Consider the following 72,089-nt stretch of genomic DNA (forward strand, 5'->3'; position numbering starts at 1 on the left):
TTTCTTTCTATTACACAAGAGACTCCCTACTGAGACCATGAGATTACTGGATACTTACGGGAGGACTCATCCGAAAGAGCTGAGAGTGCAGTCAGCACATTCATTCCAATCTGGTTTCTCTGGTCAAAGTTAGACCAGGTCAAGAGCCCTGACCTTTTGTGTATGGAACCATGTTTCTTTTAGTAACGTCTTGCTAACTTGATAATAAATATCAACATGTTCTGTTTTTGTTTATTAAAATGGAAAAAAAATCAATCCAATTAACTCATCTCATAAATGATTTAATCCTCTTTAGTGAGTCTGTGAGATAATGTCATTCCTTTTCTCATAGATTGTGCCTGAAAATCTCACTTTCTGAGAGATTTAATGTGCGTAAGTGTCTTTACTATTGAGAAACATTTAATAAAGTTATTATGATTATTCAGATCTTCCTCACTTGGCCTCCCTCCATCTACATTCCACACCACAAGGCTCAAGAAGATTCTGCCTTTTGTAGCTTCAAAGCTTTTCTCTTGGTCAGTGCAAACATTTCCATTATATTCTTTCTCCTTGTAATCTGCCTTCAAATTCTCTTCATCAATCAGACCATGAACATTAGGGGAATTAGCATCATCGGTAATACCAGGAGGAAATTAGAGGCAGTGATTATCCAGGGATGTTGTCCTGTATTTCACACTATCTGCCATCGGGACTGATCACCCAGGATAACAATGGGCCACTCAAAATTAACAGTGGGAGGATGAATTCAACATATCTAATTCTATCCTGATCGTTTTAAAGCCTGTTTCTCCATGGAGTATGTGTGAATGCATTGATAATATAAAAAGCCTCATTCTACTAACCACATTAATCACTTTATATTGTTGTGTTGTTGAGTTCCTGAGCATGTCTGGGACTCATTCCTCAGAGCAGGTTCACCATGCATTTCCACATGTTAATTACTTCACATGTAACAAATCACAACTACAAACTCACACCATTATTCCAATATCATGCCACACATGCCATCTGATACAAGCCATTCTTGACTTTTAGGTAATCTTACCAAATGATCAAGAGGGTGTCTGACGATCTTGGCTTATCTCCCCACTGCAATGCTTCAGGTAGCAGCCAGACTATTAAATGCAGTTTCCTTGAGAAGTTCAGAGGCAAGGATACTAACATCTTCAACAAAAGGCTAAAATTTTGCTAGTCTCATCTACAATTTCATTTCTTTCACATAAATGTACATGGATACCAGATTGATCTATTCTATTGAACTATACCCAGGATGACTTATTCCAATTTCCATTTGGTGGCTTGATTTTCTCTATTATTTTAAGCGGGCCATCCCATCAATTACCATTCAAAGATAGAAATACTTGCAATCAGCTCAGACCTAAGTACCATATGTCCTGTTCTCAATCACTTTGTCTTGAAAGGGTAGCAAGTGGGATGAATACAAACCTTTAAAAGGCAAACTCTTTAGTTCAAACTGTCACAATGGGACAGGGGTTAACGTCTTCACTTGTTTGCAGAAAGGTTGGAGCAAACGTTCTCAAATGTGCACAATTGTGTCAACTTTACGTAACTTTTCTTTTCAGATCAAAGATGAACCAAACACCATTTTTGTTTCTCCAATTCTTTTGTTATTTCTCACAGTTCTTTTGTTCTTTCTTCAGATTACTGTTACAATCCTAGCTGACGTTCATACTGGACAATAAGATCCCAGAGTGAATCCTGGTTTGACAGATCTAATTTTTTTTTTTGTAAAAAACTATGGAGGAAAGTTCATTAACAGGAGTCTGTTGACACAAAGAATAAACTATCTATTAAGCATGAAAAAAAATGAACTATATTACACCAGGCAAAAAGGTTGGGAAGATCTCAATACCAGCACAAGAAGACAATTCACATTCACACTATTCCTTTACCTTAGAAATATCTTTACAGACACATAAACCAGTGAATAGTTACCACTAGCTTGACACAAAAGCTTCTCACTTGGGTCTGGCACAGTTGCAAACAGTTTTATTCCAGTCAATTCCTGAGCATTCACTCGATGCTTATCACCCAACTTTTATCTCTCCCCGAGACACCCAAAAAATGCACTTTAAACTCATTGCTTCTTCAGCTGCAAAGTGAACAAATGATTTCCCTAAACTCCATCTTCCGATAGCATCTCTGCTAAACTGATCAATTTACGAGTTCTATAACTGATTATTCAGTCAACTACTGCCCCCAATAGCCTTATAATTTTTCTTATTAGAGAACTTAAAATTCCTGTCCTCTCTCCCTGACACACTCTGAACTCTCAAGGACAGATGCAACCAAAGCAGGTTCCATGGATTCCTCAACAACCCACCCAGAAGTTTGTCACATTGTGAGCCAACCAATCTCACTGAAATGTCGTCTTTCTCATGAGGGTTTCTCGTCTCCACATCTGAAGATCTCACCTTGGAATTTTTTCCAAAAGTCACTCCCACTTGGGCAGTTTCAACAATGGCCCAACTCACAGGGTTTCAATCTTTCCTTCTGAGATTCCTTTCCCCTGGATTTTCGAGCACAATCAAGCATCACATTCCAAGCACAATTTCAGATCTTTGGCTGTGTCAAGCAGAACACCACTGCTTCAAAGAGGTACCCAACCGCCCGCAGCATAGAGTCACCGACCTTCAGCTGCCTTCTCAGATCTTCAGGGCTTCTCTCAAGCTCACTTCACTACAAATATGCTCACTGCAGCTCCTTATTTAACTCTGAGCTTATCCCTCTGCTCCTTTCCTTCATCTCATTTAAAGGAACCTATTCCTGTCTCCGATCTTCATCCCTTAACTGGGACTGCTTTTTGGGATTTCTCCCTGGTTTGGGAACTTCTCCCTCTCCCCCTCCAGTCCTGCTCCCTGGGACACCTACCAGGTACTGGTGCTCCATCTCAGGTCATCTGACATGCATTTCCGAACTGCAGTTCCCGACCTCCAAACCAAAGAAGGTGAATTGAGGTTTCATCACACGTCTTTCCAAATCACTGTAATATAACTGAAGAAAAATGAAACTAAATAAGTTGGCATTGAAGCTTCAACCTTCTTAGACCAAGAAGAGCCAAAGAGGTTGGAGCTTCCTACAGCTTGTCAGCTCCGGCTCATAACTTCAAGGCTGAAGCTTATCTTCAGGGAATCCAACTTTTCAGTGCCTTTTATAATTCTACAAGTAAATTGTGATCCATGCTAAAAGGTTCAGCACAGAATCTGGCAGCATTTTAAATCCCAATGGTACACTTCTCTTCTAGCTGGTGTATGGAGATCATTTCCACTGTAGACCTGCCAGAACCGAAACATCACTGTGCCCCTGGATACACTCGGTCTGCAAAAAGTTAGTGTTTCATCATGACCATAGTGAAGGTCTTCCCTGTGACGCTAAGGAGTGAGAGGCCCCTGTAGTTATTGAAATCTCCTCTGTCACCCTTGTTTTTGTATATTGTGATGATTTTTGCATCATGCATGTCCTGTGGAATAGATGCTACCTTCCAGAGAAGGAGATAGTCACAATATCTGGGACTTTCTGTGCCTGAACAATTTGGTTGGAATTCCATCCTTGCCGGGTGCCTTTCTGCTTGCTAAGCAATAATTGGCCTGTTCAAGCTGAAATGATGTGGGTTCCTCATCCAACTCAATCATGATGCGAAGCTGCAGGAGAAAGTCAAATGGACACTGCGAGATGTCCATCTCATGGGGTTACAGCTCACAGTAGTATTCAACCCAGTGTTTATTTCTGTTGGTGAGTACTTCACCACCTGTTGATTTCAGGGGGGGTATGGGGTGGGTTTGGGGGTTGGGGGCAACTTTGGTGATGGTCAGACCAAGTGCCATCTTGATCCCATCATACGTGGCACATAGATTTCCGTTGTCACAGGCAGTTTGGATTTCTTGGTGCAGGCTGATCCAGTGTTTATTTACACAGCATCTCCCTGTCTTTTGCACAACTATCTTGGCTACTTTCAATTTGTGCAGTGTTCTAGCTGTTGGGTTTATGTTGTGCATCAGGTAGGCTTTGCTTTTTGCTTCAATGATAGATGTCATCTCTGCTGAGTTGGTCTCAAACCAGTCTTTGTTGTGGGTTCCACCTTTACCAAATGTTGCTGCTGCTGTGTCAGAAATGATTGAATCAGCGACATCCAAGCTTCATCAATATCAATGTTGATTGATGAAGCTTTTTTTGCTACACCTGTAAAATATTTTACTGTTTTGTTTCATGTTCCTTATTAATTTAATTTCATGATCAAGGTGACACTGAAGAATGTGTAAGTCAGTCAGAATTGTCAGCAAGGATTAAGCAGTACTTTCTAATTGGAGATGTAAATCAGTGGAATCTTTCTGAGACTGAAGTGTAGATTTTGCACCAACAATCAATTTAGGATTGAAGAAAAAGTTCAAAATTTTATTGTAAACGTGTTCCTGAGGGGAGTTCTTGTATTTAAGGAAAGATCACAGATGGTGTTTTTGAAAAGGGACACTGAAGCACCGAAAGTCAGTGACATCTCCAGAATATTAAACTCCAGCCAGTCATCAGGTTGTAAACGTCAGTAAAAACAAATCTAATATTGTCAGACTATCAGTCTTAGGTGTGATTAACAGCAGCAATAACAGCAGAGTCCAACCCCTGTAATCACTTGTGAACCTGCTCATGTCTCAGCAGGTGTGACTGAGTGAATCCCGAACCACACAAGGGGCAGATGAAAGGTCTGTCCCTGGTGTGAACTCGCTGATGTGTCAGCAGTTGGGATGACCAAGGGAATCCCCACACACTGAGCAGGTGAATGGCTTCTCCCCACTGTGAGTGTGTTGGTGTTCATTGAGGTCGGTTGACTGCCTGAAACTCTTTCCACAGGAAGTACAGCTGAATGGATTCTCCTTCGTGTGCATTCGGTGGTGTGACTGGAGGGTGAATACCTGAGCGAATCCCTTCCCACACACAAAGCAAGTGAATGGTCTCCCACCCGTGTGAATTCGCTGGTGTTCAGTGAGGATGGTTGAAGACTTGAACCTGTGTCCTCAGGTTGTGCAACTGAATGGCTTCTTCTCAGTGTGAACTCGCTGGTGTGACCGAAGGCCGGATGACCGAGTGAATCCCATCCCACACACAGAACAGCTGAATGGTTTCTCTCCAGTGTGAATGCATCGATGGATTTCCAGCTGGGATGAAGAATTGAATCTTTACCACAGACTTCACATTTCCATGGTTTCTCCATTGTGATGGTGTCTTTCAATGTGGAAGGAGAAGTGTTTGTCTGTTCTGTTTGTGGGAAAAGATTTCAACCATCAGTGTGACTGGAAAATGATTGAGACACACACACCTGAGTGAGAGTGTTCCAGTGAACTGACTGTGGAAAGAGCTTTAACCAGTTACAAAGCCTGAAAAAACATCACACCATTCACAGTGAGGAGAAACTGTACATGTGTTGTGTGTGTGGACAAGGCTTCAACTGATCGTAGACCTGAAGAGAAACAGCAGCAAACACACCAAGATGGCCATACAGAAAGTTAAAAAGTCCCGGAGCTGCAGCCGCAGGGCCTGCAGGTTCTTATTGGGGGTTTGGGGCCTCCAGTGGGTGTTTCTGAATCCTCCCCGCCCACCTCTCAGGGTTTCCTTCTTCCCACAGATCAGATTCCTCATTGATTTGAGCCCAAAGTGTAACCTCTTATTTATTGTCCACCCTCCCCCATCCTCTGATGTGAACCATCCTCCACTCACTGACCCAGGATGGCGGCCGTTAACCTGGGCCTATTCCTGGGAGGGAGAAATCCCACAGCTGCAAACCAGGAGCTGACAATTATTCACAACGGTTACTCCAGCTCACAATGCCCGGGGAGTGATTGACGGGAGGGACGGGACAATAGGAAGAGGGGGTGGGGTTGGAGGCTCGAACGAGAGCGGCTGCTCCTTCGACCAAATGTAGTGAATGAGGGGCGCGGCTAAGCCCAGAACTCCCTCATTGTCTCCACAGATGCACATTGTCCCCGACAAAGGACACCCACATGCAGAAACCTGCGCACAGACACACGTACCCATAACATACAACCACACATTCATACACAGAGGCCCACATTCACACACATGCACAGGCATACATTACTCTCCCATGACTCTAAGTGGTTGGTCATACGATTCCACATTTTTTCTGAACCTTAAGTCAATATTGAACAAATTCTGGGCTATAGGATACAACAAGTAATAACATTGAATGGTCTATTGTCACCCTGGGTGATCATCCCCGGTGGGAGAGAGAGTAAAATACAGAACAACATCCCTGGATAATCACAGCATCTACTTTCCTCCTGACATTACAGATGATGCTAGTTCCCCTTCTATTGATGGTCAGCTGGATGATGAGAATTCTAAGACAGGTTACAAGGAAAAATGATATAATGGAAATGTTTGCACTGGCCAAGAGAACAGCTTTGAAGCTACGAAAGGAAGAATCTACTTGAGCCAAGGTGGGGAATGTAGACAAAGGGAGGCCAGGTGGGGAAGCCCCAACTAATCCCAAAAACTTTATTCAACATTTTTCGATAGTACAGACACTTACACACATTAAACTAAGAATCTGAAATAGAAGTAGGTTCCAGGAGGTCATACTGAGGATAAGGTTAGAGCCTCTGAACAGACACCAGTATATTAGTGATCTGAAAGAACAGACAACGTATGTTCTTGGCACCAAGCCAGAGGGTCATGAGATGAACTGAATTCAAAGACGTTATTAAGTCTTTCAGAACAAAATGTGAGAAAAGCAATGACAATCTCGCAAGGCTCACTAAAGAGGATTACATAATTTACAAGGTGAATTGTTATGATATGGCATGGCAGGTGGTATTTGCCAGGCTGACTAAATCCACAAGGGAACCTTGGCCACGCTATCACAACAGTTTTGCAATTTGTATTTATTACCAGAAGATTTGTGCACTGATTCAGAAGTGATAAATCCACTAACAGCGTTAGAGATTTTAAAAATTAAATTAAAACATTTATTAACAAAATAAAAGAAGAAATCACATACACAAGATTAGAGTTACACGGTTACTTGATATTATAACAATTTTCAAAATTCCTTGCTAACCAGACTCCTTTAAGGCAACAGTCCAAAATAGATTTTGAATTTATTGCGACAATCCAACAAGATTACCGTTCATTCGACAGTGGTATTCCAAAGGCTTTTAACACAACTTTGGTTACTGGAACAGCAGACTTCAGAAAAGTGCCTGGAGGCTTTTCCCCAAAGTCTGTTTCACACGGTGTATGTTTGTAATAAACTCTCACTATCCCATTTTCTCAGTACAATCTTCCAACTGTGGAGTAGGATATCACTCTGCTCTTGTCACTGCAATTACTTTTCGATAATCCATACACAGTCTTTAAGTTGCAATTGAGACCAAAAATGTTCTTATACTTTCACCTGAGTTTTCCTAAATCCTAAATAGCCTGCTATTGGAATTTCATGAGCTACTCTCAATATTTCATTTCTGTATCCAGCTGGTATAACTGTTTGATACACTACTTCACATTTCTCATCTGCTGAAACATAAGTCAGCCTCCACCTCCTCATTAGCACATTACTTTTAAGGTAATAACATTCTGGAATACATTCTGCTTCCAAATAAGCTTTTTGGTATAACTTTTTTATTTGTGAATACTTCTGCTGTAACTCTACCAATTTAACTGAACTAAACACTTCCACCTCATTCTCTTCAACCATCTGTTCATGCACAATCTTTTCAAAGACTGATCCAGCTAATTGAATGTCAGCATCGTTTCCCTGCCTTTTAGATTCTTCCTCTTCCTATTTCAACCTGTGAGTTTGTGATTTTGTTATACACAATCTGGAAACAATCCAGGTTGTTCTTACAGCAGCAACTCTGTTGAATGCACCTCCATAGTAGGCATCACCAACTTCTGTGACCCAGCTATATCATCACTTACAATAAATTGAACCCTTGAAATGGGCAATTTTTCCACTACTCCAACAATCACCTCACCTGTTTTCAACTTACCTTTTAAATTTACCTTCCACAATGGAATAGATTTTGCAGTTCCATGAATTCCACTTATTACTACTCTTTCCTGCAATATTCCGTCTGAACAACAAGTGGAAGTACCCCATAACATTAAGAATTGACGAGCCCCTGTATTCCTTAAAATGTTAATATCTTTGCCTGCTCCACCCGGTACACGTGGAAAAACTTTCCCTTCACGCACAAAATCTTTAAACATTCCTGTAATGGGGAGGCAGTGGTGTAGTGGTGTTGTTACTGGACTGATAATCCAGAGTCTGATGAAGAGTCTGTATTCCTCTCCGCAAATGCTGTCAGACCTGCTGAATTTTTCCACCTATTTTTGCTTTTGTTTCAGATTTCCAGCATCTGCAGTATTTTGCTTTTACCCAGGATAAGGTTCTGGGGACCAGGCTTGAATCCCGGCATGTTAGTGGGTGAAATTTGAATTTGATAGAAAATAATGACTGTGAAACCATTGTCAATTGTTGTAAAAACCCAACTGGTTCACTAATATCCTTTAGGGAAGGAAATCTGCTGTCTGGTCCTACGTGTAAGTCCAGATCCATAATAATGTGGTTGGCTCTTAAATGCCCTCTGCAGAAGGGCAATTAGGATGGGCAATAAATGCTACTGAGTGATGCCCACACCCTGTGAATGAATGAGAAACAAAAACCCTGCCCTTCAGAACTCCCTTGGGTAAATTGTGAGCACATTCCCATTTCTTTACCTATTACTGATTCACCTGTACACAAACCATTGCTTTTTCCTGCTTCTGGATCTCTGAACCCACAGTACTCTTCCAGAACTTTTCCGTGTTCCAAATACTGCAATATGTTTTCCCTTTAGCCTCCAACAGATTGACTATGTGCCCCACCTTAACACAATGAAAATACCTCAGTTTTTAAGTGTCATTTCTATCCTCTACCTTCCTTTTTAGTCTGAGGTGAAACTTCCTGAAAGTTCCCAACTGCTCTTTCTCTTCCCTGACTTCCTACCTTCCTTTCACCTCCCCACCTTCTATCCTTCTCAGATTTAAAAGGGTGACGATAAAAAGGTTTAGATCTATGAACTAACTCATAATCATCAGCTATCTCTGCTGCTTGCCGAACCGTTTTAACCCTCTGTTCTTCCACATGAGTTCTAACTATTGAAAGAATTGAATCTTTAAAGAATTACTTCTGTAAGAGCTGCTTATGTTGTCTCTATCTTTAATGCCCACATCCTGTGGTCAAAATTACTGTGTTTTACACTCTCAAACTCAATATAAGTCTGACCAGGCTGCTTCCTTATATTCCAAAATCTCTCCCTGTAGACCTCAGGAACCAACTCATATGCACTTAAAAAGTTTTTTTTGCTGCACCATGATCCACCTCTTTTGACAGTGATGCATATACCTCATGAGCTCTACCTACCAACCTAGACTGTAAAAGCAATGTCCAGATTTCTTGTGTCCATTTCATCTGCTTAGCTATCTTCTCAAATGAAATAAAGAACAACTCTACACCCCTTTCCTCAAATTTTGGAAGAGCCTGTACAAATGTAAACATCTCCCCACTGGATTTCAAGTTGAAAACAGTCATTTCAACATCAGAATCTTTCTCAGCATCTGACATTTTTTTAAAAAAATTCCAGATTTCTAAGCTGATATTCTCTTTCTCATTCCTTTTCTCTTTCCTCCATTGCTAAATTCTCCAGTTCCAATTCTGTTCCTGTTTTCTTTCTCTCTCCTGCCTTCCTGCTTGCTCCCTTTGAAACGCATGTTCTATTTCCTTTCCCTCTAATTCATTTTTTTTTCACTTCCATTGCTTGTTCAAATTCAAGCTTCTTCCTTTGTAACTGAAGTCTCACTACCTCCAGCTGTGCCTCACTAGTTTCAGGTATTCCTTCCAATTTCAAATGCTGCACTATTACTTCAATTATGTCTGCTTTCTTTGCCCCTGTGGTTAAACCTAACTGTAATTTCTCCACCAATTCTGTTAACTGACCCTTAGTTCCTTTGTGTTAACCAATAAGGGTTATATATACTACTCCCAGACAAGTCTTAGCAATGGATAAAGCCATATTTGCAGTCTCACCACTTTAAAAAATCCCTCAACACCAACTCCTGAGTTCAATGTTCTTCTCATACTCATAGCCTTAAGATTCACCAACTCCAACGCAATCAAGGAATTTCAAATATCCCACCAAGAGCCCCAATTTTGTAATGAATGGAAGGTGGTATTAAATAGGCTGACTAAATCCACAAGGGAAACTTGGCCATGCCATCACAACAGTTTTGCCATTTGTATTTATTATGAGGTTTGTACGTTGAATTCAGAAGTAATGAATCCACTAACACCTTTAGAGATTTGAAAAATCAAATAAAAATATTTATTAACAAAAGAAAATATTAAAGCACGTACATAACATCACAATTACATGGTTACTGAATATTATAACAATTCCCAAAATTCCTAGTTAGACAGACAACCAATTACACACCCCCTTTAAGGCAACAGTCCAAAATAGATTTTAAATTTATAGCAACAATCCAGCAAAGTTAACGTGCACACCCACTCGACAGTGGTATCCCAAAGGCTTTTAACACAACTTTGGTTAGTGGAAGAACAGGCTTCTGCAAAGTGGCTCGAGGCCTTTCCCTAAGTCTATTTCACATGGTGCACCTTTCAGATATTACACGACCACCTTACACACAGCCTTCCACCCTTCTTTCAATATATTCCTCTTTAATCTGTAAACCCCATTGTTCCTTCATGTCTTTGGAATTTACTTTTCCCATAATATGAAAATCTTTTATGTTGTCATTATGGCCAGCACTTTTGGGAAAACTCAACATAATAACCTGCCTTATTTATATTGTTAGTTGTAAACACCCTACCTTGTCTCTTTGAAAACCAAAGACCTCTACTTGTCTTAAAATGCAAATTCCAACTGCTGAGCTCTTACCCGAGTTCACTCATTCACATTTCACAAGCCCTTTCTTTTGTGACTCCTTTGGTAATTTCAACCTTGAAGTCCATCCATCTCTACTTTAATTAAATCAGCCACAAACATAAGCCTACTTTACAATACCCCACATTAATATGATGAAAAATATGATAGTTTCATGACAGATTTAATGGGTTAATGTGTTCTGTTTTGATAAACAAATAACCAAAATGTGTTGACATGTTATCAAGTTAGCAAGATGTTACTAAAGTCAAAAAGGATCAATACACAAAAGCTTGGAGTTCTTGACCATGTCAACCTTTGATCAGACTGATCAGATTAGAATAATGTGCTCACAATTCTTTCTGATAAGTCTTCCCATCAATATCCAGTAACCTCATGGTCTCTGTATGTAATAGGTTACGTCATAGAAATAAAAACATTAAACCAATGTCTCGGTGCTTCCTAGTTTCAGAGCTTGTTTAAAGGGGGACAGATAATTCTGTAAAAGCACAAAGTATATTTAGCTTTTAGGGAGCAACACTAATAATTTGAAATGAATTCCCGGATCTCTGATCAGTATTATATCTAAAATCAGGAAGTGTGTTTCCAGACAGGAAGCAGGTGAAAAGGCTCTCTCCACTTTGTCATTGACATTTTCACAGTTGTCATGACGATCAAATCCTTTTACACAGAGACACACAGAAGAGCAAACACTCTCCATGCAGTATGAACTCACTGATGAGTCAGAAGTTTAAACAACTGAGTGAATCCTTTCCCACACACTTAGCAGGTGAACAGTCTCAGCCCAGTGTGAACTCGCTGCTCTGTCCGGAGATCGGATAAATTAATGAATCAAACTCGTGTCCATATCACCTGCACAGTCTTTTCCCAGTGAGAACATGTTGGTGATTCATCAGGTCAGTTGATTCCATGAATCCTTTCCCACACAAGGAGCAAGTGAATAACTGTCCAACAGCAGGCTGCATGACTGAGTTAATCCCTACCCACAAAGGGAGCAGATGATTGGCCTCTTCCCAGTGAGAACTTGCTGGTGTCTCAGAAGGGTGCACGTCTGATCAAAACTCTTCCCACATCCTGAGCATGAGATGGCCTCTCCCCAATGTGACTGCACTGGTGTAACAGTGAGGTGAGATGATTGCCTGAACTCAGTGCCACAGTGAGAGCAGCTGAAAGGTTTCATATCAGTGAACATTTTGATGGGACATCAGGCCCCTAGAACTTTTATAGCATTTCCTAGTCTGGGCATTTAAAAGGTCTCTAGTCGATGTGAACCCGCTGGTGTCTCAGCAGGTTGGATGAGGTAGTGAATCCCTTCCCACAACTGGAGCAGGTAAATGGCCTCTCCCCAGTGTGAACTCGCTGGTGGGTCAGCAGTTGTGATAAACAAGTGAATCCCTTCCCGCACACAGAGCAGGTATATGGCCTCTCCCCAGTGTGAGTGCACTGATGTGTCAACAGATGGGATGACCGAGTGAATCTCTTCCCACATCTGGAGCAGGTGACCAGCCCCTCTCCAGTGTGAATGCGACGGTGCGTCAGCAGACGGGATGAAACACTGAATCCCTTCCCACATTCAGAGCAGGTGAAAGGACTCTCCCCAGTGTGAACTCGCTGGTGTGCAGTGAGTTCAAATGATCGCCTGAACCCAGTGCCACAGTGAGAGCACCTGAACGGTCTCTCCTCAGTGTGAACACGTTGATGGGACATTAGTTCCCCAGAACTTTTATAGCACTTCCCGCAGTCTGGGCATTTAAAAGGTCTCTCCCCAGTGTGAACCCGCTGGTGTGTCTGCAGGTGGGATGACCGAGTGAACCCCTTCCCACACTGGGGACAGGTGAATGGCCTCTCCCCAGTGTGAACTCGCTGGTGAGTCAGCAGATGGGCTGACTGACTGAATCCCTTCCCACAGTCAGAGCAGATGAACGGCCTCTCCCCAGTGTGAATGCGCTGGTGTACCAACAGTTGGGGCGACCGAGCGAATGTATTGCCACACACACAGCAAATGAATGGCCTCTCCCCACTGTGAATTCGCTGGTGTATCAGCAAGGAAGATAAGGTAGTGAATCCCTTCCCACACTTGGAGCAGGTGAATGGTCTCACCCCATTGTGATCTCGCTGGTGTTTCAGCAAGCTGGATGAATGAGTAAATCTCTTCCCACACTCAGGACAGATGAACGGCTTCTCCCCAGTGTGACTGCGCCGATGATTTTCCAGCTCAGATGGGTAATTGAATCCCTTCCCACAGTCCTCACATTTCCATAGTTTCTCCCTTGTGTGACTGCACTTGTGTTTTAACAGGCCAGAAGATCGGCTGAAGCCTCGTCCACACACAGGACATGTGCACGGTTTCTCCCCAGTATGAACAGTGCTTTTTTCTTCCATGTTCAAAATCCGATGGTATTCAGGTTCCGATAAATTTGGCAACTCTGTCAAAACCTGATATTTGGTTTGAGTTTCCCAACAGCAAATCCTCCCGTTCTAACACTCTGTAAAATTGATTTAAAACAGATAAAAGGCAGTGAGAGAACCCACAAAAACACAAAGAGATTGAGAGAGAGAGAGAGAAAGGTGAAGCAGCAGTGGGGTAAGGAGGGGGATTTTATATATCAACAACTCAACCAGAACTTTGACAGAATCTGCCAAACCCTCAACCTCCAGGACCAGGACAACAGGTGTATGTGAACACGATCACTTACAAGTTCCCCTCCAACTCACACGCCGTCCTGACTTGTCTGACATCCAGTACAAGATGAACAGAAATTTCTTCCATTTAAATATTGGGAAGACCAAAGCCATTGTCTTCAGTCCCTGCTACAAACTCCATTCTGCTGCAACTGACTCTGTCCCTATCCCTGGGAACTGTGTGGGGTTGAATCAGACTGTCCACAACCTCGGTGTCATATTATACCCAAAGGTGAGCCACATATTTCAACCACATATCCACATCTTCACCAAGGCTGCCTATTTTCAACTCAGTAACATCGCCCGACTCCATCCTATTCTCAGCTCATCTGCTGCTGAAACCATCATCGATTCCTTTGTTACCTTTAGACTTAACCATCCTAACACACTCCCAGCCGGTCTCCCACATTCAACCTCCCCCTAATGTTGAGTTCACCCAGATTTCTGTTGCCCGTGTGCTTCCTCACACCAAGTCTTGTTTGCCCATCACCCCTGTGCTCACTGACTTACAAAAGCTCCCATTTAATAAGTAACTACATTTTAAAATTCACATGCTTGTTCTCAAATTCCTCCACGCTCTTGTCCCTCTGTCTCTGTAATCTCCTCCATGCTCTTGTCCCTGTCTCTGTAATCTCCACCATGCTCACGTCCCTCTCTGTAATCTCCTCCATTTTCTTGTCCCTGTCTCTGTAATCTCCTCCATGCTCATGTCCCTCCCTGTCTCTGCAATCTCCTCCATGCTCACGTCCCTGTGTCACTGCAATCTCCTCCATGCTCACGTCCCTCACTGTCTCTGTAATCTCCTCCATTTTCTTGTCCCTGTCTCTGTAATCTCCTCCATGCTCATGTCCCTCCCTGTCTCTGTAATCTCCTCCATGCTCATGTCCCTCCCTGTCTCTGTAATCTCCTCCATGCTCATGTCCCTCCCTGTCTCTGTAATCTCCTCCATGCTCATGTCCCTCCCTGTCTCTGTAATCTCCTCCATGCTCATGTCCCTCCCTGTCTCTGTAATCTCCTCCATGCTCATGTCCCTCCCTGTCTCTGTAATCTCCTCCATGCTCACGTCCCTCCCAATCTCTGCAATCTCCTCCATGCTCATGTCCCTCTGTCTCTGTAATCTCCTCCATGCTCATGTCCATCTCTGTCTCTGTAATCTCCTCCAGCTGCACAGTCCTCTGAAATATCTGCACTCATATAATCTCTGTTCAGCATTCCCGATTTTAATCCCTCCAATTCTGGTGGCTGCTCTTGCAGTTGCCAAGACCACAAGCTTCCTCTTTAAACCTCTCCGTCTCTCTACCTCACTTCCCTCCTTTAAGATACTCCTCAAAACCTACCTCTGACCAAATTTTGGACACCTGCCCTAATATCTCCTCATGGGGCTCAGTGCCACATGTTGCTTTATAATGCACCCTGTGTAACACCTTTGAATGTTTCATTATGCAAAAGGCACGATATAAATACAAATTGTTTTACCAATACATTAATGCTAAAAGGTTAGTTAAGGAAAAAGTGGGACCTATCAGAGATAAAGATGGAAACTTGTGTGTAGATGCAGAGGCTGTGGGAAGGGTTTTAAATGAATATTTTGTCTCCATGTTTACAAAGGAAAGGGAGGATGTCGATATTGTAGTCCAGGAGGAACACTGTGAGATATTGGATGGGATAGTCATAAAGAGAGAGGAAGTACTCGAAGGGTTGAAACCCTTGAAAGTTGATATAGTCGCCAAATGGATTGTTTCTGAGGCTACTGAAGGAAGTCAGGGAGGAGATAGCAGATGCTCTGAGGATCATTTTTCAATCTTCACTAGATACAGGGGAGGTACCGGAGGACTGGAGAAATGCAAACATAGTTCCAATGTTTAAAAAGGGATCAAAGGAAATGCCAAACAATTATAGGCCAGTTAGTCTTACATCAGTGGTGAGCAAATTAGTAAAATCAATTCTGAGAGATAGGATTAACTGTCATGTGAAAAGGCATGGACTAGTCAGGAATGGTCAGCAACGATTTGTTAAAGGAAGGTCTTGCCTCACAAATTTGGTTGATTTCTTTGAGGAAGTGACAAGAAGGGTTGATGAAGGTAGTGCAGTGGATGTTGTGTACATGGATTTTAGCAAGGCATTTGACAAGGTCCCACATGGCAGATTGGTCAGGAAAGTAAAAGCCCATGGGATTCTGGGTAATGTGGCAAACTGGATAAAAGGTTGGCTTTGTAACAGGAAACAAAGGGTAATGGTCAATGGATGCCCTTGCAAATGGAAAGTTGTCTCAAGTGGTGTTCCACAGGGCTTGCTGTTGGGACCCTTGCTGTTTGTGTTATATATTAATGATTTGGACGTGAACGTAGGGAGCACGATTGGGAAATTTGCAGATGACACAAAGATTGGCTGAGTAGTGGATAGTGCAGAGGATAGACATAATCTCCAAAACGATATAGATGGGTTGGTGGAGTGGGTGGTAAAGTGGCAGATGGATTTTAACAGAGAAGTGTGAGTCATACATTTAAGGAGGTCAAACAGTTACAGGAATTACAAAATTAATGAGAATATACTAAGAGGGGTAGATGAAGTGAGAGATCTTGGCATACTAGTACACAGGTCTCTGAAGGTAGCACTTCAAGTAGACAAGATTGTAAAGAAGGCATATGGAATGCTCTCCTTCACTGGCAGAGGTATAGAATATAAAAGTAAGGATACAATATCGGAATTGTATAAAACACTGGTGAGGCCACAACTGGAGTATTGTATGTAGTTCTGGTCACCACATTACAGGAAGGGCGTAATAGCTCTGGAGAGAGTGCAGAGGAGGTTTACAAGAATGTTACCAGGGTTAGAAAAGTGTAGGTATGAGGAAAGATTGGATAGGTTGGGGCTATTTTCCTTAGAACAAAGAAGGCTGAGAGGTGACTTGATTGAGGTGTACAAAATTATGAGGGGGATAGATAGAATGGACAGGATAAAATTGTTTCCCTTGATGGAGAATTCTAGAACCAGGGGATATAGATTCAAGATAAGTGGCAGAAGGTGTAGGGGGGACATGAGAAAGAACTTTTTTTATGCAGAGGGTAGTGGGTGTCCAGAATTCACTGCCCAAGTTGGTGGTTGAGGCAGAAACTTTAAACTCTTTTAAAAAGTACCTGGATCCGCACCTAAAGTGCTGTAAGCTGCAGGGCTATGGGCCGGGAGCAGGAAGGTGGGATCAGAAAGGGCACCCCGGGTGTCCTTGGGCTTGCACGGACAAGATGGGCCGAATGGCCTCCTTCTGTGCTGTAACTTTTCTATGGTTTGATGGTGTTGATAATTTTTATTTATTCGTTGGGATGTGGCTGGGCCAACATTTATTGCGCATCCCTAATTGCCCTTGGAAAAGTGGCACTGAGCTGCCTTTTTGAACCGCTGCAGTCCCTGCGGTGTAGGTACACCCACAGTGCTATTCCGGAGTTCCAGGATTTTGACTCAGCAACAATGAAGTTACGGCTATATGTTTCCAAGTCAGGATGGTGATTGACTTGGAGGAGGACTTCCCGGTGGTGGTGTTCCCATGTATCTGCTGCCCTTGTTCTTCTAGATGGTAGTGGTTGTGGGTTTGGAAGGTGCTGTCTAAGGAGCCTTGGTGAGTACCTGCAGTGCATCTTGTAGATGGTACCCATTGCTGCTACTGTGTGTCGGTGGTGGAGGGAGTGAATGTTTGTGGAAAAGGTGCCGATCAAGCGGGCAGCTTTGACCTGGATGGTGTCAAGCTTTTTGAGTGCTGTTGAAGCTGCACTCATCCAGGCAAATGGAGAATATTCGATCACAGTCCTGACTTGTGCCTTGTAGATGATGTCAGGCTTTGGGGAGTCAAGAGGTGAGTTACTCGCCATAGAATTCCTAGCTCTTGTAGCCACAGTATTTATATGGCTAGTCCAGTTCATTTTCTGGTCAATGGTAACCCCCAAGATGTTGATAGTGGGGGATTCAGCAATGGTAATGCCATTGAATGTCAAGGGGCGATGGTTGTATTCTCTCTTGCTGGAGATGGCCATTGCCAGGCATTTGTGTGGTGTGAATGTTATTTGCTACTTGTCAGCCCAAGCCCTGAAAATTGTCCAGGTCATGCTGCATTTGGGCATGGAATGCTTCAGTATCCGAGGAGTAGCAAATGGTGCCGAATATTGTGCAATCATCAGCGAACACCCTACTCCTGACCTTATGATGGAGGGAAGGTCACTGATGAAACAGCTGAAGATGGTCAGGCCTAGGACACTATCCTGAGGAACTCCTGCAGTGATGTCCTGGAGCTGAGATGATTGACCTCCAACAACCACAACCAACTTCCTCTGTGCTAGGTATGAGACCAACCAGCAGAGAGTTTTCCCCCGATTCCCATTGACATGTTTTGCTAGCACTCCGTGATGCCACACTCAGTCAAATGCTGCCTTAGTCACTCTCACCTCACCTCTGGAGTTCAGCTCTTTTATCCATGTTTGAACCAAGGGTGTAATGAGGTCAGGTGCTGAGTGGCCCTGGTGGAACCCAAACTGGGCATCAGTGAACAGGTTATTTGCTAAGCACGTGCTGCTTGAAAGCACGACGATGATCCCTTCCATCACTTTACTTATGATTGAGAGTAGACTGATAGGACGATAACTGGCCGGGTTGGATTTGTCTTGTTTTTTGTGTAGAGGACATACTTAGGCAATTTTCCACATTGCCAGGTAGATGCCAGTGTTTTTGCTGTACTGGAATAGCTAGGCTTGGGGCACAGAAAGTTTTGGAGCAGAAGTATTTAGTACTATTGGAGAATATGGTCACCCATCCAAAGCCTTTGCATCATGCAATACGTTCAGCCATTTAAGTTTGTTATAGACAAAGAAATAGACAAGTTGCAAAAACATGTTTTTGATTGGGGGAGAGCGGATTTTAGTAAGACAGGATCTAGCCAAGGTAGACTGGGAACAGCTACTTTTGGGGAAATCTACAGAAGAGCGTTCAAAAAGGAAATGGGGAGGGAATAGGCTTAACATGTTCCCTCTAGGGTGATAGGAAAGAGTAACAAGCACAAAGAACCATGAAAGACCAGAGATATTCAGGATAGGATGAGAAGGAAAAGAGAGGCTTTTAGCAGGTACAAGGGAAGCAAATCAGCAGAGGCATTAGTGGAGTACAGACAGTGGAGGGTGGAGCTTAAGAAAGCAATTAGGAGAGCAAAGAGAAGATATGAGAAAGCTCTGCCTTGTAAAAGTAGGGAAAATCTCAAGTTATTCTATAAGTATATAAATGGGAAGAGGATAACCAGGGAAAGAGTAGGGCCCATTAGGGACAAAGGGGGCAATCTATGGGTGGAGCCAGAGGACATCATTAGAGTGTTGAACGAATACTTCACATCTGTCTTCACTCAAAAGAATGAGGATGAAGGTATCGAACTCGGGGAGAGGGACTGCGAGGTTCTTGAGCAAATTGATATCGAGAGTGACAAGGTTTTGGAGGTGTTGGCAGGCTTAAAAGTGGACAAATCTCTAGGTCTGGATTATTTGTGTCCCAGACCGCTGAGGTAAACAAGGGAGGAGATCGCAGGGGCTCTGACCTAAATTTTCAATTCCTCTCTGGCCGCGGGGGAGGTGCCAGAGGGCTGGAGGACAGCTAATGTGGTTACGCTATTTAAGAAGGGTTGTAGAGATAAGACAGGGAACTACAGACCAGTGAGTCTCACGTCAGTGGGAGGGAAACTATTGGAGAAAATTCTGAAGGAGAGAATCTATCTCTACTTGGAGAGACAAGGTTTGATCAGGGATAGTCAGCATGGCTTTGTCAGAGGGAGAACATGCCTAACAAATTTGATTGAATTTTTTGAGGAGGTGACCAGATGGGTAGATGAGGGTCGTATAGTTCATGTAGTTTAAATGGATTTCAGCAGAGCCTTTGACAAGTTCCCACATGGGAGACTTATAAAGAAGGCACATGCACATGGGATACGGAGTAATTTGATAAGGTGGATTCAAAATTGGCTTAGTTGAAGGAGACAGAGAGTGATGACAGAAGGCTGCTTTAGTGACTGGAAGCCAATGTCCAGTGACATACCACAGGGATCTGTGCTGGGTCCCCTATTATCCATCATTTATATAAGCGACATAGATGACTATGTGGGAGGGTAGTATTAGTAAGTTTGCGGATGACACAAAGATTGGCCGGGTGATTAACAGTGAGGTTGAGTGTCTTGGGCTACAGGAAGATATAGACAGGATGGTCAAATGGGCAGATAAGTGGCAGATGGAATTTCACCCTGAAAGGTGTGAAGTGATACACTTTGGAAGGAGTATTTTGACAAGGAAGTAGTCAATGAACGGCTTGACACTAGGAAGTTCTGAGGAACAAAGGGATCTTGGTGTGTGTGTCCATAGATCTCTGAAGGTGGAGGGGCATGATAATGGGGTGGTGAAAAAGGCAGATGGGACTTTTGCCTTTATCAATCGAGGCATAAGTTACAAAGGTAGGGAGGTCATGTTGGAGCTGTATTGAACCTTGGTGAGGCCACAGCTGGAGTACTGTGTGCAGTTCTGGTCGCCACATTATAGGAAGGATGTGATTGCACTGGAGGGGTTGCAGAGAAGATTCACCAGGATGTTGCCTGGAATGAAATATTTAAGTTATGAAGAGAGGTTGGATAGACTTGGGTTGTTCTCGTTGGAGCAGAGAAGACTGAGGGGCGATCTGATTGAGGTGTACAAGATTATGAGGGGCATGGACAGGGTGGATAGGGAGCTGCTGTTCCCCTTAGTTGAAGGATCAGCCACAAGGGGGCATAAGTTCAAGGTGAGGGGCAGGAGGTTTAGGGGGCATGTGAGGAAAAACTTTTTCATCCAGAGGGGGGTGACGGTCTGGAAAGCGCTGCCTATGAGGATGGTGAAGACGGGTTGCCTCACATCCTTTAAAAAGTACCTGGATGAGCACTTGGCACATCATAACATTCAAGGCTATGGGCCAAGTTCTGGTAAATGGGATTAGGTAGGTAGGTCATGTGTTTCTCACATGTAGGTGCAGACTCGATGGGCCAAACGGCCTCTTCTGCACTGTGAGATTCTGTGATTCTGTTTCATGATATCACATGGAGTGAATCGAATTGGCTGAAGAGTGGCATCTGTGATGCTGTGGACCTCCAGAGGAAGCCAAGATGGATCATCCACTCTGCACATCTGGCTGAAGACTGTAGAAAATGCTTCAGTCGTATCTTTTACACTGATGTGCTGGGCTCCCCCATCATTGAGAATGGGGATATTTGTGGAGCCTCTTCCTCCAGTGAATTGTTTAATTGCCCACCACCATTCACTGGTGACCTGATCTAGATCTGATTCGCTGGTTGTGGAATCGCTTAGCTCTGCTTATTGCTTGCTGCTTATGCTAGTTGGCATGCAAGTAGTTCTGTGTTGTAGCTGCACTAGTTTGACACCTCATTTTTAGGTATGCCTGGTGCTGCTCCTAGCATGTCCTCTTGCACTATTCATCGCCACATGTATAAGTAAAACAGATAAAAAGCATTTGCAGAAATACTTGTTCCTCGAACAAAATCCTTTGCCATTATACAAACAGTGTCCCTTTAACAACCTGATCTCTCCTGGAATCTACCTCCATTTGACAATTTCACATTGGAAATTTCTGGGTCTGACCAGTTTCCAAAGACCTCTGGATTAAACCCAGCAGCTTCTCCTCCATCTCAAACTGACTCAACAAAGGAAAGGGAATTGGACAAGCACCTGAAGAGAAAGAAAATGCTGAGCTACAAGGAAAGGGCAGGGTGGGGGGGGACACTAACTGAATTGTCCTTGCAGAGAACCAGCACGGGCTCAATAATCTCAAGGACTCCTCTTTTGTAACAATTCGCTGATTTTATGATTCAATGAAAATGGAAAAACACATGAGGCCAGGGACCAACCTCTGCAGCCAACACCCACCCCGATACAAATTAGTTCTTAATTGGTCCAACTCGGTTTCTAGACTCGGTACTGTGAGAAACACCTGTAATAAAACAAAAGCAAAATACTGCAGCTGCTGGAAACCTGAAATAAAAGGACAAATGCTGGAAATACTCAGCTGGTCAGGCCTATTTGTGGAGAGAGAAACAGAGTTATCATTTCAGGGTACACAGCATAAATTATGAGGAATAAAAAAGGTGCAACACTTGATGGCCAATATAAACTCAGAGACAGAAGAGAAATGGGCGATAGTGCTAAAAACAATTCCTTACTATGAAAGATACTGTGGGATGATAAAGCTGGGAAGCCAGCAGCACTTGGTCAGGGGATGGGCAGCAGTTAAAACTTCATTTAGACATGGTTGGCAATAGTAACAGTAAAATACGAAACAGAGCTAAAATACACCCATTATTAGAGGCAGAGGAAGTTAGAGAATGACAGAGAGGTGATCAGGGAGGCAGAGGTGAAATGGAGCAATGGATAGACATGGATTCAGATCCACAGTAGAAACATAGAAACTTGGAGCAGGAGTAGGCCATTCGGCCCTTCGAGCTTGCTCTGCCATTCATTATGATCATGGCTGATCATCCAACTCAATAGCCTGCTCCTGCTTTCTCCCCATACCCTTTGATCCCTTTCACCCCAAGAGCTATATCTAACTCCTTCTTGAAAACATACAATGTTTTGGGCTCAACCACTTTCTGTGGTAATAAATTCCACAGTAAAGAGCCAAGCCAGCCCCAGAGACTTGGAACCTCTTGCAGATAACAGAGGATAGCACCACAAGCTATGGTAGATAAATGATCAAAAATACTCACCTCTGAAAGAATTTCAGTTTTCAATATTAAAAACTCCTGCTGGAGCCTGCAGCTGGAAAGATATCAGAAGCACTGGAGTCAGAGAAAAGTCTCCCAGTTGAGGAAATACCTGGGGAGCGGGGTGATGTAACTGCGCAATTGTCGGTGTGTGATGACATCACAGACATGAACACAGAACATCTGGGTCTGAGCAAACCAGTGATCACCACACATTATGAAGGACGTGAGGGTCCTTGAGAGGATGCAGAGGAGAACTGCCAGGATGGTTCCAAGGATGAAGGATTTTAGCTGCAAGGTTAGGTTGGAAAAACTGGGATTGTTCTCCTTGGAGCAAAGGAGATTGAGGGGAGATTCTATAGAGGCGTACATGTTTCTGATAGGTTTAGATAAAGTATTAGTTAATCGTAAAAGTATCACAGACACAGATTTAAGATAAAAATTGCAGGGGGAATGTGAGGAAGAAATTTTCCACAGTGAATGGTAATGACCTGGAACTCAATGCTTACACTCAAAGGCCGTTAATATCCAGGTCCTGATGAATTAAGTGACCCATGTCAGATCTTAATGTGATATTTGATTTGAGTTTGGTGTATGGAAATCATCCCCTTCTTATCCCCTGTAAAAAGAGCTTCTAAAATCCATCCCTGTCAGTCCAGGATAAAAATTCACAACATCATCTCCTCCTGCTGACAGAGACAGGGATGACCGCACATGCGCCCTGCTGCACATTGACCCAGTAAAGATGGCGACCGTTACCCTGGGCCTGTCACTGGAGACGCAATCCCGCAGCCTCCATCCCACAGAAACAAGCTCGGCACCGGTAGATTCTTATTCTGGGTTCAGAGCCGCATCAGATGTTTACGATGCCTCCCCGTCTACCCACTGTCTCATCTCTCCCTCCACTCATCCATTCTTACCCCGCTGAAGTTGGCTTTCCCCTAGTTAATTATTCTCATGTTTACCTGAAATCTTTGCCGACAGACAAACTGTTTCACTTCCACATTCAAACTGAGATGGTATTCAGGTTCTGATGAACCTGAATATCTGATGAATGACTCTGTCAGATGTTGATGTGATGTTTGGTTTGAGTTTCCCATCAGTCAATCCTCCATTTCCAGTGCCCTGTAAGTTTACAATAACCATCACTGTCAATCCAGGATAGAAATTGAGATGGGACAAACATTTCTCTTGATCTGAGTTTGCTGTGTGTAAATCCTCCCCTTCTAACCCCCTGTAAAAAGAGTTTCCAAAATCCATCCCTGTCAGTCCAGGATAGAAATTCACAATATTCTCTCCTCCTGCTGACAGAGACAGGGATGACCACACATGCGCTCTGCTGAACATTGACCCTGTTGTGGTAGTTTTAACAAATGGGCCACAGGCGTCTGAGGTACAGGTCATGATCGTTTATTCAAGCAATTGAAAGGAGAGAACCATCTCAAGGCAGCTTGAGATAGCACTCCGCTCAATTACAAATGTTCAACATATTTATACATTATTGGTCATGTGCAAGAACATTCTCCAGATTCCGATCTCGTCAACATATAGGTTTACATTAAACAGACATCTCTGGTAACAGGTACATGCATCGTATGTCCCTATTTTCCACCCAGGCAGTGGCCTTCCCTCCTATCTAAGCTGGGACTATCTGTCCTTCCCCTATCTGATGAAAAGCACACTTAATCTTAGTTGTATTCCTAAGTCTCCAGTCTAACTCCCAGGACCTTGCTGGTGATTGCAAACTCTGAGGATGTACAAAGTTCGAGAGTGTATAAGGTTCATCTGGTTTAACTGTTGATGTACTGGTTTGCGCTGGCCTGCCTGTAGATTCTAATTTAAGTAATTCATTCCCTTATAATGAATTGTCCCTTACCATAAATTCTTTCTTACTTTCTTCCCCCTAACAGTCCCCCCTTTTAGTCCTTGGCCTAGCCCAAGGTAGCCAACCAAACTGCTACTGTCTGTCCCTTTACACACCGCCGCCCATTGATGCTGGCCAGTCCTCCAGCTTTGGGTTGTAAAAGGTACTGTCAGACCATCAAGATCATCTGGCCCTTCAATTCAGGCCTCCGGCTCACTAAATTTTGTCCCCATCAGAATAAACTCCCCCAGCACCACCTTTTTTTTTGCGACCTTCGAGTACGATGAATCAAGTATGTTAAATATATAATTATCAGCTGAATCACAACTAGGACATGGAAGATAATCAATGGGTGTATGTGTATATTTGTGCCCCATGTGGAATAATCTATTCGATTAATTTCTTCTTTTAAGGTTCTAACCTGTTGTTGTAGTGTATAGTAAGTCCTGTACATTTGTTGAGCCTGTCTCCAAATCACAGTTAAGTGCTCTGATAGTAAGGGGATTTCATAGGAGAACTGGTTCAAACACTGCGTCAGGTTATCCCTAAGGCTTTATAGTAGTCATTCCTCTCTTGTACATTTCGGCCAGTTCCACCTTTTCTACCCTTGCCAGCACCTGTGGGTGTAGCATACTGAATGATTGTGGATGGGGCATATACAGTTGCTCCCATACTGGATCTTTTGCTGCCATGTGGTGACACAATATCTCCCAACCCTCATGTATGCAACATGGGTCGGTTCTTTGGCAGCCCATATAGTTTCCATTGTACAATTTATTGCTGCTTTAAATCCACAGTTAGCTTCGTCTGTCTCATAGATGGGGTGTGCATACTACTGCGGTGGCCTCTATCCGACACTCTTCGAATGTGGTGCTAACTATATTTCCTTCTACGTCTATTGCATATGGTGGAATGTCATGATACCTAATATAAGTATCCCCCGTATCACCCGAATATTTTCTACTCCATGTAATGTTCTGCCGGGTGTTAACATAGGTATAACAGGTATCACTAAGGCAATGCCTATTAGCATATTATTAGTCACTATACATTCAACATTCATTCTATATACTCATGTTAAACATCTGAGCTGGCAACCAGTCAAGTCATGATCCTTATGTCATGAAAGATTAAATAAATGTTCATTAGTTACCCATAAAGGAACTACCCCTTCATTAATCTGTCTGAAATTCTCTTGAGCTTGTTCCAGTGCCCAAGATCCATGGGTGCTGCATACATAATTTCTGCTTGCTTCATCTGAAATATTTTCCCTATTTCAATCAGTTTATTGATAGTCCCCGCATGACTTTCGAGCACGGTAGTCAGGTTTTGAATTAAGCGTGTCACGTCCTGGTCTGTATTTAATTGGGTTTTGTGAATTCCCTGTCCCTGTTCTAAGATTTCCTTAAGCTTGGAGCTCAAGGCCTAGACCTTCTGATCAGCAGTTGCCAGGTCAATAGCATTAACCACTGATGTCCTTGTACGTGTCACTCCCTTGACACTTCCACGCCCAATCTGAAGAAAACCATTGCTACAAATTAAAATCACTTGTTCTTCTACTGTTACATATATCATTACCTGTTGTGTGTCACATTCGGCTCTGTCCGTGCTGTACCAAAGTTCCTCCTGTGGTGCAGGATGAGCAGTGATGATCCCCGACCTTGTTGCCAGTACTGATACGCCCTCGACTAGGGTTGTAAATCTGTGGAGACATTAACATTGGCTCCTGTTGTCCAGGTTACCGCTTGGTCAATTGTCATGTATCTTTAACTGTGTGTAACACCTCCATTTACTTCCCATTTTCATATCCACAAGTGCGCATGTATCACCTGTCATAGTTGCCTCGTATGGTCCAAGGCACCTGGGAGCAAACCCTGTCCGCTTCAGGCTCACCTTGACCATCACCTTATTCCCCACTTGGGGCGGGGTGGGGGGGGTCCATTGTTGCTCTTTGGATTTGCCTGTTTCTACACGCTTAATCACCTGTCATTCTCTGACTTCCTTCCTTAACTCATGCAATTGCCTACTCATTTCCCTCACAGTCTCGCTTCCTTCCTTTCCTGGTCCTACATCCCCCCTCCTACTATGATTCCCTCAGGTAGATGCATTGCTTTCCCTGTCATTAGTTCAAATGACCCGGTTGTCCTGTTTGGGGAAAGCCCTAAGGCGTGTTAGAATATTGGGCAACACTGTTGCCCAGCTGTTCCCTATCTCTTGAATTGCTTTCACTATTGATTTTTTAAAAAGTTCGGTTCATCCTTTCCACCATCCCCAAACTCTGTGGGTGGTAGGGAACGTGGAATTTCTGCTTAATCCCCATAAATTTACCTATTTCTTTAATGACTCTTCCTGTGAAATGAGTTACTTGATCTGAATCCACCTGGGTAGGCACCCCCCACTCCTTCCAATCTACTGTCTCCTGCTGCTGTCCCATTTCGGACCTCAATTCCTTAAGCTGCCTACACAACTCTACAATGCACCTTCTTAAACTATCTCTCAATGGCTCAGTATCTTCACTTCCAGTGGCGGTTCTCTCCGGGAGCCGCTTAACTCTGCATGTGATCACAGTGTTAATCCTGTGGTCTGACATTTTGTAGCTCGCAAGCACATTAATATAGTCAGTAATACATATATTTAGCCTTTTTCCAGCTTTCCCTTTACCTGTATCCATCTTGTGATAAATTGTTAAGTATTATTTCTTCTTACCTTTCAATTGCCTCAACTACAGATTCCATATGGTTTAACTCTTAAGTTTTTTTTCCTGACCATGATCATCCTAAGATTCTCTTGAGGTCAGTTTCTCTATTGTCTCAATAGTTTAAAATGTTTCCTTACTCTTTAGGCCATATTAACTATTCCATGTCAACAGGGATCTCTGTCTCTAGATCTTTGCTTATCTCCCCCTGTGCATTTCCAATATCTCAGTTGATTGCCAGAGTATCTAATTCAGTTCCCTTAAAACAGTTTGTATATTGTGTTCCTTTTCCCTAACTCTTTCTCCTACTTGCCTCATACCATTTTACACATAAAACATCAGTCACAAGGGCACATAAGTTCAAGGTGAGGGGCAGGAGGTTTAGGGGGATGTGAGGAAAAATTTTATTCCCCAGAGGGTGGTGACTGTCTGGAATGCACTGTCTGGGAGGGTGGTGGAGGCAGGTTGCCTCACATCCTTTAGAAAGTACATGGATGAGCACTTGGCACGTCATAAAATGCAAGGCTATGGGCCAAGTGCTGGTAAATGGGATTAGGTAGGTAGGTCAGGTGTTTCTCACGTGTTGGTGCAGACTCAATGGGCCGAAGGGCCTCTTCTGCACTGTGATTCTGTGAAAAGCTACCATCTTATCTTGTTCAGGTATCTCGAGAGACTTTAAAATCCAATAAAGTATTCTCATAACAGTTTTAAAACAGAAATCAGGCATTGACATGTTTTGCTTCCTTATCTTCTCAAACAACACTTTGTCTCAAAATTAACCCATTAAATTGTGTCTGACCCTTTTAAAATTATCCCAGATTCATTAACTCAGCCAAAAATTGGATTCCTGCCAAACTTTGTCAAGGTTAGTTTCATATTTTGGGAACAGACTTACAAATAGAAAAGCTTGCAGCATTTGAATTAATGCCAATTGTTGTCAAACCTTTTAAATCGAAAATTCCTTTTTGAGAAATTATCAGGAACCAAACCTCAAATTTTAAACCTTGTAAGAAGTGTAATTTACACTATCAAAATTAAAACTACCTCTTTCTTATGTGTATTGGTTTGTATCCAAGTTAAAAGTCCCATATTTTTATGACACATTCTTTATCTTAGATAGTTATTCAAAAGTAACCTTCTAAATTACACTGCACTTTACATCTCAAGATTGTCCCAAATTCAAATAACAGTGCTCTTGGGATGCAGATTTCCTTTCATATTTAATTAATCTCTTCAAAAGAAACCCCTTTTTATCCATTGGAACCACCTAGACCGTGTTTATGCCTTTTGGTTTTCCTAGAATCTTTTGAACTTCAGGTTATTTTTTCCCTCAGAATTTTAGAATACCAACTCGTATGAGTTAAAGTAACTCATATGTATCAATCCCAATCAGCGTGGAGGCTGGTGATACTAGTCTGCAAGGGGATGGTACAAAGGTTGGTTCATCTAACCCTGTTTTAGCTTTACAATACATTCAAATTGCAATTTTTGCCAGAAATCTCAACTCAAACCCTATACTCAAAACTGGAATGTTTTAGTATACTTTTCCTTTAATCTAGTATGGGCTTTCAATTCTAAAATGCTGAACAACACACAGATGGCAATTTAAGGAAGAAAACACATTAAAGCTCACATACAAATGCTTCCTTGCACACAAACAAATATATATTTAGGGGTATGTATTCATATTCCTGTATCCTTAACTTAACGACTTAAAACTCTCATATTCTAAACGAAACTTCAATTAGCAGTGGAGGGAATAAAGGGATCTTGAAGGTTCCACCGAAAGGGACAATCAAACTGATGGAAGCTCACATTTCCGCTGCTGCTGCCTGTCAATGCTTACTAACCCCCCTAGGAGTACCCCCTTTTCTCTCTTTCTCTCTCTCAACACAAGCAGCTCTTGTAACTTAAATCAATTCATTTTTTTAAGTTACAGAAAATTCAGCAACGGATCTTTCGGGTCCCAATCATCCTTCCACGTTTTCTTGATCGATTTTGACTGTTCTTCCACTCTGGACCTCATGATGGAGTCCTCGGCTCCACAGTCAAGTTCCATAGCACTTTCCTGTTTTACTGACAGCATTCTATTTGTTTGTCTCTGCATAATTAATTCATGCGGCTCTGACAACTTGGTTACTCGCTGTTTAATTAGGGGTCTGGCCTCGGTTATGGTTTATTTCAAACCATAACCCGCCAGCACGGCTCTGCCTCCTGCTTTGGGTAGTGGTCTGGCCTCCCTGCGCAGCTTCGGCACCGCTAGCCTGCCAGCGCAGCTCTTGCCTCCTACCCCGGCGCATCTTCTCCCTGTCCAGTCCTGATTCTTTGACACTCGGCCAGACTATTCTCGCATAGGCTTACTGCACTATAGGTGGTAAATGAAATATATTCACCCACTTGCAGAACCGTTCCGAGGATTCGATTCGAGTGTCCTGCTGGCTACGCCAAACTGTTGTGGTAGCTTTAACAAACACACCACAGGAGCCTCAGGTACAGGTCATAATCATTCATTCGAGCAATTGCAGGAGAGAGCCATCTCAAGGCAGCTTGAGATAGCACTCTGCTAAATTACAAGTGTTCAGCATATTTATACGTTATTGGTCACGTACAAGAACATTCTCCGGATTCCGATCTCGTCAACATATAGGTTTACATTAAACAGACATCTCTGGTAACAGGTACATGCATCGTATGTCCCTATTTTCCACCCAGGCGGTGGCCTTCCCTCCTATCTAAGCTGGGACCATCTGTCCTTCACCTATCTGTTGAAGAGCACACTTAATCTTAGTTGTTTTCCAACTTAAGTCTCCAGTCTAACTCCCAGGTCTTTGTTGGTAATTGCAAACCCTGAGGGTGGACAAAGTTCGAGGGTGTACAAGGTTCATCTGGTTTAACTGTTGATGTGCTGGTTTGCGCTGGCCTTCCTGTAGATTCTAACTTAAGTAATTCATTCCCTTATAATCAATTCTCCCTTACCATAAACTCTCACTTACTTCTCCCAATCCCATTCCCCCCGCCCCCCCGATGGCTGCCGTTAACCCGGGTCCCGGGTCTCTCACCAAGGGACGCGGATCGGGGCAGCTGCCGCCCACAGATACCAGCGAGAGACCTGTAGCTTGTTATTCTGGCTTCAGAACGGCTCAAGGTGCTTATGAAACCTGCCCGTCCACCCGCCGGCTCCATCTCTCCCTCAATTCCGACTCTTATCTTACCGGCTACGGACCTGACAAACAAGCAGCTTTCCTTCGTCCTCACTCACACTGCGCATGCTCCAAACTCGAGGCGGGACTGCACCTGCGCACTGATGTGCCGCTCCAGCAGCCACACTGCGCATGCTCCAGTCGCAATGTCCGGCTGATTGACGGCAGCTCCGGACCAATAAGAAGAGGGGGCAGGATTGCACGGCCAAGGGGAGGGAAGCAGCTGGCCCTCCAACCAATCGGAGTGAATGAGGGGCGGGGATGAGCCCGGATCTCCCTCATTGGCTGAAACTCTGCATCATTTTGAAAGTTGATTTGTCTCAAGACCTTTCTGTTTGTGACTTTAAACAGATGAAACCCTGTGGATGTGGAGCAAATATTTCAACATTTGTAACTGAAATGTGGGAACACGGTGAAACAAGCCACAAACTTAAAGGAATAACTGGGCAGACAGGGAATTCACCATTAGAAGGGGGGTCCTTAGTTTCAATAAATGAATCGGCAGAAGGGTTAGGACAGGTTAGGGAGAAGGTTAATATTGTCATCATTCAGAACTACACATAATGTAAAGGAAAAACTGATCTCAAAGACAATCTGTTGTAATATGTGTGGAAGGAAATGTGCTGAACCAAGTTTAAAGAGGTTAAATATGTTTTTTATATTGCACAATTACATCAAAGCTTCAAAGTTGAGACATGAAAGCCCTCGACATGAATCATGACAAGTGAGAAGCTAACTGATGATTGATACAATTGGAAACACCAGCTGTGGGCAGGAGTTCACCACCATAGCAACATGTGGTTTCAGAAACTCCAACACTAACAAAGTGTCAGCAGAGATCATCCCTCAACGAGTAAGGAAAACCTTCATATGTGGCACTTTTGCCTTTACAGAATCGGCTTGCTCAGCCATCAGATGAAGTGCAGTCGATCATCTCATCTGATTTCACCAAAGTTCTGAGGCTGCATTCCCATCATCTCTCACAGATGAACGGATGCTAAACATATGGGACAATCACATTAAAATCTGGAACTCAGATGAGAATATGGATTGGTGTTAGGTGGGAAGATCTGGATCAATGTCTTAATCCAAGAAGCTTTAAAATCAGAATGACAGCATTTCAGAAATTATTCCTGTGATATCAGTGATCCCATTCCTATCTGTTAGTAAGACCGATGGAAGTATTTAGTGGAGACAGTAGCATGTTGGAGGATGATGTACACAAGGATTTTCTAAACTAACTGAGGATAATAGTGAGGGGAAAGGAAGGCATATGGAAAAAAACAGACTCTTCCTGTTGTTACAAAGGAAGTGCGACATTCCACTTGGTTTGACACAACACACACATACACAGACCCACTTCCTATCGATCAGGTGGACCAGGTTTTGCCTCACACCACCAACCCGACTACTGACTAAGACTGGCGATAAAGTATCAGTGTCTGTAAGGACCAAAATGTTATAGAAATTCAAGTAAACATTACCCTCCAGGGACTCAAAGCAGTTTTGACTATCTAATTCCAGCACTTTCTCTGAACCTTAATCTATAATGAACAACATCTTGAACAGAAGCAACAACAAAAATTTAAGCCATCAATAGATACTAAGCGGTCTATGGCCACCCTGGTGATCAGCTCTGGTGGGAGATTTTAGACAATACAGGACATCCTTGCATAACTGCAGCCTCTACTTTCCTATTGGTATTACGGATAATTCCCCTTATATTGATGGTCTGTTCGAAGGTCAGGGCACAGAGCAGAATGGATGAAAAGATGGCTCCAAACTCCCTGTAAATCTAACCCTCTGATTTTGGTTTTGTTGCCATCTTTCCATCCATTCTGCTGCCTGGCCCTTCACTCCACACAGCCTGATCTTGGTCAACCTGTAGATTGTACACACTGTTATGGATAACAAGCTGGTTACGAAACAGAAAACAGAGAGAAGAGGTTAAGAGTAGTGACTCAGACTGGTAAAAGGTGGGAAATGATGTTCCACAGGGAGCAATTCTGGGACCACTGTTATTCAACTTTATATAAACGATTTGGATTCAGAAATCAGAAACCCAATTTTAAAATTTGGGAGTAGAATTTCAGTAAATCACAGATAAGAATTCCTAGTTCACAAAACTTTGTTGCACAGTTCATTAAATCTTTAATTCAGTAGCAGAGTGTACAATGACATGAGGAAGTGATGAACTGATTTATTTATGAATTAATTGATTACCAAATTGGGAGGTACAGTTAATACTGAGGAAGACTGAAATAAAATCCTGGGATCTAACACACACACACCAATACAGCAGGGAATTCTTGGAAACACAGTGCAGGTCTTTCTTTATCTGGAGATCAAATGTCTGTTGTATAATTGTCCCAGGAGTTAAAAGGATCCTGTGAATTCCTCCATGTGTTATTTAAATACAGACTTTACATATTTATTTTTAACATTGTCTCACTTTTTAAAGGTACTATGTCAATACAAATTGTTGTTGACATTGTTTTAAAGTAATGGACTCAGGACTGTCACTAATAAACCTTAAAAACTTCACAGAATAATCACCATAGTCATTTTTAAATTGGAGACTTATTCCTGCCATTTCAGTTTCAGTCATGAACAGAGCACAGTTTTACATCAATCTCTGATTAAACAGCACGTATTCAGACTGCCTGACTCAGGCTGTACAATCACAGTTGTAAAGGAGCCATCTGCTCTGTGCCTAGCAGCTTTGAACCACGATGATTCCAAACAGAAATCAGAAGGTTAGATTTACAGGGAGTTTGTATTTTTCCATCCATTTTTCATGCGGCCTTAGTCTCCACACAGCTTGACCTTGGTCATCTTTAGGCTGTATGTACTGCACAGAAATGGCTGTGACACATTTCTTACACACCTCAGGATTAATCCACATGTGGGTTTTGTTGTCAGTGAAGAAATATGAGAAAGACCAAAGTGTCATTTGTCCCTTTCAGTGTCACCCTGAAGGACTGTGTCCAGGCTGAAGTTTTGTTCCTGCCATATGATCCGCCCCAAGATTGTCCTTTCTGAGCTCCAGCCAGATGATGTTAAACACTCAGGTGGGAAAGACAAAATTGTATAACACTGTGTGAAAAACAAAGTTTCACATGCTATGTGATATTTATCCATAATATTAAATGGCAGCCCATTGATATGGTTTATTAACTTATATACGAACATCTGAATTAGGAGCAGGAGTAGGCCACTCAGCCCCGCGGGCTTGTTCCACCATTCAATAAGATCATGGCTGATCTGATTGTAATCTCAACTACACATTCCTACCTACCTCAATAACCTTTCACCCCCTTGCTAATCAAGAATCTGTCTACCTCTGCCTTAAAGATATTCAAATACTCTGTCTCAACTGCCTTTTGAGGAAGAGAATTCCAAAGTCTCACAACCCTCTGAGAGAAAAAAAAATCCTCATCTCTGCCTTAAATGGGCGACCCCTTAAAGAGTGGCCGCCCCTAGTTCAAGATTCTCTCAGAAGAGAAAACATCCTTTCCACATCCATCCTGTAAAGACTCCTCATGAGCTTATGTGTTTCAATTAAGTCACTTCTTACCCTCCTAAATTCCAGTGGATACAAGCCTAGCCTGTCCACCCTTTCATCATAAGACAACACATCCATTCCTGGTATTGATCTACTAAACCTTCTCTGAACTGCGTCCAATGCATTTACATCTTTCCTTAAAGAAGATGATCAATACTATACACAGTACTCCAGATGTGGGCTCACCAGTGCCCTGTATAACTGAAGCATAACCTCTCTACTCTTGTATTCAATTTCCTTTGCAATGAATGATTGCTAATCAGCTCTTCTAATCACTTGCTGTACCTGCATATGAATCTTTTGTGATTCATGCGCAGGGACACCCAGATCCTTCTGAATCTCAGAGCTCTGCAATCTCTCACCATTTAAATAATATGCTTCTTTTTTATTCATCCTGACAAAATGGACACTGTCACATTTTCCCACATTATACTCCGTTTGCTAGATTTTTGCCCACTCACCTAACCTATTTGTATCCTTTTGTAGTCTCCTTATGTCCTCTTCACAAGTTATTTTCCTACCTATGTGTCATCAGCAAATTTAGCAACCATACCATTGGTTCCTTCATCCAAATCATTTATATAAATTGTAAAGAGTTGAGGTCCCAGCACTGATCCTTGTGGCTCACCACGCATCACATCCTGCTAGTCAGAAAAAGACCCATTTATGCCTACTCTCTGTTTCATGTTAGCTAGCTAATCTTCTATCTATGTCAATATGTTACCCCCTACGCCATGAGCTTTTATTTTCCTCAATAACCTTTAATGAGGCACCTTATCAAATGCCTTCTGGAAATATAGGTACAGTACATCCACCGGTTCCCCTTTATCCACAGCACACTACTCCTTCAAAGAACCCCAATAAATTGGTTAAGCATGATTTCCCTCTCACAAAACCTTGTTGACTCTGCCTGATTACCTTTAATTTATCTAAATGCCCTGTTATAACATTTCTAACATTTTCCCTATGACAGATGTTAAGCTAACTGGATTATAGTTTCCTGCTCTCTGTCTCCCTCCCTTTTTTAATAAAGGAATTACATTTCCTATTTTCCTATCTGATGGAACCTTCCCAGAATCTAGCGAATTTTGGAAAATTAAAACCAATGCATCAATTATCTCACTAGCCACTTCTTTTAAGACCCTAGGATGAAATCCATCAGGACAGGGGGACTTGTCAGCCCACAGCTCCAACAATTTGTTCAATATCATTTCCCCGGTGATTGTAATTTTCTTGAGCTCCTCCCTCCCTTCCAATTCCTGATTTACAGCCATTTCTGACATGTTACTTGTATCCTCTATAGTGAAGACGATGCAAAATACTTGTTCAATTCATCTGCCATCTCCTTATTTTCCGTTATTAACTCGCCAGACTCACTTTCTATGCAGCAACCCTCACTTTAACTCTTTTCATTTTTAAATATCAATATTTACTCTTACTATCTGTCTTTATATTTCTAACTAGTTTTCTCTCTTACTTGACCTTTTCCCTCTTTATTAATCTTTCAGTCATTCTTTTCTTATTTTAAATTCTGTCCAGTCTTCTGAGCTGCCACCCATCTTTGCACAATTATATTTCTGCAGAAACAAACATTCAATCCTGAACAAGATTAACAGCAACAGTAACCACGGATTTCAATCCCCATAGTCACTTGTGAACTCGCTGATGTGTCAGGCAGGAGGATGACTGAGTGAATCCCTTCCCACACACAGAGCAGGTGAATGGCCTCTCCCCAGTGTGAACTCGCTGGTGTGTAATCAGATCCTTTTCACTTTTAAAGGTCTTCTCACAGTCAAAACATTTAAAAGGTCTCTGATCAGTATGAACAAGTTGATGTGTCAGAAGGTGGGATGACCGAATGAATCCTTTTCCACACATGGAACATGTGAATGGCCTCTCACCAGTGTGAACTCGCTGATGTGTCAACAGGTCAGATGAATTGATGTATCCCTTCCCGCACATGGAGCAGGTGAATGGCCTCTCCCCAGTGTGAATTCGCTGGTGTGTCAGTAGTTTGGATGGCCGATTAAATCCCTTGCCACAGATAAAGCAGGTGTATGGGCTCTCCCCAGTGTGAATTCTCTGGTGATTCAGAAGCCTGGATAATCGATTAAATCCCTCCCCACACAAGGAGCAGATGAACGGACTCTTCCTCGTGTGAATGCGCTGGTGTGTCAGCAGGTAGGATGACTGAGTGAATCGCTTCCCACACACGGAGCAGGTGAATGGCCTCTCTCCACTGTGAGTTTGCTGGTGTCTCTGAAAGTTTGATGAATGACTGATTGCCTTCCCACATATGGAGCAGATGATTGAACTCTGCTCAGTGTGAATGTGCTGGTGTCTCAGAAGGTTGGATGAATGAGTGAATCCCTTCCCACACATGGAGCAGGTAAACGGCCTCTCCCCAGTGTGGCTGCGTTGATGAATTTCCAGCTTTGATGGGGAACCAAATCCCTTTCCACAGTCCCCACATTTCCACGGTTTCTCCATGGTGCCGGTGTCCTTGTGGCGGTCCATATTGGATGGTCAGATCAAACCTCGTCCACACACAGTTTATTCCCACTGTGAAAGGTGCGATGCTTTTTCAGGCTGTTAACTTTCTCCTTCTATATTAATGGTTCAATGATATCCAGCGCCTGATGTATTGAGTGAATCTGTCAGGTTTTGACATGATGTTTGGTTTGAGTTTCCTGTCAGCAAATCTTCCTATTCACTTCCTTGAACTGCTGTAGTCCATGTGATGTCGACGCTGTTAGGGAGGGAGTTCCACGATTTCAACGCAGCGACAGTGAAGGAACCACAATATATTCCCAAGTCTGACTTATGATGGAAGAAAGGTTATTGATAAAGCAGCTGAAGATGGTTGGGCCCAGGATTCTGCCCTGAGGAATTCCTGCAGAGATGTCCTGGGTTTGAGGTAACAAAGAATATAAAAAAATTTAAACTGACAAATATTAAATTGTGTTGTTGATAAAAGAGATACTCGGTTAATTTTTCAGAGATGACTGATTCCCCAGGGGTTCACTCTGACTCCCCTGACTGACTGACTCAGGGTCCAGTCCTCAATCCCCCCGATTGGTGACTGAACTCGCTGCTCCCTTTGCCCCTCCGGCCTCTGAGCTCCTCTTGCTGTTGTTTCCCAGGACAGTCAATGCCCGCTCTCCAACATGACCCTGTCAGATGGAGTTCAGGGGCTCAGAGGAAGAAAAGAAAATGAGGCGGTGAATCTGAGTTGGGAAAAACAAGGAGAGAAACAGGATTCAATGGAGGAACTGAGCGGGGGGCGAGCGCAGCCTCAGGAACAGCGAGTGCGGCTCTCAGAGGCCAAATGACAGAGGCCGTGCCCGGCGGCCGTGCGGTGACCTCTCCGGGCTGGGGGGTGGGGGCTGCCCATTAAAGCGATGCTGCAGCGCCTCCCCCATCCTGGCCGCCGCTTCCCGGTTTCTTCTCCCGTTTCCACCGAGTCCGACTCACAACAAAGGAAAAACAGAATTACCTGGAAAAACTCAACAGGTCTGGCAGCATTGGCGGAGAAGAAAAGAGTTGATGTTTCGAGTCCTCATAACCCTTCGACAGAACTTGACACAACAAAGGAGCCGCCCAGAATGCCCCGCGGTCGGCCCTGGGGAGCATACGCACTCTCAGCGCCTGGTGAAAGGAGCGGGTTGGATAGAGCGGTTTCTGGGGCGCGAGGGATTGTGGGAACCGCAGCTACCATTAATGAATAGCTGCCGGTAAGCATTTCCCTGCATCCTGGCAAAAACTCAACGGCATGAAATCCTTTTTCTGTTCTGTCTACACATATTCTATTTAAACAACATAATATTTCCATTCGTGATTCCTCTGACACCTTACGTCACATCAACAATTTCCAGTTCCCTGGCCCCAACCGCTTGCTCTTCACTATGGACGTCCAATCCCTCTACACCTCCATCCCCCACCAGGATGGTCTGAGGGCCCTTAGCTTCTTCCTCGAACAGAGGCCCGAACAATCCCCATCCACCACTACTCTCCTCCGTCTGGCTGAACATGTTCTCACACTGAACAATTTCTCCTTCAACTCCTCTCACTTCCTCCAAATAAAAGGTGTGGCTATGGGTACCCACATGGGCCCCAGCTATGCCTGTCTCTTTATGGGGTGTGTGGAACATTCCTTGTTGCAGTCCTACTCCGGCCCCCTTCCACAACTCTTTCTCCGGTACATCGATGATTACTTCGGTGCTGCTTCATGCTCTCGTTGGGACTTGCTTCCAATCTCCACCCCTCCATCATTTTCACGTGGTCCATCTCTGACACTTCCCTTCCCTTCCTTGACCTTTCTGTCTCAATCTCTGGTGATAGACTGTCCACCAATATCCATTACAAGCCTACCGACTCTCACAGCTACCTTGACTACAGCTCCTCACACCCCACTTCCTGTATGGACTCCATCCCATTCTCTCAGTTCCTTCGCCTCCGTCGTATCTGTTCCGATGATGCTATCTTCAAAAACAGTTCCTCTGACATGTCCTCCTTCTTCCTGAACCGAGGTTTTCCACCCACGGTCGTTGACAGGGCCCTCAACCGTGTCCGGCCCATGTCCCGCGTATCCACCCTCACGCCTTCTCCTCCCTCCCAGAAACATGATAGGGTCCCCCTTGTCCTCACTTATCACCCCACCAGCCTCCGCATTCAAAGGATCATCCTCTGCCATTTCCGCCAACTCCAGCATGATGCCACCACCAAACACATCTTCCCTTCACCCTCCCTTCGGCATTCCGAAGGGATCTTTCCCTCCAGGACACCCTGGTCCACTCCTCCATCACCCCCTACTCCTCAACCCCCACCTATGGCACCATCCCATGCCCACGCAAAAGATGTAACACCTGTCCCTTCACTTCCTCTCTCCTCACCGTCCAAGGGCCCAAACACTCCTTTCAAGTGAAGCAGCATTTCACTTGCATTTCCCCCAACTTAGTCTACTGTATTCGTTGCTCCCAATGTGGTCTCCTCGACATTGGAGAGACCAAACGTAAACTGGGCGACTGCTTTGCAGAACACCTGCGGTCTGTCTGCAAGAATGACCCAAACCTCCCTGTCGCTTGCCATTTTAACACTCCACCCTGCTCTCTTGCCCACATGTCTGTCCTTGGCTTGCTGCATTGTTCCAGTGAAGCCCAGCGCAAACTGGAGGAACAACACCTCATCTTCTGACTAGGCACTTTACAGCCTTCTGGACTGAATATTGAATTCAACAACTTTAGGTCCTGAACTCCCTCCTCCATCCCCACCCCCTTTCTGTTTCTTCTCCCTTCCTTTTGTTTTTTCCAATAAATTATATAGATTTTTCTTTTCCCACCTATTTCCATTATTTTTAAATATTTTTAAAATATTTTATGCTCCCCCCACCCCCACTAGAGCTATACCTTAATTCCCCAACCATCCATTCTTAATTAGCACATTCGTTTAGATATATATCACCAACTTCAACAACTATGTGTTCTTTTGTTCTGTTGTCCGTGACATCTTTTGATGATCTGCTTCTATTACTGCTTGCTTGTCCCTACAACCACAGCCCCCCCTCCACTTCTCTCCCCCCCCAAACCCCCTCCCCCCACCCCACCCACACACACACCTTAAACCAGCTTATATTTCACCCCTTCCTTGGATTCACCTAGTTCTGTTGAAGGGTCATGAGGACTCGAAAAGTCAACTCTTTTCTTCTCTGCCAATGCTGCCAGACCTGCTGAGTTTTTCCAGGTAATTCTGTTTTTGTTTTTAATATTTCCAGTATTTACCTCAGGATTGCAATTGGATGCCCTTGTCTATCCCTGGCCTCCTGAGTGGATCATTATTGTCGTATCAGTTCAAAAAGGAATGGGGATGGGTAGAATCTTCTGTATAGCTTTCAGCCCAGTTTAGCCCAAAAATTCCCAATGTGTGGACCGCCAGGGGAGGTAGATTCCTCTGGGATGTCCGGTTGCTAAACAGACACAACTCCTACAAAGTAAACAAGCATTATCTTCAGAGCAATAATTTCAGTAAAGGCTTTTAATTCTTTTCCATCTAGGTTTTCAAATTAATTCTTGGGGTGTCGGCTTTTGCGAACAAGGCCAGCAAAAATGGCGGATGAGTGCAGCTCCAATTACACTTCTCAAGGGCAATTAGTGATGGGCAATAAATGCTGGCCTCGCCAGCAACACCCACATCCTGTGAAATCCAACCTGCTCCACATGAAGCTGATTGTGGGCCTTCTTGATCCACAGTAGTCCTTGTAGTGAAGGCACTTTGACAATGTTGTTAGACAAGCTTGGCAACATCCAAGGCAAAGCAGACTGCATGATTGACACTCCACCAACCAGCTTAAATATCCACTCCCTCCACCACCGATGCAGAGTGGCAACAATGTGTAGTATCTATGAGATGTATTGCAGCAACTCACTAAGCTTTGTTCGACAGCACCTTTCAAACACATGGCTTCTATCACAAGGCCAGCAGACTCATGGAACACCGCCACCTGCAATTTTCCCTCCAAGCCACTCACCATCTTGACGTGGAATTATATCACTGTTCCTTCACTATCAGCTGATCAAAATCCTGGAACTCCCTTCCTAGCAGCAGTGTGGTGTACCTACACCACATAGACTGCAGCAGCTCAAAAAGGTGGCTCACCACCACCTTCTCAAGGGCAATTAGTGATGGGCAATAAATGCTGGCCTCGCCAGCAACACCCACATCCTGTGAAATCCAACCTGCTCCACATGAAGCTGATTGTGGGCCTTCTTGATCCACAGTAGTCCTTGTAGTGAAGGCACTTTGACAATGTTGTTAGACAAGGGATTGTAGGATTTTCGCCCAGCAAAGATGAAGAAACAATGATATGTACCAAGTCAGGATGGTGTGTGTGACTTGAAATGAACATGAAGGTTTCCGCATGCACCTGCTGTTATTGTCTTTCAATTGGGTGGGAGTCACAGTTTTAGGAGGTTCTGCCTAAGTTCATGTCAACATGTCAATGTATAAGATCCCTCTCTTTCAGTATCATTCCCACGCCACGGCCCCAAACCTTCTACCTATCTATCTGCTTCTGTTGAGGCCAGAGTCTTATTGCCGGTCAATATTGGGTGGCAGGTTCCCTACCCTGATGGACATCAATGACCCAATTGGGTTTTACAATCCAGCAGTTTTCATGGTCACTTTCCTTGTGTTGGCTCCACAAATGACTAAATTCATTCAGTTCAGTTTCATCACCTATCTGTGTTTTTGTGCATTCTCCCTCACTCCCTTTGTCCTGTTTTAAATTCATATTATGGGGTGTTAGATGGGGAAGGTTGCAGATGGAAGCTCAAAATAAATATCAAGTCAAAATCTGACAGTATGCCTTTGAATGTGGAAGGAAAAAGCACTGTTCAGAGCGGGGATGAACCATACACATGCTTTGTGTGTGGACAAGGCTTCAGCCATTCATCTGGCCTGTCGAGGCACAAGCACAGTCACACTGAGAAGAAATCAGATAAATGTGACATCTGCAGTTTTTTTGCTTTTATCTTAGTGCTTAATTGACTGCCACTTCTCTTCAAGGAATGCTTATCTTGAAGAAGTATTGCTCTTCTCTCCGACAACATCCACAGATAAATGTGAGGACTTGGGGGAGGTATGTAATTACCCATTTCAGCTGGAGACTCATCGACACAATCACACTGGGCAGAGGCCATTGACCTGCTCCGAGTGTGGGAAGGAGTTCTTTTATTTCTCTGCCCTGCTAAGACACCTGCTCAGCTGCTCTCAGTGCGGGTAGGGGTTCAGGCAATTGTCCAACCTGCTAACACACCAACGAGTTCATACCGGGTAGAGACCATTCACCTGCTCCGATTGTGGAAAGGAATTTCCTTGTTCATCCCACCTACTGGTGCACCAGCTAATTCACACTTGGAAAAAGCCCTTCAACTTGCTCCGAGTTTGGGAAGGGATTCTCTGAGTCACCCCATCTCCTGATACACCAGCAAGTTCACATGAGAGAGAGGCCATTCGCCTGCTGTATGCGCTAGAAGGGATTCATTACTTCATCTCATCTGTGAAGACACCAGCGCATTCACACTGATAAGGCAGCATTTCAATACTAAAAGTAAAAATGATCTGCTGACATACCAACACTCTCACACCGAAGAAAGTCTGCTCATCTGTTTCATGTGCTTCATTTACTCAGTTATCCACTCTGCTGACTCACTAGCGAGATCACAAGTGACTGCAGGGGTTGGAATCTGCTGTTAATCACAGGCAGGACTGAAACACGTTCCTTGTTAGAGTCAGGGTTTGTCTCAGATGGTAATGATCCCATCATTGGGCTTGAGTTTAATATTCTTGTTGATGTGGAATAAATCAACTTTGGTTTAAACACACTGTTGTAGATTTTTGTCATTCTCAATTGAGTGTCCATCACCTGGCTGGAGCTCAGAAAGGACAATCTGGGGGAAATTCATAGGGAAGGAACAGAACTTCAGCTTGGACACAGTCCAGGAGCACGATATCCATCCACATCAAGTCCCTGTTGAATAAAATCAAACACAGCATTTATTCCCCATGTAGTTATCTGACATTTTCATTTTGTACTGTTACACTCATCTCCATGGTAACTCAGATATTATGCTTCCCTTCCTCATTTCCAATTAACTAACATAAGATTTGATTCTCCCAATTATCCCGAACATCATATGGATCTTCCCAACTAGCCTCCGAGCCCCACCTCTTTTCACAATGTTTTTGTTAAACATTACTTCATCTCCCATTTAGGAGTTAGTGTAATGGATGGGGTTGTTCTCCCTGGAGGTGTTGAACAGGTTCCCTCCACGACAGCTTTTTTCAGTGTTGTTTATCCAGATTAAAGCTCTCGAGCATCCCACCAGACTTTGGGTGATAGGGGATGTGGAATGTAGTTCCACACCCATAAGATGACAGAGCTGTTGCATTACTTCTGCTGTGAAATGAGAGTCATTGTTACTCACTATCCTTTACAGAAAGTCCCATCTGGTAAAGATCTATTCCTATGGGATATTAGCTGTAGTGACTGCATCATTACTACATGCCAAGAAATCTTGAATCCACCGAGTAAACTTATCTATAATTGCCATTATATACTAATCCCCTCCTTTTATGTGCAAAATGGACCTGAAAATCAATCTGCAGTGTTTCCCAGGCATATCATTCAGGTGGGAGGTGTCCATTGGAACCTTACATTTTGAAGATCTGTTTTGATTTGGACACAAATGAGACACAGGCTCAGGTGGTGACGGACATTCTAGCGCATCCTCTGCCACCAATAGTAATTGTGTAACATATCAATGACTTGAAAAAGAGAAACATGTGCCCAATTTGACCCATAAACAAAATTAATCCTTTTCTGAGCCATTGAGGTATGACCGAAGTCAAATTAGAGCCATCCATGTAATATAAAAACCTCCTCGTGTAGGATGAGAGATGAGGTGAAGTCTCCGAAAGCGTCTGACTTCTTTGACCATAGTCACATCAGGGTCAGGGTCCTGATAAGTTTTTAAATCAGGTTTAACTGGAGCCTGTCATATCGGTACCAATGATGGATACCAAGCAGCATTTCTGGTGAGTCAGTCTGCCTGGTTATTACCCTCTTCACTAACTCCTGCTGTTAATGTACCTTCGCCTTACAAATAGCTATTTGTCCTGGACACTTACCAGCAATATCCCAAATCGTTTGGAGTGGTGGGTTAGTGTTTTCCTTTCTGTTGTGTTTTTTTTTGCCAGAGAAATAGGTTTTCCCTGAGGGAGTTACAACCAAAGGAGGTTTCAGAATAGTTGTTGATTTTATCAGTTATGGTTTGAAGAGCTTTGATCACAATAGCTTCAGATCTCTGGGCTAAGTATTTTGGTGAGCATTTACTAAGGATACTATGGCTGTCATGGGGAATCAAAGATGTAGTACCAGTCTAATATGGTCCCTGTTCATAAAACCAAGACCCATCCACCTAAACCCCAGTGGAGTCCAACAGTTGTGCGGCTTTAATAGGTCCATTGTACATGGCCTCTTTCACCTGGCAAGTATGTGGGGTTCCTTCATACTGCAACTTTCCAGCCAATTGGTAAGTTTTTCAGTTTTAGGGTATTAATGTCACTTTGTAACTTAATTCATTTACTCTATGTCGCGGAAAACAGAGTGAACACTCAGACCCAGGAGGTTTGTCCCGGAAGCCTTTATTGAATCGTGATATCACGGAGAGCCCAGCAGATACAATGGAGCTGCCGGCACTCTGCAGTAGCATCCGAGTACACACATAGTTATAGTAAAAAAGTACATATCTTTTGGCATGCACACAATAGTTCTTTTAGTTTACAACCACATCTGGCACCCATTAGTCTGGGAAGGTAGCTGATAGCGTGACTAGTCTATTATTTTATGTGCTAGTGAGAAAATGGATGGGCCTAGTTTCAAGGACACTTCGTTGTAATATTCCATTATATAGTTTAACCACTTAACCCTTTGTTATCCTGTATATGTATTTTATTCTCCCACAATCCCTCCTTGTTAATCTTCTAGATTAACACCAATGAGGAATAGTACCTTCATTATCATATGGGTGTTCATAACCATAAGGAAAATGCCGATCTCCGGCAGGGTAAACCTTTTTTCCCCACCAGTGGGCCTCACTGGGACCAGTGCGCATCATTTGAGGGACAACTGGAGCTCCTCCTAATCCAGTAGAGACACTGTTAATAATCTGGGAACAGCAAATTCGCAGAGCAACACATGCACAACACCCTACAACACTTACTATGCCCAACCCAATTAAAACATACAGCAGCCAACTTCCCAATCGGAGAACCATCCCATTACTGTATCCCACCAGGAATCCTTGTTATAAAAATTACTCAATCTTTCCCCAACTTTCTTTATTTCTGTTACTTTATCCATAACATGCTGTCCCAGGTTAGTATGTTCTCAGAAACATCAGGTACATAAGTGAAGCACTCTGAACCTATCGTGGCACAAGTGCCACCTTTTTCAGCTAGGAGGAAATCAAGGACCATTCTATTTTGCAGAGCAGTCAGGTGTGGAGCTATCATTTCACTAGTGGTAGCTGAAATCTGTTTCTGTATCTCAATCAAAGCATCAGCCGTTGAATTAGCAACTTTTTCAAGTGCAGCTGCCAGGTTGATAATCTCTCGGGAATTACGAGCAGCTCCATAAGAGGGGATAGCAATCATCCAGAATCGTTCAGATTCCGACATGTCACGGCAATGTAGACGCAGATGCGGATGAATATCTAATTTACTTATATAGCGAAGATAGGGATTCAAATATGCTAGGTAGCAGCAGCCACTCCAGGTGGGAGTGGTAACGCCCTTGCCCAAACTTCCATTATCTTGATTAAAGAAGGAAGATAATTGCGGCATCCCAGGCAGCCAGGGATATGCTTTTTCTCCACAAACCCAGTATGTACCATTTAGAGGATTTTGAGGATCATAATTACCAGGGCTAGTAAATATGGTGTTTTGACAACTACTGTTTCCCAGGTTATAGGTACCGGTTGCAAGGTTTGAACACCAACAGGTGGCGTTTATCGGTTCCAGAGGGGGCCTGATTCTTATCCTATGATTTGTGTAGTTTCACCCCTTAGCAGGGGGAGAGTGACGGAACCATCCCTTGAACATATTGGAATCTGCATCATCTGACTGGATATGGAAGTTTGTGAGATCCTTTATTTCTTCCTCAGTCATGGGTTTTGCCTGATAGGTGCTTGACTCACCTCCATGTTGGGGAATCTGGGCGCATATCCAACAGGCGCCCTGTCCTACTTGTCTAGCATAGGCGCGGCATAAAGACAAAAAGGTGTTGGGGTGAGAATCCTTTGGGTACACCTCACAAAATATAGCAAAAAGACAGAATATAGCAAAAGGCAGTATCCTATACATAATGCAAATTAGTTCACTGATAACGATGGTTATAGGACTGCTAGACAATGTTTTTTTGCAACGAGTGGCATGGACTCAGTCTTCCTTCCCTTTAATCTTCGGGGCCGTTCGAGTTGTTAGCAGCACAAGGTAGGGTCCTTTCCACCCTCTCATGCAATTCAGCTGCTGTTTTGCATAGAGGAAAATGAGTACAAATCTAACATTTAGTCCGATTAACTTGCAAGGCTACAGCCTGCGTTTATTGAACTGCAGAATTGGTAGTCCATGCTCCCACCAGGACCACACAGGACAGGATCCAAATCAGAGTCAGCATTCTGATGGCTCAGTTAAAGTTCTTGCACAAGCACTTCCGTCCGAGGTCAGTGTCCGCTTAATGTGCGATGCGTGGATCCACAAGGGCATCCTTCAACCTTTACGGCCATATGGGTGGTGAGCAGGACTTGGAAAGGCCTTTCCTGTTGAGATTCCAAACAGTTCTTTCTCCTGAATGTCTTTACTAGGACTAGGTACCTGGGCTGGTATTGATGGCAGTCTTCAATGGTGGGCTTTTTCTGAGCTTCTACTACCTGTATATGCAAGCTCTTCAGATAGTTAGGGTGAGAGCACATAGTCATGAGCACCAAGGGTAGAGCTTCAGGCCCTTTCAAACTGGTTTCTTCACATAATTTAGCTAGTTTGTTTTTCAGAATACCATTTTGTCTTTCCATCGCTCCAGTAGACTGGGGGTGGTATGGGCAGGAAAGGTGATGGTTGCATTGTAAGGCCTTCAACAGTTCCTTTATCACTTTAGCAGCAAAATGAACAATTTTACAACAACAACAGCATCATTCCATCGGGTGAGATACGCCTCCACCCATCGCGAGAACAAACATACTAGAACTAAAACATAATTATATTCCGTACATTTAGGCATTTGTATAAAGTCCATTTGTATGTGTACAAATGGGCCCCATGGCTGGGGTCCCGTACCAGCAGTCACTGTGGGTGTCTTGCCTGAGTTATGTCATTGACATAGGTATGACAGGTATTATTAATACAATGCCTATTAGCATATTACTATTCACTATACATTCAACATTCATTCTACGTACACGTGTTAAACCCCTGAGCTGGCAACCGGTCAAGTCATGATTCTTGTGTCATGAGAGATTCAATAGATGCTCATTAGTTACCCATAAATGGACTACCCCTTCTTTAATTGTCTTAAATTTTCTCAGGCTTGTTCCAGTGCTCAAGATCCATTGGTGTTGCATACATCATTGCTGCTCGCTTCATCTGAAATATTTTTCCCTATTTCAATTAATTTATTGATAGTCCCCGCATGACTTTCGAGCACGGTAGCCAGACTTTGGATTAACCAATGATGTCCCTATATTGAATATCATAGTGGTATCATTTATCAGGCTGCACTTAACGTGGTTCCCTCCCAAACCTGATCGCATCTCGCCACTGAACTGAACTGCTTCAGTCCTCAACTGGCGCGTCAGAGCCGTATAGTGCTTGGGTATGCGTTGAGCACCATTGGGGCAGGACGACACTGGATATATTCAAGACTACGGGTACCAGCTCATGGTGTACATTATCATACAAAACTTCTGATTAACTAGTACCAAACCATTTGTCGGTCCTGGATGCATAGTCGGACAAGATGGATCAGTCGGTGTGGTTTGAGGGGCTTCAATTTCCTCTACTCAGACTGTGAAAGTAGAGGTGGGAGGTGGCTGGGTAGTGGCGGACCTCCCATGCTCGATCTGAAGCAAACCCTTACTACAATTTGAAAGCACTTGTTCTCCTACTGTTACATTTATCATTCCCCGTTGCATGTCGCATTCGGCACTGTCCATTATGTACCAAAGTTCCTCCTGCGGTGCGGGATGAGCAGTGATGATCCCCGACTTTGTTGCCAGTACTGATAGGCCCACAACCTGGATCGTAGATCTGTGGAGACATTAACATCGGCTCCCGCCATCTGGGTTACCGCTTTGTCAATTGTCATGTATCTTTAACTGTGTGTAATGCCTCCATTTACTTCCCGTTCTCACATGTATCACCTGTCATAATTACCTGGTATGGTCCATTGTTGCTCTTTGGATTTGCCTGTTTCCATATCCTTAATCATCTGTCAGTCTTTAACTTCCTCTCTCAACTCATGTAATTGCCTACTTAATTCCCTTACATGGTCCTGTATTTTTCCATTTAGTGGCCCTACACTTCCTACTATAAAACCTTCAGGTAATTGCATGGCTCTTCCTGTTATCATTTCAAATGGGGTGAACCTGTCGGTCCTGCTTGGGGTAGCCCACAGTGTTTTAGAATATTGGGCTGTTCCCTGTCTCTTGATTGATGTTTTTTTTTAGTTCATCCTTTCCACCATCCTTGGACGCTGGGAGTGGTAAGGAATATAGAATTTCTGTTTAAACTCCATAAAATTACACACTTCTTTAATGACTCTCCCTGTGAAATTAGTTCCCTGATATGAATCCATTTGGGTAGGCACCCCACTCCTTCCAGTTTACTCCCTCTTGCTGCTGTCTCATGTCAGGCCTCAATTCCTTAAACAACTCTACAATGCACCTTCTTATCCTATCTTTCAATGGCTCAGTATTTTCACTTCCAGTGATGGTTCTCTCTGGGAACTGCTTAACTCTGCCTGTCATCAAGGTGTTAATCCTATTAATATAATCAGTAATACATCTATTTAGCCTTTTTCCAGCTTTCCCTTTACCTGTATCCATCTTGTGGTAAATTGCTGTTAAGTATTATTTCTCCTTACATTTCAATTCCTGAACTATAGATTCCTCATAGTTTTACCTCTAAGTTTTCTTTCCTGACCATGATCATCCTAAGATTCTCTTGAGTTCAGTTTCTCTATTGTCTAGATTGTTTAAAATGTTTCCTTACTCTTTAGGCCGTATTAACTATTCCATTTCAATGAGGATCTCTGTCTCTAGATCTTTGCTTATCTCCCCCTGTGCAGTTCCAATGCCTCAGTTGATGGCCAGATTATCAAATTCATTTCCCTTAAAACAGTTTGTACATTATGTCCTCTTTCCCTAACTCATTCTCCTACTTGCCTCATACCATATCACACTTGCAACAGCTCTACCATCTTATCTTGTTCAGGTTGCCTGGAGAGACTTTAAAATATTCTCATAACAGTTTTAAAAACAGAAATCAGGTATTGACATGTTTTGCTTCCTTTTCTTCTTCTCAAAGATTTTATTGTCTTAAAAGTAACCCACTAAATTGTGTCTGACCCTTTTCTTTTAGAATTATCCCAGATTCATTAACTCGGCCAAAAATTGGATTTCTGCCAAACTTTGTCAAGGTCTTGAGCTTAGCTTCATATTTTGGGAACAGACTTACAAACACAAAAGCTTGCAGCATTTGAATTAGTGCCAATTGTTGTCAGATCTTTTAAAATGAAAATTCCCTTTTGAGAACTTTATCAAGAACCAAACCTCAAATTTTTAAACTTTGTAAGAACTGTAATTTATACTATCAAAATTAAAACAACCTCTTTTCCAAGTTATAATTTCCGTATGTTTATCGACACATTCTTTATCTTAGATAGCATCCTAGTGATTCGAAAGTAACCTGTTAAATTACACTGCACTTTACATCTCAAGATTGTCCCCAATTCAAATTCCAGTGCTTTTGGAAAGCAGATTTCCTTTAATATTTAATTCATCTCTTCATAAGAAACCCATTTTTATCCATTGGAACCACCTAGACCTTGGGTTTATGTCTTTTTGTTTTCCTAGAATCCTTCTGAATTTCAAGTAATTTCTTTTTCTCAGAATTTTAGAATATTAACTCATATGTATTAATCCCGATCATTTTGGAAGCTGATGATGAGGGTTATTCCCTTCTAGTCTACAAGGGGGTGGTACAAGGGTTGGTTCATCTCAAACAAAAGCAAGCCCTGTTTTATCTTTACACTACCTTCAAATTACGATTTATGCCAGAAATCTCAACTCAAACCTTATACTCAAAACTTTGCAGTGTTTGAATAAACTTTCCCTTTACTCTAATATGGGGCTTTCGACTCTAAAGTGCTCAACTACGCACACACAAGACAATTCAGGGAAGAAAACACATTAAAGCTCACAAACAAATGCTTCATTGCACACAAACACATAGATAAAGGTATGTATCGATACTCCTATAATATTGAACTTAACTCTAAACGAAGCTTCGAGTAGCAGTGGGGGGAAATAAAGGGATCTTGAAGGCTCCACCTATAGGGACCTTCAAACTGACGAAAGCTCACATTTTCTCTGCTGCAGCTTGTCAGTTGCTCATTAATCCCCTAGGGGTACCGTTTCTCTCTCTCTCTCTCTTCAGCACAAACAGCTCATAATTTAGATCAATTCATTTTTTTAAGTTACAGAAAATTCAGTAGCGGACTACTTCCCTTAAAACATATTATAAGTGCTCAAATCTGTTCCGATTACAAGTTCCAGCTGGTGGGAAGCTCTCTCCTTTACTTTGAGTCCATTTAACCCAATCAGAAACATACTGGACAATTTCAGGACCGTAATGGACATACATATAAGCATTTGGGGTTCCCTTCAAAGGATGAACCTGAGGTTTCTCTGACGCCATATTTCCCATTTTACTTAATAATATACACAAAAGAAAACACAGAAATTATTTACTTTTCACCTCCAGGGGACTCGAACCCCTGGGTATACTACTACTACTTTTTTTTCCATTTTCTTACCCATCTTCAAAGTTCCTGATTTAAGCTCCAGTTTCACTGGTTTCAGTTTGCTCTTAGTACTTTAACAATGCGGCACGTTTCCTAGCCTGTGCGCTCACCGGTGTTTAAGAGTTCCTGAACAAGTCCTCTGATTCTTTGGATTACTTAAGTCTCTTTGGTCAGTAGCTACCCTTTTTCAAGCCTCCCCCTTTCAGCAGGGACGCTAATTCATTGCAATCCCCCTTTCAGCTAGGATGCAGTTTGTACTCTCCCTAACCTAGGAGAGTTACTCCTCCCTTTCTCCATGAGGGTTCTTTTTTAGAGATCCAACGGCCCAGGATTTCAATCACCTCTCCAACTTAAGAGGCTACTGGACTTCAGTCGGATCCCATCCTCGTCGCCAATTTGTCGCGGAAATCGGAGTGAACACTCAGACCCAGGAGGTTTGTCTTGGAAGCCTTTATTGAATCGCGATATCACAGAGAGCCCAGCAGCATACAATGGAGCTAGCCGGTACTCTGCAGTAGCATCAGAGTACACACATAGTTATAGTAAAAAAAAGTACATATCTTTTGGCATGCACACAATAGTTCTTTTAGTTTACAACCACATCTGACACTTGCACAACCCATCTGGCACCCATTAGTCTGGGAAGGTAGCTGATAGCACGACTAGTCTATTATTTTATGTGCTAGTGAGAAAACGGATGGGCCTAGTTTCAAGGACACTTCGTTGTAATATTCCATTATATAGTTTAACCACTTAACCCTTTGTTATCCTGTATATGTATTTTATTCTCCCACACTCTATCACACCAGGGATATTCCCTTGCCTTGGCCTTTAACTAATAATGTCACTGCAGTATATGGGGGTGTGTAGAATTTTTGAACTTAACTCCACCAAATATTCTGTGTGCTTAACCAAATAGTAAACACTTAATCCTGCTTAATAAACTGGGCAATTGATCTTTCCACAGTAGTGAGTGTATCTGAGAAGTATCTAACTGGAAAAGCTTTTCCATTCACCGCTTCCATTTCTACAGCAGGCATACATTGTCCTGACAGTGCCAACAGGTCTGAGGGATTAATTGGATAGACCTTCCAAAGAGTCAGCTCAGGCATGATGGGCCGAATGGTTTCTATCTGTGTTGTATCATTCTATAAAACAGTGAATATTCAGTATCAGGGGAGAGCGAGATAAAGAGAGAGGAAGCAGCTACTGTGGGATTGAAGGCAGCCAGAATCAACACCTTCAGAAGAGGCGAGAGAAGGAAACCGGGAAGAAAAGACTTAAAAACTCAGCGCCACAGGAGAGCAGCAGTTTGAGAAATGAAACACGGAATTATCAAGTATTTATGTGATTTTTAAATTAATTTATCTCAGTTGATAACAGAATTATTTTCTCTTCTCTGTCTGGGGTATCAATGGCGCTGCTGTTACCCAACATCCCCTGGATGTGAATGTGCCCTATCCCCTCTACAGGAGCCCAGTGCACAGGAGCAATATTGGACTGTGTCCAGAGCATGCGCAGTGTCACTTTGGTCAAAGCTTTGTGAGTCCAAGAGGTGCTTTTCTCAGCGGGTGAGAGTCGGTGAGGCGAAAGAAGGAATGGAACCAGGAGTTGGGGTGGGGAGGAAGAGGAGGCTTCATAAAGACCTGGTGTAGGCTGCAAGGCCTGAATAAGACTCTGCGGGTCCTGCATTTACAGCTCCTGGGCTTTTTGCCAGGAATGGGCCCAGCTTAATGGCCACCAATAGTCATTACAAGCCCACTGACTCCCAAAACTACCTCGGCTACAGCTCCTCACACTCCATTCCTGGAAGGACTCCATCCCATTCTCTCAGTTCCTTCGCTTCCGTCACATCTGTTCTGGTGATGCCACTTCCAAAAACAGTTCCTCTGACATGTCTTCCTTCTTCCTTAACCGAGGTTTTCCACCCATGGTCGTTGACAGCGCCCTCAACCATCTGCTCTCACACCTTCCTCTCCCTGCCAGAACCATGATAGGGTCCTCCTTGTCCTCACTTATCACCCCACCAGCCTCCACATTCAAAGGATCATCCTCCGCCATTTCCGCCTACTCCAGCATGATGCCACCACCAAACACATCTTCCCTTCACCCCCCCGGCGGCATTCCGCAGGGATCGTTCCCTCTGGGACACCCTGGTCCACTCCTCCACCCCCTACACCTCAACCCCCTCCCAGAGCACCTTCCCATGCAACCGCAGAAGATGCAACACCAGCCCCTTCACTTCCCCTCTCCTCGCCGTCCAAGGGCCCAAACACTCCTTTCAAGTGAAGCAGCATTTCACTTGCACTTCCCTCAATTTAGTCTACTGCATTCGTTGCTCAATGTGGTTTCCTCTACATTGGAGAGACCAAACGCCGACTGGGTGACCCCTTTACAGAACACCTTAGGTCTTTCCGCAAGCATGACCCAGACCTCCCTGTTGCTTGCCATTTCAACACTCCACCCTGCTCTCATGCCCACATGTCCATACTTGGCCTGCTGCATTGTTCCAGTGAAGCTCAACGCAAACTGGAGGAACAGCACCTCATCTTCCGAGTAGGCATTTTACAGCCTTCTGGACTGAATATTGAGTTCATGAACTCTCTCCTCCGTCCCCACCCCCTTTCCGATCCTCCACCCCACCTTTTTTTACAATACTTTATATAGATTTTTCTTTTCCCACCTACTTCCATTATTTTTAAATATATTTCCATCCATTGTTTTATCTCTACCTTTCAGCCTATTTCAATCCCTTCCCTTCACCCCACCTCACCCCCACTAGGGCTATCTGTACCTTGCTTATCCTGCTTGCTACCCTTAATTAGCACATTCCTTAGATAATCTCACCACCTTCGACACCTCCTTATCCTTTTGTCTATGACATCTTTTGGCTATCCCCACCTATCACTGATCCTCTATCCAGCTCTACACCCACCCCCCCCCCTTAAACCAGCTTATATTTCATCTCTTTTCTATTTTTACTTCGTTCTGTTGAAGATTCAAATGGAGTCGAAACATTAACTGTGTTCCTCTCCACAGATGCTGCCAGACCTGCAGAGTTTTTCCAGGTACTTTTATTTTTGTTTCGGATTTCCAGCATCCACAGTTTTTTGCTTTTATCTTAGGGAGTTATGGGTTCAGCCGCACCCCTCCCCCCCAACCCCAATTCAGTCTGATTGGAGGACCAGCCACTCTCGATCGGTTCTCCAGCCCCATCCACCCGACCCTCCCGTCAATCACTCCCCGGGCATTGTGAGCTGGAGTAACCGTTATGAATAACTGTCAGCTCCTGGTTTGCAGCTGCGGGGTTTCTCCCTCCCGGGAACAGGCCCAGGTTAACGGCCACCATCCTGGGTCAGCGAGTGGAGGATGGTTCACATCAGAGGATGGGGGACGGGGGACAATAAATAAGAGGTTACACTTTGGGCTCAAACCAATGAGGAATCTGATCTGTGGGAAAGAAGGAAGGAAACCCTGGGAGGTGGGCGGGGAGGATTCAGAAATACCCGCTGGAGGCCCCAAATCCCCAACAAGAACCTGCAGGTCCCACATCTGCAGCTCCGGGACTTTTTAACTTTCTGTGCCGCCATCTTGGTGAAACAACAGAGATGGGCGGGGCTTCAGGGTCCCAGTGACCAGGAGAGAAAATGATAGATTCATTGATTATATTCTCACTCTGCACAGAGAGGCTTGAGAACAGAAACCAGCCAGAGTACAGGGAGTAAACTGGGAGAAGAGCAAGGAATGGTCGAGATGATGTGATGGGTTTGGCAGGGTTAGCAACTCTCACAGAGATAATTAAAGGAAAGCCTGCCATGGAGTCTGCATGCATGGGTTGAGGGAGGCTGTTGAGTGGGGCTGGCAGAGCTGTGAGGGTGGGTGGGGGATGAGGTATGGCTTCCAAAACTGTTTGAATAGGGTTCAATGTAGGTCTAATTTATGGGACCAACAGCATTCTTGCACTATGCAGTCTGGGACAGTTAACTCAAATAGGGAGAATCCCATAAATACCGAACAGTTGGTCACCCTGGGTTTGGATTCCAGCAAAGGGAGAGTGTGTGTGAGGATTTACTGCTTTGCAGGAACCCGTGAGGAAAACATGCTCCATAGAAACTAGAATTGTCTGTTCTGAATTTCTTTTCTGTACTGACAGTGCTGATGTTTGTAAACTCCTTTTACAGGAAATTTGAAAGGGTGGATCTACTGACATGGAATCGGCTAACCTGGAGATACATAAGGACACCCACACTGTAGAGAAACTGTGGAAAGGTGGGGACTGTGGGAAGGGATTCAGATCTCCATCCCAACTGGAAAGTCATCAACGCAGTCACACTGGGGAAAGACCGTTCACCTGCTCCGTGTGTGGGAAGGGGTTCACTAATTCATCTGACCTTCTGACAGATCAGCCAGTTCACACCGGGAAGAGGCCATTCACCTGCTCCCTGTGTGGAAGGAGATTCACTCAGTCACAAAACGGACGCCCCCGCAGTTCGACTCGATGAACGTCAGGTGAGAAACATCAAGGGAGGAGCGGAGTCGGCGGGCGGGCAGAGGGAGAGGAATCGAATCCATGTGGGGGGAGATGGCGGCGGAAAGGCTTCTTAAGCTTCAGACCCCGAAGAACAAACTCCTTCTCCTCAGCGGGCAGCAGCTCCGATCTCCTGTTGGTGAGTGTTTCTAAACTCTTCTCACTATCCTGGTAATGTAAGTGGTTTATAGGGTGCTGTGAGTGTTAGACTATATTGCCTCTCCTCATTCTACCCCTTCTCCCATTCCGAGTTCCAGGCTGCAGCGGCTGGGTGTGTGGCTCTGGTGGGGATGTGGAACGGTCATTGGGCTCAGAGATCTGGGAGGATGTCGGGCTGGAGGAGATTATTGAGATTGGGAGAGGGGAGGCCATGGAGGGATTTGAAAACAAGGGTCAGCATTTTCAAATTGAGGTGCTGCTCAACCAGGAGCCAGTGTGGATCAGCGAGCGCAGGAGTTATGGGTGAACGGGACTTGGTGTGAGTGAGGACATGGACAGCAGAGTTTTCAATTATCTCAAATTTATGGAGGGTAGGGTGTGTACCAGTCAGGATTGTGTTAAAATATTCAAGTTTAAAGGGAACAGTTGCACAAATGTAAGTTTCAGAAGCAGATGAACTAGGGCAGGGGCAATGTCAGGCAATATTACTTCAGTGGAAATAGACAGTCTTAATGATAGTGTAGATATGTAGTCGGAAACTCATCTTCTAGGGAAATATGACACTAAGGTTGTAAATAGTCTGCATTAACTTCACACATTGTGTCCCCAATCGCACTGCAGAAACTCAGTAAGACTCCTTCAACAGCAACTTTCAAACCTGCCACGAGGAAATGGAATGGAGGGAGGAACTCAGGAAAATTACAATCACCAGCGAAGTGGTATTGAACACTTGATTATCGAAGCTGCAGGCGGACAAATCCCCAAATCCTGATGGACTTCATCCTCGGGTCTTGAAAGAAGTGGCTAGTGAGATAGTTGATGTGTTGGTTTTAATTATCCAACACACCCTGGATTCGGGGAAGGTTCCATTAGATTGGAAAATGTAACTCCTTTATTCAAAAAGGGAGGGAGACAGAAAACAGGAAACAACAGGCCAGTTAGCTTAACATCTGTCATAGGGAAAGCATTAGAAGCTACTACTAAAGATATTATAGCAGGGCACTTAAAACATTTCAGACTAATTAGACAGAGTCAACATGGTTTTGTGTAGGGAAATCATGTTTAACCAATTTATTGGAGTTCTTTGAAGGAGTCACATGTGATGTGGAGGAAGGAGAACCTGTGGAAGTACAGTGCTTAGTTTCCAGGAGTCATTTGATAAGTCAAGGTTATTGTGAAAAATAAAAAAAACTCATGGTGTAGAGGGTATCATGTTAACATGGATTGAAGATTGGCTAGCTAACAGGAAACAGAGGCTAGCCATAAATGGGTCTCTTTCTGATTGGCGGGATGTAATGAGTGGTGTGCCACAGGGATCAGTGCTGGGGCCTCAACTTTTCACAATTTATATTCAAGACTTGGATGAAGGGGCAGAAGGGATGGTTGCTAAATTTCAAACAACACAAAGATAGGTAGGAAAGTAAGTTGTGAAGAGGACTTAAGAAGGCTACAAAGTGACATAGATAGATTAAGTGAGTGGGCAAAGATCTGGCTAATGGTGTGTAATGTGAGGAAATTTGAAATAGACCACTTTGGCAGGAAGAATAAAAAAAACGTACGTTATCTAAATGGTGAGAGGTTACAGAGCTCTGAAATTTAGAAGGATCTGGGTGTCCTAGTGCATGAGTCACAAAAGGCTGGTATGCAGGTCCAGCAAGTAATCAGGAAAACGAAGAGAATGTTATTTTTTAATTGTGAGGAGAATTGATCACAAAAGTAGGGAGGTTATGCTTCAGTTATACACGGCACTGGTGAGACCTGGAGTCCTAAGTACAAAATGGCCTCCTTGTTTAAGGAAGGATGTAAATGAAGCAGTTCAGAGGTTTACCAGACTAATGCCAGGAATGGGTGAGTTGCCTTGTCAGGAAAGGTTAGACTTGTATCCACTGGAATTTAGAAGAATAAGAGGCAACTTGATTGAAACCTTCAAGATCTTGAAGGTTCTTGACAGAGTGGATGTAGAAAGGATGTTTCATCTTGTGGGAAAATCTATAACTAGGTGTCACTGTTTAAAAATAAGGGGTCGCTCATTTAAGACAGAGATGAAGAGTTTATTTTTCTCTCAGAGGGTCGTGAGTCTTTGCAACTCTCTTCCACAAAAGGAAGCAGACTCTATGAATATTTTTGAAGGCAGAGCTAGATAGATCCTTGATAAGCAAGGGGGTGAAAGGCTATCAGGGGGTAATTGGGAATGTGGAGTTGAGGTTACAATCACATCAGCTGTGATCTTATTGAATGGAGGAGTAGGCTCAGGGGCCAAGTGGCCTCACTCCTGCTCCTAATGCGTATGTTCGTATGTAGAAGAATAAGAGCAGCAGGCACATGGGAGCACCAACACCTGGAAGTTCCCCTCCAAGACACTCACCATCCTGACTTGGAAATATCTCACCGTTCCTTCACTGGAAATTTCTGCTCATCCAGTGCTGGATGACAGACAAGTCAGGATGGTGTGTGAGTTGGAGGGGAACTTGAAGGTGACGGTGTTCACACACACCTGTTACCCTGGTCCTTCTAGGTGGTGGAAGTTGAGGGTTTGGGAGATTCTGTCAAAGTTCTGGTCGAGATGGAGATGTATAAAATCTCTCTCATTTCACCCCCAGCCTCTGTCAGAGTGTCAAGAGTCTTATATAAGTCCATGCAGGGTGGCAGGTTCCCTTCCCTGAAGGTCATTAGTGAACCAGTTAGCTTCTTATGACAATCCAGCAGTTTTCACGGTCACTTTTTCCTAGTGCCGGCTCCACAAATTAGCAGATTCATTCAGCTCAGTTTCACAACCTACCTTTGTGTTTTTGTGGGTTCTCTCTCACTCCCTTTTTTCTGTTTTAAATCAATTTCATAGGCTATTAGAAGGAGCGGGTTTGCACTCAGAAAGCTCAAATGAAACATCATATCAGAGTCGTCCAATTTATTGTAACCTGAACACCATCAGATTTTGAACATGGAAGGAAAAAGCACCAGTCACATTGGGGAGAAACCGTACACGTGTTCTTTTTGTGGGCAAGGCTTCAGCCGATCATCTGGCCTGTCGAGACACAAGCACAGTCACACTGGGGAGAAACCGTGGAAATGTGGGGATTGTGAGGAAGGATTCAGTTACCTGTCTGAGCTGGAAATTCACCAACGCAGCCACACCGGGGAGACGCCATTAACATGCTCCACGTGTGGGAAGGGATTCATTCATTCATCCAGCCTACTGATACACCAGCGAGTTCACTCTGGGGAGAGGCCTTTCACCTGCTCTGAGTGTGGGAAGGGATTCATTCAGTCATCCCACCTCATGACACATCAGCGAGTTCACACTGGGGATAGACCTTTTAAATGCCCAGACTGCGGAAAGTGTTATAAATGTTCAGGTGAACTGATGTCCCATCAACGGGTTCACACCAATGAGAGACCGTTCAGGTGCTTTCACTGCGGGACTGGGTTCAGGCGATCATCTCAACTCACTGTACACCAGCGACTTCACACTGGAGAGAGGCCATTCACCTGCTCCAAGTGTGGGAAGGGATTTACTCAGTCATCCCACCTTAGAGCACACCAGCGAGTTCACACTAAGGAGAGACCTTTTAAATGCCCAGATTGTGGGAAATGCTATAAAAGTTCCTGGGAACTGATGCTCCATCAACGCATTCACACTGACGAGAGACCATTCAGGTGCTCTCACTGTGGGACTGCGTTCAAGCAATCATCTCAACTCACTGTACACCAGCGAATTCACACTGGGGAGAGGCCGTTCACCTGCAGTGAGTGTGGAAAGAGATTCAGTCAGAAATCCAACCTTCTGAGTCACCAACAAGTTCACAAGTGACTGCCGGAGTTGGATTTTGCTCTTAATCATGTCTAGGATGCAGCCATGTTCATCGGGGTCTTTTTCTGCTGATGTTATTAAGTTCCAGCCTGGTTATAGATTTTAATATGTGAATAAAAGTCAAATAAATCAGCTTTGTAAACAAATAGGCTGAAAAGTCTTCTTAATATTTCTAACACGGGTTAGTTCCTTGATTGGCACCCCATCCACCACTGTTAACATTCACTCCCTCCACCACCGACACACAGTGGCAGCAATGTGTACCATCTACATGATGCACTGCAGCAACTCACCAAGACTCCTTCAACAGCTACTTCCGAACGTGCAACCTGTACTGAAAGACAAGGGCAGCAGATAGATGGGAACACCACCACCTGCAAGTTCCTCTCCAAGCCACTCACCATCCTGACTTGGAAATATATCCAGTTCCTTCACTGTCGCTGGGTCAAATTCCTGGAACTCCCTCCCTAACAGCACTGTGGGTGTACCTACACCACATGGACTACAGCGGTTCAACAAGGCAGCTCACCACCACCACCACCTCAAGGGCAATTAGGGATGGGTAATAGATGCTGGGCTTAGCCAGTGAAACCCACATCCTGTGAACGAATAAAAAAAGTGCTCTCCCTCTTCCCAGTCTCCTCCATCCTCACCTCCAACCACAAGTGTGAGGAACTCATGCAGCTTTTGTCACGGAGATGGAGACAATCTGATCAGCTGCCTCTGCTGCTTTCCTCCCTTCCACTCGCCCACCGAGCCAATCTGCCTCTAAAGTTCCCCATTGTCAGAGCTCTGAATTCCCATCTTTCTCTAGTTTCTCCCCTATCTCCTGTCAATCCCTGCCGGAGCTCATCATGTCCATGAGACCTGCCTTTTGCTTCTTTCACACTATTCTCAATAAACTGCTGACCACCCAGCTTCTCCCTGTTAGCTGATATCGTTAACAGTTCTCTCTCTCGCTTGGTACTTTTCATCTATCATTAAATCCACCATCATCATCCATCCTAAAAAAACAACCCTTGACCACACCCCCCCACCTGTCCCTGCAAATTACTGCCCCACTTCCAACCTCCATTTCTTCTCCAAAGTCCTTGAACTTGGTGTCCCCCAAGGATCTACCCTTGGCCCCTCCTATTTCTCATCTACATGCTGCCATTTGGTGACATCATCCAAAAGCAACATATTAGTTTTCACATGTACACTGACAACGCCCAGCTCTACCTCACCACCATCCCTCTCCATTCCTCCACTGTTACTAAATTATCAAACTTCTTATCCGACATCCAGTACTGGATGAGCAGAAATTTCCTCCAATTAAAAATTGGGAAGACCAAAGCTATTGCCTTCGGTCACCACTACAAATTCCGTTCCCTAACTACTGAGTCCATCCCTCTCCCTGGGAACTGTCTGAGACTGAAACACACTCTTCACAATCTTGGTGTCAGATTTAAATCCAAAATGACATTCTGACCACATCCACACCATCACGAATACCAGATATTTCAATCTCCATAACGTCGTCAGTCTCTACCCCACCCCCAGCTCATCTGCTGCTGAAACCCTCATCCATGTCCGAGTTACCTTTAGACTGGATGATTCCAATACCTTCCCGACCAGACACTCACATTCACCCTAGCTCCACATAGAAACGTGTGATGACTCAAAACTCTGCTGCCCATGTGCTTTCTCACACCAAGTCCCATTTACCCATCACCCCCTGTGCTCGTTGACCTACATTGGCTCCTGGTCAAGCAACATCTTAATTTAAAAATTCGCATCCTTGTTTTCAAATCCCTCCGTGGACTCATCCGTCCCTATCTCTATAATCTCTAGTTTCACACCCTCTGAGATATCTGCGCTTCTCATTCTGACCTCTTGAACATCCCTGATTTTATTTACTCCACCATTGGTGGCAGGGCCTAGGTAGGAAGCTCTGAAATTCCCTCCCTAAATTCTCCATCTCTCTAAATTAAAGATTCTTGTTCAAATCTGCCTCTCCAATCAATGTTTTGGCCATCCACCTTAATGTTGCCCTATGTGCCAAACATTTCTTTATGAAACTCCTCTGAAGCGCCTTGGGATATTTTATTGCATTAATTGTGTTATATAAATACAAGTTGTTACTGTTTCATATCAACCAGTTTGCACACAGTAAAACGTCATAAGCAGCAATCAGACAAGTGACCAATTAAATCCAGTTTTTTTGGTGGTGTTAGTTAAAACACGAATGTTGGTCCCGCAGCACCAGGAGAACTCCCCTGTGGACAGTATGTGGAGCTGAAAGCTCTTGTGTTCATTTAGAACCATTCACGCCCTAAGAACAGTGCGGGGTGGGGGGAGGCAATGGCATGGTGGCATTGTCACTGGACTAGTAACCCACAGACCCAGGGTAGTGCTCTGGGGACTATAGCAGATGGTGGAATTTGAATTCAGTAAAAATATCTGGAATTAAAAGTCTAATGATGACTATTGTCAATTGTCTGGTTCACTGATGCCCTTTCGGGAAGGAAATCTGCCATCCTTACCTGGTCTGGCCTACATGTAACTGCAGACCTACAGCAATGTGGTTGACTCTTAAATGCCCTCTGAAGTGGCCTAGCAAACCACTCAAGCTGTACCAAAACCACTAAAAACAAGTCAGCACTGTGGGTGTACCTGGACCACAGGGACTGCAGCGGTTTTAAGAAGGCAGCTCACCACCACCTTCTCAAGGGCAATTAGGGATGGGCAATAAATGTTGGCCTACATCCCATGAAAGAATTAAAGAAAACATTAATAATTAGGATCATAATGTATTACTAATCAGGATACTGTTACATTAATAATCAGAATATTATTGCATCAATAATGAGGATCCTATTACATCATTGCTCAGGTTCCTATTACATTAATGATCAGAGTCCAAATACTTTAAGATTCAGGATCCCAACACATTAATAATCAGGATATTATTACATTAATAGTCTGGTGCCTAGGCAATCAATAATCAGATCTTATGGTATAAATAATCAGTGTCCTATTACATTAATAATCAGGACCCTTACAGAATCACAGTGTAGAAGAGGCCCTTTGGCCCATTGAGTCTGCACCGACACGTGAGAAACCCTATTGCATTAATAATCAGGATTCTATTACATTAATAATCAGCTGCCTATTACTTCAATAATCAGGAAATTACTACAATTATCTGGATATTAACGCATTAATAATCAGAATTATTTCAATGATGACACAAAGATAGGTAAGAATGTATGTTGTGAAGGGACGTAAAGAGGCTACAAGGTGACATAGATAGATTAAGTGAGTGGGAAAAGATCTGGCAAATGGAATATAATGTGGGAAAATGTGGAATTGACCATGTTGGCAGGAAGAATAAAAAAGAAGCAGATTATCTAAATGGTGAGAGATTGCAGAGCTCTGAGATTCAGAGGGATCTGGGTGTCCTAGTGCATGAATCACAAAAGGCTAATATGCAGGTACAGCAAGTAATTAGGAAAGCTAATAGAATGTTATCATTTATTGTGAGGGAATTGAATACAAAAGTAGGGCAGTTGTACTTCATTGTACAGGACACTAATGAGACCACATCTGGACTGCTGTGTACAGTACTGGTCTCCTTATTTAAGGAAAGATGCTAATACTTTAGAAACAGTTCAGAGAAGGTTAACTAAAATAATACCAGTAAGGGGTGGGTTGTCTTATGAGGAAAGACTGGACAGGCTAGACTTGTATCTGCTGGAGTTTCGAAGAGTAAGAGGTGACTTGATTGAAACATATAAGATGCTGGGGGATCTTGACAGGGTAGTTGTGGAGAGGATGTTTACTCTTGTGGGAGATACTAGAACTAGGGGTCACTGTTTAAAAATAAGGGGTCACCCATTTAAGGCAGAGATGAGAAGAATTTTTTTCTCAGAAGGTCGTGAGTCTTTGGAACTCCCTTTCTCAAAAGGCAGAGGAAGCAGAATCTTTGAATGTTTTCAAGGAGAAGTAGATAGGTTCTTGATAAGGGGGTGAAAGGATATCTGGGGTAGGCAGGAGGTTACAGTCAGGTCAGCCTTGATCTTATTGATTGGTGGAGTAGGCTCAAAGTGCTGAGTGGCCCATTCCTGCTCCTTATTCGTATGTTCGAATGTCATTAATAATCAGAGTTCTGTGGCTTCAATAATCAGAATCCAATTACATTCAAGTCATTTTCCAATTGTTTCAATAATCAGGATCCTATAAGGTGAATAATCAGGATGCTATTACATTAATAATCAGAGTTCAAATACGCTAATAATCCTCCTCCCCCCCGACTCAATAGCTGAAGCCCCGTCCCCACCCCGCACAATAACTCTTGTCCCCTCAAATTTTTACTCTGGGGTCACACGAAGTCTGAGGCATTAAAATGGGGTCACACCAGGAAAAAGTTTGGGAAGCTCTGATTTAACAACCCCTTTCTGGACTTTAAATGTACTTATCTCATGACTCATCTCATCATCAACATCACATCTCCCTGTTCCATCTCTCTGATAGAAGTTATTGTTATTCATGGTGATCAGGTGTCATTGTGGGCTGTTGTTTTCGGTGTAGGCGTCTGTTTCACTCCATTCTTCACCCTGAACCCGTCAGAAGTGATGCCGTCAAACTGTACAGTCACTGCACGTTGTCATGAAAGGAGTGGATGAGACTGAGCAGCTTTGGGGGACAGTCAATTTTCTCCCAAATCTTGTAAAGTCCTGTCCTGCTGATATCAAATGCTTTACTGAGATCTACAATAGGAAGGTAAAGTTCCCTACACTTCTCTTGTATGGTGTATGGAGAAGATCATGGTTGCTGTAGATCTGGCAGCACAGAAACCGCACTATATTTCTGGATACACTCAGTCTGCAAGTAGATGAAGTTTTTTTTTACATTCGTTCATGGGCATCGCTGGCTTGGCAAACATTTATTGCCCATCCCGAATTGCCCTTGTTCAAAGGGCATTTCAAAGTCAACCACATTGCTGTGGGTCTGGAGTCACACGTAGGCCAGACCAGGTAAGGACAGCAAGGTTTCCTTTTCTAAAGGACATTAGTGAACCAGATGGGTTTTCACAACAATCGACAATAGTTTCATGGTCATCATTAGATTTTTAATTCCAGATTTTAATTGAACTCAAATTCTACCATCTGCCATGGCAGGATTCAAACCCAGGTCCCCAGAGCATTACCCTGGTCACTAGTCCAGCAACAATACCATTACGTCATTGCCCACCCCCCCACCCCCTTTTAAGCATGATGCTAGTGAAAATCTTCCTTGTGACACTAAGGAGTGAGAGGCCGCTGTAGTTCTTGCAATCTCCTCTGTCACCTTTGCTTTTGTTTATTGTGATGATTTTTGTGTCACACGTGTCCTGTGGAACAGATCCTACTTCCCAACAGAGAAGGAGGTCATGACATTGTGGCAGTAGATGGGACTTTCCGTGCTTCAGTAGTTCAGCTGGAATTCCATCCTTCCCAGGTGCCTTACTGCTTGCTGAACAATAAATGGCCTTTTTCAGCTCAAGTGATGAGGATTCGCATCTAACTCAACCCTGACAGGAAGCTGCAGGAGAGAGTCAAACAGAGACTGGAAGATTTCTGTCTCACTGGGTACAGCTCAGAGTAATGTTCAGCCCAGCAGGACATCTGTTTACTTCTGTCGGTGAATACTTCACCATCTGTCGATTTCAGGGGGGCAACTTTGGTGATGGTCAGACCAAGCGCCCTCTTGATCCCATCATGCACTGCACATAGATTTCCACTGTCACAGGCAGTTTGGATTTCTTGGTGTCGGCTATTCCAGTGTTTATTTGCACAGTATCTCCCTGCCTTTTGCATGACTGTCTTGGATAACTTTAAGTCATGCAGTGTTCTAACTGTTGGGTCTCAAACCAGTCTTTGTTGTGGGTTCCACCTTTACCAAATGTTGCTGCTGCTGTGTCAGAAATTATTGAAATCAGCAACTTCCAAACTTCATCAATATCAATGTTGATTGATGAAGCTTTTCTTGATGTGCCTGTAAAATATTTTTACTGTCTTGTTTGATGTTCCTTCAAAACTTAAATTCATAATGGAGGTGCTACTGTGAAGAACGTGTAAGTCAGTAAGAATTGTCAACAAGGATTAATCAGCACTTTCTAATTGGAAATGTTAATCAGTGGAGCTTTTCAGACACTGAATTTTAGATTTTGCACCAAAGATCAAGTTAGGGTTGAAGTAAATGTTCATAATTTTATTGTAAATGAGTTCCTTTTGAGAGTTCTGGAATTAAGGGGAAAGTTCACAGATGGTGCTTTTAAAAAGGGACACTGCAGCCCCGAATATCAGTGACATCTCCAGAATGTTAAACTCCAGCCAGTTCTAGGGATTGTTAATTATAGAAACAAGCCATATATTGTCAGACTATCAATCCTGGATGTGATTAACAGCAGCAATAACTGCAGAATCCAATCTTTGCTGTCATTTATGAACTCGCTGATGCATCAACAGGCTGGATGACCAATGGAATCCCTTCCCACACACAGAGCAGGTGAACGGTTTCTCCCCAGTGTGAACTCGCTGGTGTGCTTTGAGGTTGCCTGCATGCCTGAATCTCTTTCCACAAGAAGTGCAGCTGAATGGCCTCTCCTCAGTGTGAACTCGCTGGTGTATCAGGCAGTGGGATGACTGGGAGAATCCCTTCCCACACACAGAGCAGGTGAATGGTTTCTCCCCAGTGTGAACTCGCTGGTGTGCCGTGAGTTCGGATGATGATCTTAATCTTTTTCCACAGTAAGTGCAACTGAAAGGCCTCTCCTCAGTGTGAATTCGCTGGTGTACCACCAGGTTGGCTGACTGAGTGAATCCCTTCCCACATACTGAGCAAGTGAATGGCCTCTCCCCTGTATGAATTCGCTGGTGTTTCAGCAGGTCAGAGGAGACAGTGAATCTCTTCCCACACACAGAGCAGGTGAACAATCTCTCTCCAGTGTGAATTCGCTGGTGTTTACTGAGATGGGATGAATGCCTGAAGCTCTTTCCACAGGAAGTGCAGCTGAATGGTCTCTCCTCAGTGTGACTTCGCTGGTGGGACATGAGACAGGCTGACTGAGTAAATCCCTTTCCACACACGGAACAGGTGAACGGCCTCTCCCCAGTGTGACTGCGTTGATGGTTTTCTAGCTGGTATCGAGAATTGAATCCTTTACCACAGTCCTCACATTTCCATGGCCTCTCCCCAGTGTGACTGTGTCGATGGTATTCCAGCCGGGATGGATAGTTGAATCCCTTCCCGCAGTCCTCACATTTCCATGGTTTCTCCATGGTACCTGTGTCCTTGTGTCTCTCCAGGTTGGACAATCAGTTGAAGCCTCATTCACACACAAACACGTGTACAGTTTCTCCCCAATGTGAATTGTGCAATTTTCTTTTTCAGGCTATGTAACTGGTTAAAGTTCTTACCACGGTCAGTGCACTGGAACACCCTCATTTGGGTGTCTGTGTCTCGGTGTTTTTCCAGTCACACTGATGTTTGAAATCTTTTCCCACAGACAGAAGAGAGAAACATTCCTTCTTCCACATTTGAAGGCTGATGATATGAGATCCTGATGAATCAAGTGCCTCTGTCAGATGTTGATGTGATATTTGGTTTGAAGTTCCTGTCTGTAAATCCTCCCCTTCCAATATCCTGTAAAAGGAGTTTACACAAGCCATCAATGTAGGTACAGGATAGAAATTCAGAACAGACAATTCTAGTTTCTATGGAACATTTTTTCCTCTCTTGTTCCCCCAAAGCTGTAAATCCCCACCCCACACACTCTCCCTCCTTCCTGGGCTGAAATCCAAACCCATCTCCAACATTTCTTTCATCCACTCCCAGTTTTCTTTCTCCCTCCCTCCCTCTCCTCTGCCTGGGTTCAGTTCTCCAGCTCCTGTCTGCAGACTGACAATAAAATCAATCATTTTCTCTCCGCTTAACTGGAAGCCCGAAGCCCCGCCCATTCTCTGACTCGTCAACATGACCCCGCATACGCACTGATCCCCGCTGAAACAAAATGGAAGCCATTAATCTGGGCCTGTTCGCGGGTGAAATCCTGGAGCTTCAAACGCAGGATTTGCAGGTTCCTATTCGAGGCTGCAACTTACACCAGGTATTTACAAACCATCCCGTCCACTCTCCGGTTCCATCGCTCCCTTCGCCGCCGCTTTCTGCTTAGCGACTGCAGTGATGAGAAACAAACAGCTCCCTATCACCGAGACTCACATTGCGCATGCTCCCATCCAGGTGCGCCTGCGCACTGGTCCCTTGTGGAGTGGATAGGGACATTCTCCACCGCGGGGAATGTTGGGTAAAAAGGACGACATTGACTATCCAAATTAGCTAATCGTCATATACTTGATCTGATGGGGAGATTGGGACGGCTAGGGCGGGAGGCGTGGGGTCCTTGGTGAGGGTTATCAATACACTTGTTAACCAAATTATGCAGAAACCCAAGTGCACAGACCCTCCATTATCCACTGGAAATAAGGGGAATGGAAATTGGTGAGGAATCGAGAGCCCCCAAAAGCAGCAGCAACAACACCAGAATCCAACCCCTGAACTCACATGTGAACTCAGCAGAGAGGTGACTCAGTGAATCGATTCAATGAGTAACTGTCAGGATTGCATTCATGTGGATATTCAAGGTGATGCATTTTAGTTATGCTGGCACATATCAATAAAACAGAGATATCCTGGAAACAGGTTGCAGCTCCTTTCATTTCAAGCATGACAGTATGTAGGTGTGAATGAATAAAAAACAATTAAATGTCTCTGTCAGATCTTGATGTGATGTTTGGTTTGAGATTCTGGCCTGGAAATCTTTCCCTTCTAACCTCCTGTAAAAGGAGTTTCTAAAATCCATCCCTGTCAGTCCAGGATAGAAACTCACAACATTCTTGCCCCATACCTGGTCCAAGATGACCATGCATGCACCCTGCTGCAAATTGCCCATGATAAAGATGGTGCTGTGAACCTGGGCCTGTCACTGGAAGAAACCCTCAGGCTGCTGCCACATGAAGGCGTGATGCTAGAACCCTATTCGGGGCTTGTACCCTTCATCGTGTTTATGAAGCCTCCCTGTCCACCCGCCTGTTCTATCATTCCCTTTGCTCTTTTACCAGCTTCAGATATGACAAACAAGCCACTCTCCACTTACACGGCAGACGCTCCAAACACTGGGTGGCACTGTACCTGCACACTGCTCTCCTGTGGTGTTGATAGGAGACATTCTCCACTGGGTGGCACTGCACCTGCACACTGCTCTCATGTGGTGTGGATAGGGTACATTCTCCCCCTCAGGTAATGCTGGGTAACTTGAGTCACTCTTGACAAGTCTGCATGTGTCTGCAATTTAGTCTCCAAAACACTGCAATAATTTCCACGCAGTAAAAATTGAAGTGCACATATTTTACAAATGTAAATCTCGCTCTGATAAATGGTCCATCTCATGGTTTCACACCCATAAGGTTTAAAACAGCAGATTTTCTGGATCAATCTGATCTGCGCTTTGTTAGATCTGTTTGAAAGATAACATAAATTGGAATTCTTTGTGCATATCATATTGTTACCTCAAACATATTTATTTTAGTCAAATACCTTGCAGCTGATTGTCCCCCAGGCTGATTTATTCTAACAATCTTTCTCAGTTTTGTTCCACTCCTGCATTCAGCATTCCTCACTGTTATTTATCTTTCGATATTTTCCTTATTATTTACTTCAATACTGTTTTTTTTCTGAATCTGTTTCCATCTGCATCCACTGCAACTGTTCAGTCTATGTCCCAAAGTTGGTAAGTTTGTAAGAGGTGTCATGCAGCCTGATGTCTCTAACACTATTTAAGGTGGTGGGGGAAGATTACTGAGTGCAAACCATATTCACACCATCAGTTTAACGTCAGAAAATTCCATTTGGAGCTTCTATGTTGCAGCAAGTATTCACTCTGAAGGAATCACATTGGAAATATTAACCATTCAGGTAAGTTTATACGGTCAAATGTTTTTCTCCAAGACCTGAGAAACCAAAATGATGTCCCAAAGTTCAGAACTGCCCGATGAACATTGGCTTTTCAGCCAATATAAACAATGCACTATTTCTGTCCGATCCTCAGCACTGCTCCCATTCTCACCCTGCTCTTTAGTGCCTCCCCATGTCATTGCTGACTGCTGCATGCAGTGGCTGCTCTATCGAGTGATTAAACACGGCTCCGCCCTGTGTGCAGGAATTCCTTTCTACACGGTGCAGTGGCTTTCAGCCCCTTAAAGCATATCAGAAAGACAATAAGAGATGGTAAATGGTATTGAAGGGGGAGGACATGGGAGCTGGGGTGAGAGAGGAAGGTGCCAGTACAAAATTGGAGGGAGGGAGGGGGAAGGAAAGAGTGTCAGTGTTTGAACCCCTCTGACATAGACTTTTCTGCTCCTCAGAAATAACTGCAAACTCAAAGTGTTTTGATCCAAGAAGATGCCGTACAGTGGAAGTACACAAGTCCAAATCCAGACCCGACTGAATCCTGTATCTCAGCAATGCTGAGCATAGAGAAATGGAATAAAGGACATGGATCTCTTTACTTGGAGAGAGAAAATGAGAAGAAGGTCCCTGCCAGGCTGCTGTCACAGACACACTCACTGCTGAATGTCCAGCTGGGACTGGGAGAGTCCCATTCTGGGACCAGACTGCTTTCTTATTCTCTTAGCCATAGGAGCTGTCTGCTTTTGGAGTGATTGTCAGGGGAGGAAAATGTGGCACAGCAAAGAGGACGTGTGTCCTCTCCAGAGGGAAACTAGGCAACAGGGCGTGTGTCTTCTCTGGATTAATCCAGGTAACAGGATGTGTGTCCAACTCGGAAGGAAACCTACTCTCAAAGAAAATCAAGTATGTTGGAATTTAAGTGTGTTCATTCGCAGTGTTTGCATATTGATGAGCAGTAATGAGCGCTTTTGATTTTAATTTTGACAATAAGTACAAACACAAGACATGTGAAACTGCTGGCTACTTCAATCAGTGCTGCAGCTGCTGAAAGGTTAACCATACTGAGGTTTGTGTAAAAAGCTGACAGACGTGTTGACCTGAAGTGTGATCTCTCAATCCTGGAGTCTGTTTCTGTCTTGTTGAAATTCCCTCTTTCTGTTTCCTGGTATCAGAAATAGAAATCAAAGGGGGATGATGCCCCCAATCTGTTCATCAACTGTTTGACACCTTTCAATGCATTTCCTTTCTTAATTTACAAAGATCCCAACTCCATTTGTTAACAATGGATTGCAAGTCTATCAGTCTTTATTGAGACTGTCAGTCAGTGTGTGTGGACTGTGTTAGACAACAGTCCCAATATCTTACCTACAGAAGTGTTAGAAATTTGAAAAGAGTGGTGGGGCAGAGACTGTCATCACATCTGAAAAGTGCTTGGATTGATACTTGATGTGCTGTAATCTACAAGGTTACAGACCACAAGGTGGAAAGTGGGATTGGGCTGGCACTGACATGATGGGCCATATGGCCTCCTTCTGTCCTGTAAACTTTCATTTTCAGTTTCTATCATTAAATATATTGAAGCTTGAGACAGACAGAATTTTGGTCTCTCGGGGAACTGAGGGTTATGAGGAATGGGCAGGCAAGTGGATTTGAGGCTGAAATCAGCCATGATCGTATTGAATGGCAGAGCAGGCATGACAGGTCGTCCAGTCTAATCCTGCTCCTATCCCTTATGTTCTTACAACAGCGCTGTCTGCTTTCATCAAACACTGATTTATTTGACAGATATCCAGAACGTTAAACTCCAACCCAGTTACAGGTGTTACTAACAACACAAAACAAGGGAATTATTAACAGCAGAGTCCAACCTCTGCAGTCACTTGTGAACTCGCTGGTGTGTCAGCAAGTGAGACGATCGAGAAAATCTCTTACCACACACAGAGCAGGTGAATGGCCTCTCCCCAGTGTGAACTTGCTGGTGTCTCAGCAGGTTCGATGACTGAGAAAACCCCTTCCCACACAAAGAGCAGGTGAATATCTTCTCCCCTGTGTGAACCCGCTGATGTGTCACCAGGTTGGATGATGAATTAAATCCCTTCCCACACACGGAGCAGGTGTACGGCCTCTCCCCGGTGTGAACTCGCTGGTGTTGAATGAGGTGAGACGACTGTCTGAATCTCTTCTCACATTGAGAACAACTGAACGGTCTCTCATCAGTGTGAACAAGCTGGTGTTTAATTAGATCCGGTGAGATTTTAAAGCTTTTCCCACAGTCAGAGCATTTAAAAGGCCTCTCGTCAGTGTGAACTCGCTGGTGTAACTGAAGGCTGGACATCAGAGTGAATCCCTTCCCACACACGGAGCAGGTGTACGGTCTCTCCCCTGTGTGAGTGCGTCGATGAGCTTCCAGCTGGGATGGGCAAATGAATCCCTTCCCACAGTCCCCACATTTCCACGGTTTCCCCGTGGTGCAGGTCTACTTGTGTCTCTCTAGGTTGGACGATCAGTTAAAGCTTTGTTCACACTGTACATATGTACGGTTTCTCCCCACTGTGAATGGTGTGATGTTTTTCAGGCTGCGTAACTGGTTAAAGCTCTTTCCACAGTCAGTTCACTGGAACACTCTCACTCGGGTGTGTGTGTCTCAGTAATTTTCCAGTCACACTGATCTTTGAAATGTTCTCCCACAGACAGAACAAACATTTCTCTTTCCACATTCAATGACCAATGATATTCAGGTCCTGATGAATCGAGTGAATCTGTCAGATCTCAGTGTGATGTTTAGTTTGAGGTCCCTGTCTGTAAATCATCTCCTTCTAATATCCTGTAATCAAGGTTTACAAAAGTTATCACTGTCACTTCAGGATAGAAATTGAGAACAGAGAATTCTAGTTTCTATGGAACATTTTTTTTTCTCTTGTTCCCCCAAACATGTTGTCCAATGAAACAAAAAGAGCCCAAAATCAGAAACAAAGTCCCAAAGAGAGCCAAGAGAACCTTCTTAACTAACCAGAATGTTGTTTCCTGTGTCTGAGACACTCTGTACCCTGCGATACCCACTGGTGATGGAAGGTACCAACTGTACCGATAGACACTGCATGCTACCTCTCCAGGGCCACATGGACCTGGACAAGTGCATGGAAGAGAGGCCAGCAGCCTCTTATGGGGAAGGCAAGAAAGTAGAGTTATGGCCCCAATCCGTTCAGCCATGATTGCGTTCAATGG

General features: G+C 43.8%; 4 protein-coding genes across 4 annotated transcripts in view; 1 reads left to right on the forward strand and 3 right to left on the reverse strand.

Annotated features, from left to right (window-relative positions):
* Positions 1 to 11,441: 11,441 nt before the first annotated feature.
* On the reverse strand, positions 11,442 to 29,040 carry LOC121270310 (zinc finger protein 239-like). The gene is made up of 3 exons (XM_041175614.1): positions 28,919 to 29,040; positions 12,709 to 13,107; positions 11,442 to 12,642 (listed from the first exon to the last, which is right to left on the reverse strand). Exons 1-3 carry the CDS (start codon positions 29,038 to 29,040, stop codon positions 12,234 to 12,236), a joined length of 930 nt encoding a protein of 309 aa, XP_041031548.1. The 3' UTR covers positions 11,442 to 12,233.
* Positions 29,041 to 35,076: 6,036 nt separating this feature from the next.
* Positions 35,077 to 37,336, reverse strand: LOC121270100 (zinc finger protein 436-like). The gene has a single exon (XM_041175416.1). The coding sequence runs from the start codon at positions 36,261 to 36,263 to the stop codon at positions 35,394 to 35,396; it is 870 nt and encodes a 289-aa protein (XP_041031350.1). The 5' UTR covers positions 36,264 to 37,336; the 3' UTR covers positions 35,077 to 35,393.
* Positions 37,337 to 58,004: 20,668 nt separating this feature from the next.
* On the forward strand, positions 58,005 to 58,980 carry LOC121270311 (zinc finger protein 239-like). The gene has a single exon (XM_041175615.1). It carries the CDS (start codon positions 58,005 to 58,007, stop codon positions 58,872 to 58,874), a length of 870 nt encoding a protein of 289 aa, XP_041031549.1. The 3' UTR covers positions 58,875 to 58,980.
* A 5,053-nt stretch (positions 58,981 to 64,033) lies between these two features.
* The window catches only part of LOC121270312 (zinc finger protein 271-like), a 10,978-nt gene continuing 2,922 nt past the window's right edge, over positions 64,034 to 72,089 (reverse strand). The window contains exons 3-5 of the mRNA XM_041175616.1: positions 70,745 to 71,340; positions 66,803 to 66,899; positions 64,034 to 66,211 (exon numbers count right to left, since the gene is read on the reverse strand). Of these exons, the coding sequence (XP_041031550.1) occupies positions 65,336 to 66,211; positions 66,803 to 66,899; positions 70,745 to 71,340 (1,569 nt within the window). The 3' untranslated portion in view covers positions 64,034 to 65,335. The remainder of the gene's footprint in view (positions 66,212 to 66,802; positions 66,900 to 70,744; positions 71,341 to 72,089) is intronic.

The sequence above is a fragment of the Carcharodon carcharias genome, chromosome 27 (genome assembly GCF_017639515.1).
Source record: "Carcharodon carcharias isolate sCarCar2 chromosome 27, sCarCar2.pri, whole genome shotgun sequence".
In the NCBI taxonomy this organism is placed as follows: Eukaryota; Metazoa; Chordata; class Chondrichthyes; order Lamniformes; family Lamnidae; genus Carcharodon; species Carcharodon carcharias.

Excerpts from the sequence above, each read along its gene's own strand:
- LOC121270310 (XM_041175614.1), bottom strand. The coding sequence starts at position 29,040 with ATGGAACTTGACTGTGGAGCCGAGGACTCCATCATGAGGTCCAGAGTG. Across the intron at positions 13,108-28,918 it reads GATCCGTTGCTGAATTTTCT|CTTGCTGAAACACCAGCGAG; the intron begins GTAACTTAAAAA and ends TCATTCATCCAG. Across the intron at positions 12,643-12,708 it reads AAATGCCCAGACTGCGGGAA|GTGCTCTCACTGTGGCACTG; the intron begins GTGCTATAAAAG and ends GAGACCGTTCAG.
- LOC121270100 (XM_041175416.1), bottom strand. The coding sequence starts at position 36,263 with ATGGACCGCCACAAGGACACCGGCACCATGGAGAAACCGTGGAAATGT.
- LOC121270311 (XM_041175615.1), top strand. The coding sequence starts at position 58,005 with ATGGAAGGAAAAAGCACCAGTCACATTGGGGAGAAACCGTACACGTGT.